This window comes from Dioscorea cayenensis, chromosome 18 (assembly GCF_009730915.1).
Source record: "Dioscorea cayenensis subsp. rotundata cultivar TDr96_F1 chromosome 18, TDr96_F1_v2_PseudoChromosome.rev07_lg8_w22 25.fasta, whole genome shotgun sequence".
Taxonomy (NCBI): Eukaryota; Viridiplantae; Streptophyta; class Magnoliopsida; order Dioscoreales; family Dioscoreaceae; genus Dioscorea; species Dioscorea cayenensis.
The window spans coordinates 2,127,600-2,184,247 of record NC_052488.1 but is presented as its reverse complement, the minus strand read 5'-3'; the positions used below and the strand labels follow the sequence as shown (position 1 = coordinate 2,184,247).

The 56,648-nt window shown below is 34.8% G+C and overlaps 4 protein-coding genes across 6 annotated transcripts; 2 read left to right on the top strand and 2 right to left on the bottom strand.

Moving 5' to 3' along the window:
* Nucleotides 1-3,612: 3,612 nt before the first annotated feature.
* On the bottom strand, nucleotides 3,613-4,969 carry LOC120282189. Its single transcript, XM_039288947.1, has 5 exons — nucleotides 4,801-4,969; nucleotides 4,535-4,697; nucleotides 4,325-4,421; nucleotides 4,056-4,208; nucleotides 3,613-3,888 (listed from the first exon to the last, which is right to left on the bottom strand). The coding sequence occupies exons 1-5, from the start codon at nucleotides 4,967-4,969 to the stop codon at nucleotides 3,613-3,615; spliced, it is 858 nt and encodes a 285-aa protein (XP_039144881.1).
* A 12,379-nt stretch (nucleotides 4,970-17,348) lies between these two features.
* LOC120282269 (probable LRR receptor-like serine/threonine-protein kinase At1g67720) lies at nucleotides 17,349-21,224 on the top strand. The gene is made up of 8 exons (XM_039289041.1): nucleotides 17,349-17,519; nucleotides 18,247-18,790; nucleotides 18,861-19,324; nucleotides 19,433-19,568; nucleotides 19,648-19,719; nucleotides 20,143-20,211; nucleotides 20,310-20,381; nucleotides 21,088-21,224. Exons 1-8 carry the CDS (start codon nucleotides 17,444-17,446, stop codon nucleotides 21,170-21,172), a joined length of 1,518 nt encoding a protein of 505 aa, XP_039144975.1. The 5' UTR covers nucleotides 17,349-17,443; the 3' UTR covers nucleotides 21,173-21,224.
* On the bottom strand, nucleotides 19,215-27,106 carry LOC120282270. 3 transcript variants are annotated; one of them, XR_005542920.1, is made up of 8 exons: nucleotides 26,682-27,106; nucleotides 26,177-26,601; nucleotides 23,024-23,134; nucleotides 22,125-22,458; nucleotides 21,978-22,048; nucleotides 21,860-21,898; nucleotides 19,475-19,537; nucleotides 19,215-19,296 (listed from the first exon to the last, which is right to left on the bottom strand). XR_005542920.1 is itself a non-coding variant. In XM_039289042.1 (4 exons), exons 1-4 carry the CDS (start codon nucleotides 26,896-26,898, stop codon nucleotides 22,276-22,278), a joined length of 936 nt encoding a protein of 311 aa, XP_039144976.1. In that variant the 5' UTR covers nucleotides 26,899-27,106; the 3' UTR covers nucleotides 22,086-22,275. The 3 variants fall into 3 exon arrangements, 1 of the variants encoding a protein (XP_039144976.1); XR_005542919.1 differs by lacking the exons at nucleotides 19,215-19,296; nucleotides 19,475-19,537 and adding an exon at nucleotides 19,579-19,703; XM_039289042.1 differs by lacking the exons at nucleotides 19,215-19,296; nucleotides 19,475-19,537; nucleotides 21,860-21,898; nucleotides 21,978-22,048 and having other exon boundaries at nucleotides 22,086-22,458.
* A 15,874-nt stretch (nucleotides 27,107-42,980) lies between these two features.
* Nucleotides 42,981-44,614, top strand: LOC120281696 (trihelix transcription factor ASIL2-like). The gene has a single exon (XM_039288397.1). The coding sequence runs from the start codon at nucleotides 43,478-43,480 to the stop codon at nucleotides 44,321-44,323; it is 846 nt and encodes a 281-aa protein (XP_039144331.1). The 5' UTR covers nucleotides 42,981-43,477; the 3' UTR covers nucleotides 44,324-44,614.
* The last annotated feature ends 12,034 nt before the right edge of the window (nucleotides 44,615-56,648 follow it).

Below are 56,648 nucleotides of genomic sequence, written 5' to 3'. Positions count from 1 at the left end.
AATTCAACTAATCGATAAGCTACAACACAATGTGAAAGTAAGAGATAAATACTTTTATGATTAAAATCATAAAATTAGCATGAAAGGTTAAATCATTGTTTCATCATTAAAAAAATATATATGCACTTTTTGAAATGACTTACTTGGGTAGACAATAAGTAAAATAAATATAATGTTTCAAGACTTAAATATATACATGTCTCTCAATGAATCACATCCACTTAATTTCTCTCTAGAATTTTTTAACTGCTTAGTTGCTTACATCACTCTTGACATAAATATAGGAGAATGAATATCCGTTACAATTTAGATTGCTCAATATTATGATCAAGTATTCAAACATACTATATATATATATATATACAATATTATGTTTAAGTATTCAAACGTGCTATGTATATATATATATATATATATACGAATATATTATGTTGAAACAAATGTTTGATTTTCAAGTTTCAAGGACTCACTAGAATATTATGTTTGATTGTTCAAACATAATATATCTATAGATATACACACACACACACATGAATTTATTATGTTGAAAACAAATGTTAAACTTTCAAGAGCTCACTAGAGCTCAAGTTGTCATCCTCACGAGTATAAATGCACAGAACTCAAGTTGAAGAAAAGGAAGCCATTGCAGTGTTACCAATACAAAGAGAACTCTCAAATTGAAGAAAGGAAAGCCATTGCATGCAAGAAGCTTACTCTTTTGTTTTTAATTTCTTTCTGTATGTATGGGATTTATTTATAGCTTAACAGTTATCATGCTATGTTTATATGTGAATCAAACTGTGGAGTTGAAGATGAAGATGGCCTATGATGGCTGTGAGAGGAAAGTGAGGCATGTTGTTCGTTCCATTAAATGTTCAAATACTCTCTCTTTTTAACAATATTGCTTATTTTCATTCATACTTCCTCAAACTTCTTTCCAAGCATGGCTTCAAATATTAAATGTTTTATTTCCATCTTTGTTTGTTTGTTCTCTAAATTTTTTTTTGTTTTTAGTTGTTTACCTGTTCTTTTGCGGTTTACTATTTTCAAAGTAAACAAAAATAAAATTTCAGTTCAGTCAAGTAGTACATTGTAGCAGATTAAACAAAATAAAGCAAGGAAAATAATTTTTCATCCTAATTTGTTTTCTATGCATTGATTGATCTTTAACTCAACATTCATGATAGGAATGACAAGAACTTGAAAGTAAAATAAATTGATTCATTAGTTGCATGTTTCTTCAAAATTTTACAAACATACCAAGGATCTATTTTGTAATTTTACTTTATAAAATTTTTTTTGTGGCAATTAATCATCGTTTTCAAAATTTTTTTTTTTATTTCTTTGTTGCATGGCCCATTCCCTTTTAGTAATATATTATACTAAATGTTTTCATTGCTTTTGATTGGCTTTTGATGTTTCAACTATCAATTGAAATGATACGACATTGACACATTAAATCTTCAAGATAGTCACTCAAACCTTGTGCATTGTGGATCCTTTGAATTAAATAAATTTAATTTTTCATTTTTCATTATCAGATGCTGGACTTGTCTATTTTCAATTCAAATACTCACTAGGTCTTAAAGCGGTTACATGCATCATAGCTCTTCCATGAATGTTCTCCAAAATTTGGCACCAGAATGATTTATTATCTACTTATAACAATCTTAGCATGTATCACTCACGCACTATTTTAGCTGCTCCATTAATTTTTGGTAATTCTTAATATAATTGGGTATGTGATGTAGATTTCTAAAATCAAAGTATGTATTTCTGTGAATTATTGATAAGATGGGAAATCTGAGTGTTGCATCTTTGGATGAAATTTCTGATTTTCATTAATCATCGAAACTGCAAGAATTTGGAGAATTTTCCTATGCAAGAATTTGGAGATCACCAAAGTTTTAAATTCTCTTTACTAAGCTATGCTTTTTTCTCCTTACTTATTATTATCTCTTACTTAAAAGAAAAACACGAAAACCTTATATGCACTTGTTCTTTACTAAACTATGCTTTTTTTCTGTTGTTAATATGATAGTAAGGGAACTACAAATTTTATTCCCGCAATACAAGCTATAAATAAATCACAGATAGCTAACTATCTTACATGTAACAAAAGACATCCGCCTTCTAATGGATAATTTTATTCCTGAGCCTCCAGTAACTTACATAAAGTTTGTTTTAAGCATCTCATATAAAAATCTAATCTTAAAAAAATTATATAAAATTTTAAAAAAAAACATAAATGACATCAAGTATGTTTAACCTATTTATCAATGTCATAGTATAGGATGAAATTTATGAAAACCCCGCCCATACAATTAGGGAAAGAAACATATATGTTATCTAGTAAAAGTTATACTAGCATTGCTGAATTGCATGCTTAATACATGTTAATTAGAAAAATTAGAAAGAGTGTGATGATATGATACAAGATAATAATATATACAGCTAGGTGTGTTTAGCAAATGAAATACCATCATTTTTGGGTTATGTTTCGGTTATGAGGATACATTAGAAGATCCATTTTAACTAGAAATCCTAATTGTATAAAATTAGTGAAAAACCAGACATCATTAAGTAGGGTTAAGATCTTGGAAACATAAGAGAAATATAGTATGAAATATCAAGCCTAATGTTGCAAAAATCTCTACAAAATCAAAAAAATTTACGTAAAGGAAAAAAACACTGTTGATAGAAGAATTATGAGAGAAAAGAATGAATGTGCATTCATTAGAGTGAACCAGCCCATATATATACAAGAAGCAAGGTAGTCATATCGAGATTCAAATTGTGAATCAAAATTCTAAATTTGCGAATCGAGAATCGAGAATCGAATCGAATCATAAGATTCTGTTCAACCTTTCAAAATCATATATATATATATATATAACATGATTATATAAAAAAAATAAAAACAATAAATTCTAAGTCATGCATTAAACATAAAATAGTTTGGAAGACATTTTCAAATATTAAGCAAACCTATATATATATATATATATATATATATATATATACCTATATATATATATATATATATATATATATATATATATATATATATATATATATATATATATATATATATTTAAAAAAAACATTAGTTATTTAAAAAATAATTCAGATTTAAAAAATAATAAAATAATAAAAAAGATTTCTTTCCTTAACAATATTTTTAAGATAACAAATTAATTTTATATTAAGATTTTTAAAGAAAGCATTATCTTTTAATTAATCTTTGAATTTGTTTTTCGATAACAAATTTAAAGAATAATTAAATAAGGGCTGATTTGTCTCTTTTTTTTTTATTTAAAACTTGTATTAACTAGGAATCGTTGATCTTCTCGATTCATATCGATTCAACCAATTCGAGACCAATTCAAACGATTCATTAACGATTCTAGATTAATTTCGATTCTTTTATAAGATTTGAACCGTTACGAATGAAAAACGATATAAATCATAAGATTCATATTGAGAATCATACGATTCTAACTACACTGACAAGAAGGATGTATATAGGATCATGTATACTCAAGGGTATGTACATATAAGTATACAGTATATGTACAAGTAATATTATTACTCTAACACGCCCCCTCAAACTCACGATGGGTCATAAACCAAGAGTTTGTCAACTAAAAACTTAAATCGAGAAACAGTATGTGCCTTAGTGAAAAGATCAGTAAGCTTCTGTGTCGAGACAACATAGGGAAGAAGAATACTGCCAGCAAGATAACGATGATAAACAAAGTGAAGAGCGATCTCAAGATACTTCGTACATTCATGAAATATAGGGTTGGCAGCGATTTTAATGGCACTCTGGTTATCACAGTATATATGAGTGGGGACAGAGATAGAGACACCAAAGTCCATCAAAATCTGACGCAACCAAAGAACCTCCTTAGCAGTAGAAGACATAGCACCATACTCAGCCTCAGCAGTAGAAAGAGCAACAGTAGATTGTTTCTTGCTTTTCTAGAGATAAGGGAATCTCCAAGAAAAATGTAGAAACTAGTAGTAGAACGTCGATCAGAGGCATCACATGCCCAATCATCATCATAATAGGCACACAACTGACTAAGAACATGAACATCATATGCAATATCAAGCCAAGTAATGGTCAGATAGACAAGAGCACCAATAAGTGCACGATAGTGAGTAGGATCAGGCAAAAGCTCACCATCAGAAGAGGAGAGTCGCTGATGCAACTCACTAGGAGTAAAAACAGTGCGGAGATCAGTGATATTAGCTCGTCAGAATTATCAAATATGTACTTCTGTTGAGACACCAAGTAATCTCGACTAGAATAAGTAACCTCAAGACCCAGAAAGTAACAAAGAGGGCTAAGATCTTTCATCTGAAACTCGGTGTGTAACTGTTGTTTCAAGGAAAGAACAATATCGACATCATCACTATTAATAACCATATCGTCAATATAAAGAAGAAGAATAGTGATGCCTCGAGGAGTCTGCCGAGTGAAGAGGGTATAATCATAAAAGCTCTCTGTTAAATCAAGACTAAGAACCACATTGCGAAACCGCTCAAACTAGGCACGAGAAGCCTGTTTGAGCCATAGATAGCTCGGCGAAGATGACAAACATGTTGAGAAGGATGAGAAAAACCAGGAGGAAGAATCATATAAATGCTCTCAGAGAGATCTCCATATAAGAAGGCATTGTCACATCTAACTGATGAAGTTGCCAGTAACGAGCAGTAGCAATAGCAAAAAAAAGATGAATAGTAGTCAATTTGGCCATAGGAGAAAATGTATCCTCATAATCAATGTCATACTCCTAACTAAAACCACGAGCAATAAGACGTGCTTTGTGGCGCTCAATACAACCAGCGGCTCGAGTCTTGACTCGATAGACCAATCAACAGCTGATAGGAATAACACCAGATGGAGAGGAACAAGATCCCATGTATATATGCGTTGAAGAAAATCAAGTTCCTCTGTCATAGCCTGTTGCCACTGGGGATGTTTCACCGTCTCAGATAAGAGTGCGGCTCAGAATTCTAGTGAATAGCAGGAAAAAGAAAGGCTTGGAAATCGAGAGAGTAAGTAGAGGAGAGAGAAAGGACATACTGAGTAGGAAGGCTGTGAGGACGGTCTAGGTAACGATGAGGGACAGCAAAAGCATCTTTAGGAGAAGATGGGCCGGCGGAGGGAGGAGATGAATCACTAGAATTATTAATGCACTCAGAGGAAGGGAAGGGAGGAACAGAGGAAGTGTCTATGAAGATGTTTAGAGAGGGCACAAAAGAGGCAGTGGTAGTGAAACTCTGAAGAACTATAGAGGGGATAGAAGAGGATGCACTAGAGGTAGACTAAAGAAAGGAAAGATTTGGGAAGGATGAAGAGAAGTAAGGGGTATCTTCAAGAAAAGTGACATAACAAGAAATACAAAGACAGTGAGAATGGGGATCATAACAGCGATAGCCCTTGTGTTCAGAGCTATATCCAAGAAAAATACACATGACAGAATAGGGAGAGAGTTTGTTTATCTCGACAGTGTGCAAAAGAACAAAACAGGTGCAACCGAACGTACGACGATGACCATAGGTGGGACGAAGGGAGTAGAGATGCTCAGGAGTGATTCTAGAGAGAGTGGAGGTAGGAGTGCGATTGATAAGATAGACGGATGTAAGAATGGCTTCAGTCAATAAGGATTGATGGACATAAGAGGCAAAATTAAAGAAGTGCACGTGCAGTGTCTAAGATATGGCGATGTTTATGCTTAGCGACACCATTCTAAGCAAGTGTGTAAGGACAGGATTGTTGAGGAAGAGTGCTGTGAGTGGAAAATAATGTGTGAAAGGATGTAGAGAGATACTCGCATGCCCCATCAAAAAGAAAAATGTTAATGCGTTTACCAAACTGAGTATATACCATTTACGCAAATTGAGAGTGAATGGCAAAATCCTTAAATTGGGAACGCATTACATAAAACCAAGTATAACGCGAGAAATCATCAATAAAAAATATTTGTTAGAAGAAACCACCAAGAGAGGAGATGGGTGCAAGACCCCAAATATCAGAATGAACTAGATCAAAAGTAGATTTAGAAATATATTCTTGTGAAAAGAAAGGAAGAGCAACGGGTTTAGTAAGTCTACAACCCATACATGGATGTAAAGGAAGGGAAGAAATAGAACCAAGATTACCTAAACTTAGTTTCAAGAAAGAAATAGAAAAGTGACCAAGGCAACTGTTCTAACGATCAAGAGAACATACAAAGATGACAATGTCAGAATATGGAAGAGCGAGAAAATGAAGAGAACCTAAGTGATAGAGGCGTCAACTCTACGCTCAATCCTAATCCTCTGGCCTGTAAGATGGTCCTACATGGTGTAAGTAGAGAAAGAAAAGTTAATTGTGAGACTATGATCAGTAAGTTGACTAACAGAAAGAAGGTTGAGAGCTAAGCCAGGGACATGATGGACATCAGGAATGTCAAATGAAATGGATTAAAGATGACCACACTTCTTGACATGATGAAGGCTTCCATCAGTAGTGCCAACACTAGAAAAGGTATGAGGCATAGTAATAGAGACTAGGCTAGAGGTATCGGTAGTCATATGATGAGTGGCACCAGAATCTAAAATCCAGGAGGCAGAGGGTGAGATTGTGCTTACTGCTGCTGCTATCATTGTTGAAGCTTCAAACACTGATTTTTCATATGACTAGGATGCTTGCAGTAATGACAGATAATAGAAGACCAAGAAGAGGTCAATGAAGTAGGAGTTGGCGGCACAAAAATGCCGGAGGGTTCTCTAGTGGAATGTGGAGAGGTTACAGCAAGAACTATGTCTGTAGGGATAAGCTGTAGAGATAATGTGATGAGACGCGTTTCTTCAGCAATAACACTATGAATGACATCATCAAATGATGGAAGAGGGTCCCAATTAAGCAGTTGGCTACAAACAGCCACAAAATCAGGACGAAGACGCATCAGAAATTCAAAGGTGTGCTATATTTGGCGAGACTAAGTGCGAGTTTTACAACATGTGCATGTTAGGCAAGTGGACTCCTCCAATGAATCAATCTGACGCCACAGGGACTGCAGGCCACTGACATACTCTCTGACAGCACGCTCACGTTGCTGGATGTGACCAAGATCCCACAAAATGGCATACTGACGAGCATAGCTAGAATGCTCAAACATATGACCTACATATTTCCACATTGCATAAGTAGTAGGATGATATCTAATTTTCATATGAATATCAATCTCACAAGACTAATAGATAATGGTGATGGTACGATGATCAGCAAGTGTCCATGATGCATCAAGGGTGGAAGGTTGGGGAAAGGTATTATGGACATGGCCAAGTAGATCCATACCAAGTAAAATGATGTGAACAATAGTAAACCATTGTGTGTAATTAGAACTGTTTAATTTGATATTGACTGGAGCTAGGAAATGTGGAGTAGAGGAAGATGATGTCATTTTTTTTGGGAATAAAGTAGTTAGGAAATGGTTTAAAAGAAAAGACAAAATCTTTGGACTTTGATATTTTATATAAGATATATATATATATATATATATATATATATATATATATATATTTAGATATTGTTAAACAAAATAAAAGGAAGGAATCAAATCTTGGTGGTTTTTTTTAATATTATATATATATACTGTAAACGGAGAATCAAAATAAATAGAAGAAGATAGAGTTTCGGGGTTTGTAATGCAGGAAATTCGTACATGCCTGTCTTTTGGTCGGGCAATTAATGGAGATTATTGGTTGAGGGCTTGCTGGCGAATGTAGATGGAGAGAAGCTCGTTGGCGAGAAGGCAGTGTCAGTGGTGTCTGGTTGCTCGTGCTGGTGCGGGATTGCAACGGCGGGGTGAGATCCAGCGGCAATGATGAGATCCGGAGTGAGATAGATGGTTTATTGCAAAGATGGATCCGGATAAATAGTTTGTTGCAAAGAGGCCGAGCTCTCAAGACTCGTCGGAGGATAGATAGAGCTCGGTGGTGAGCTAATAGTTCTTCGGTATGTGTACCGAGGTCCAACAAAACAAACGAAGCCCAGAATTCCAGCAAAAACAAAGATGACCGAACAAATGATGTCGTTGTCGTCAAAGACCGGACTAAGCAAAATTCCGGCAAGATCAGCGGGCGTCTGATACCATGATAGACAAATTATGAGAGAAAAGAATGTATGTGCATTCATTAGAGTGAAACCAGCCCATATAAATACCAGAAGGATGTATAAGGAGCATGTATACTCAAGGGTATATACATATAAGTATACATGCAGTATATGTACAAGTAATATTATTACTTTAACATCTGTAGAAGAGAAATCATTAACTTTTTTTTTCATTTAATTAGACCCTTATAATCAAACAAATGAGATTCCATTGAAAAGGATAAAGATCTTGGCAATATAAGATGAAACAAATGAAACACTGATAAATCAGTACATATATCAACAGATCCAACCTAAAGAAATCCCTAAATAGACTCAAAAAACATAAAGAAAGATGATGTAGAAGAGAAATCATCTAATTAGGCCCAAATCAAACAAATGAAATTCCATTGAAAAAGATGAAGAATTTGGAAACTCAATTCAAGATGAAACAAATGAAACACGCTCATAAATCACTACAAAGATCAAGAAATCCTTAAATAAACTCAAAAAGAAAGAAAGATTGATACACCAAAGATCTCATCTCTCAATCTTGACATAAACAAGCGATCAACATGAAAAACAAGAAGAGCTCGGTGAGAATAGAGTAGAAACGCATCTTACACAATGTTGATGATGATGTTGAGGAATGAAACCAAAACCTTCGATGATGCGCTATTGTGACCTCTTGGATGAAATTTGTAGGGTTAGCGTTGCAAATTCAGGAGGGATAGAAGAAGAGAAAGAGAGTGAAAGATATTTCAATTTTTAATTTTTCCATTCAATGATCGGGATCTGATCCGATCGGATCTGGACCATTAAATTAAAATGGATCCAAAGTCCGTTTATAGAACTAAAAATGGACTTTGGATCTGTTTATGTTTTAACAGTTCTGATCCTTGGTACATTTGTAAAATCACAAATGGGCCCATGATCCGTTTATAATTTTACAAACAGATCCTTGGTCTGCTTGTTAAATTACAAACGGGTCCTTGATCCGATTGAATTTTTACAAACAGATCCTTTATTCGTTTCTATACTTATTGTTTAAATTTTATCATATGTATTTCATTATTTAAAATTATTTAATATATATTTAGTCAATATATTTATGAAATTTATGTATTTTAATTTTTTTCAAAACCTATTATACCTTTATACAAATGTAAGTTCTTATATCTATTTTTATTTTATAAATATATTAAATTTTTTCATAAAATTATTATACGTATGTATATATATGTAAAGTCATTTAAATTATTTTCTAAATAATTTTATATTATTATTAGATTAATATATTTTTTGAATTTTTTAACTAATTCTAAAAGTAAAATAATTTTTTATAAAAACTTAGCTACGGATGTGAATTCCGTTTCTAAATTTTGCAAAGGAATTAAAATCCATTGCTAGATGGAGAAACGGATTTCAACTCCATTACTAAAATAGCAAAGGCTTTTAATTCCATTTCTAATCTAGCAACGGATTCCAAATCCATTTCTAAGTTTAATACTAAAATATATATATATATATATATATATATATATATATATATATATATATATATATGTGACAATTCATTCTGTTAAAAAAGAGTTAATATATTGTATAAGATTTATATATTTTATTTTTTTTATTTGAAAAGGATGTCAAGTCTTTATAACGATCACTTGTGAGTCAATCCCTCACCACTCCACACGCCACACAGGATAGTTATTTTTAGTGTCGCTAATAACTTGAACATAGTGATTTTTTGCTATATAATTTAAATTAATTATTAATAATTAGAAATTAATATTTCATGACAAAATTTAAGAAAATTTATAATTACCAAAATTTATTCCACAAAAATCTTTTCCAAAGAAAATATAATAAAAAAATAAAAAAATTTATCCAATATTTTAGAAACATATACCAAAGCCGTTCGTAATTTTAGAAACGGATCCCATAATCCATTTGTAAAATTACAAACTTACAAAGGATCAGTTTGTAATATTACAAATAAATATCAATATCTATTTTTAATATTACAAACGGATCCCTATCACTATGTACAATTAGAAACGGATCCTTGTATATGTTTGTAATTTTAGAGTAATGCTATTCTCACAGAATTCATTGCCCGAATTTGCTTCCCGATCGACGTGGACAACCACGTGTCTCACCCACTTATTCTCTCTCTTTTACCCACTTATTTTATTCTCTCACCCACTGATTCTCTCTACTTAAAAAAATTAAAAGCATTATCAGGACACTCACGGGCTGAAATTTCTCTCTCCTAACAACCCACTAATTCTCTCTCTTAAAATTATAATTTTACTCTCTCACAGTGCTGAAACTCAACTCCCCAAAAGACCAGCAATGCATTTTGTTTTTGTTTTTATTATTTTATTATTTTTATTTTTTAAATTTTTATTTACATGTATGTGATATGATACATTATATATATGTGAAAGTGGTGCTTTTAATTGGAAATACATCTATGTTGTTAATCTTTTTATTCCAAAGGCCAATGATAATCCACACTCAAAATCAAGAATTGGTGATATAACCTGAATCCTTATTAAATTTAGTTGGGGTTTAATGGGGTTTAATGGGGTTATATGGATGATAATCTATATAACTTAACTTAGATGGGGTTTAAGGCATACATAATATTTACTTGTAAATGGGGTTATATGAATGGTGAGTGATTGTATTTGGGTTTGAGGGAAAGCAACAACTAATCAATATCCATTTTTAAATTAGTCTAGATCACAGAATGTACAAAGTCTAACATAAAATTAGTCTAGATCGAGAAGCAAATTCTGAGATCAAAGTAACATTTTGAGTTCAATGGAGTAAAACCGATCTAGCATCTAATCAATATCCATTCTTAAATTAGTCTAGATCACAGAATGTACAAAGTCTAACATAAAAAAATTTAACAGAATCCACATAAATCAAATGCTCATTTCACCTACAAATTCACATCATGTTCACCTGCAAAATTCACATCATGTTCACTTGCAAAATTCACATCATGTTCACCTGTAAAATTCACATCATGTTCACCTGCATTCACATCATGTTCACTTGCAAACTTCACATCATGTTCACCTATATAACAGTCTTAACCATTTAATACATAAAGCTATGGCATGATGTTAATTCAATCCCACAAGGAGAAAAATTCATACACACAACAAACTGCTAGAACAATTTGATAGAGAACATAGGCCAAAAATAGAGAACATAAGACTCAAGCATTGAAGAACACATCACAAACTGCAGTACAGATACACCTGATGCTGGACATAGGCCAAAAAAACAAACTGCTAGAACAATTTGATTTCCATTTATCCACCATATTAGCAAAGCAATGCCCTGTATCACAAAAATAACATCTTCATTAACACTCCAACAAAAAAAGAACACACCAATAAGAAAAGGATAGTTATAACTTACACTAACCAATCCATTCCTACTGCACAATATAGAAGCCCTGCCATTCTTACTGTTGAAGTTTTTGTAACTGCATCACCTTAAACACCAATCAATATAAGAAGACAATATCCATAATATATGTGAATTTTGTTTACCTGTGAAGAAGCATCAAAGCTTTGTTTCTGTGAATTGAAGCTATCAACCGACATAGTCACTACATCTACATGAGAATTCAAATTCACCTAAAAAGAAAAAATATATATAATTCAATATATTAAAAACATTGTTTGCAATATCAAGATAATTATAAATTAAATAACTTAAGATTACCACACTTCCTTGCGTACACAATTCAGCTTGTGTGTCATTTTGAGCTTGTATATTCTTTTTTGTTTGAGTTTTCTGAAATCAACAACATTAGTTTGAAACCATAAAATAATTATGTAACTGAAATGGAATGATGTAAAATATAAGTACCTTTCTTTTATTTCTAATGATTATTTCTTCAACTTTTGACTTCTTTCTCTTCGATGGTGGTCGCCCCTTACTCCGCACTTTCAAAGGAGTTAGGAATTTTGTGGTTGAAGATGTAATTTGATGGTGCTCATGGCCTTCTTCCAAAAATATTGGTGACATAACTTGATTTGAATGGCTCCCCCAATAGTTTGTATCATCCATAAGCTTATCAATTGCGACATCCACACATTTCATCAAAAAATGATACTTTTCATTAGATTCTATTCCAATTTCAGCAGCTTTAGAAAAATGAGAACATAATTTGCTGTAGCGTGCTTTTTCTTCATTGGTTTGTGCATCATCATAACAATTCCTCACGTAAGTATGCCTACGTTTAGTATCCTTTCTCCACCGAGGTAAAATATATTGAGATGGAATTTCTTTCACATTCTTTTCAATAAGAACTTTGCATATATGTCTACACAAAATTCCTCTAAATTCAAATAGACGACATGAACATTTAATATCAAATTCAATTTTATTGTAAGAAATGTTAAATGTCATTTGTCTTCTGAGTCTGCCATCTTTCCCTCTAAAAATGTCCGTCACTTGAAATGTGCATGTTAGCCCATCTGAATTGGTCAATGTGAGATTGCAATATAACATTCCCCGTAACTCATCTTGGAATAACTTAAAAATTTCATTAGTGTAGGCTTCTTGTAGTTGCTTCTCAAAATGACAATCAGTTAACATCGGAAAGCTTGTATTGAAAGAAGCAAAATCAGCCTTATTTTCTTTCTCAATCTTACTTTTTAATGCATTATCATATTGCTCCACAAATTGTTTGAGAGATGTTGTCGGACCAACATAACCATCAAAGAAAGCATTTATACTCTCACTTCTTTGGGTGGTAGACATTCCAGCCCAAAAAAACTCCTTTAACAAATACCGGAGCCCATTGTTGACGATTCATGTATAAAGAATTCAGCCACACATTTTTTTCAATGTCATAATCCTTAATCATCTTCAACCAAATATCTTCGAACTCTTGAGTATCTACGGTCTCATAAACAATACTTTTCAAGATTTTTTTAATTTCTTTATACTGAGCTAGCCCCCCAAGCTTCTCAGGGACTTTTTTCATAATATGCCAAAGGCAAGGACGATGATTAGAATTTGGAAAGACTGTCTTAACTGCACCTCGAATAGCCATGCACTGATCTGTAATTATTGCCTTAGGAGCCTTGCCTGACATGCATTCTAACCATGTTCTAAACAACCAAATATAAGTTTCTTTATCTTCCTTTGATAACAAACCACAACCAAATAGTATAGTTTGCCCATGGTGATTTACTCCAACAAATGGAGCAAAGGGCATATCATACTTATTTGTTAGGTATGTTGTATCAAATGATATAACATCACCAAAAGCTTCGTAGGCTGCTATAGATCTTGCATCTGCCCAAAACACATTTCTTAGTCTGCCTTCCTCATCCATATCAATCAAATAAAAAAAATTTGAATTTCTCCTTTGCATGCGAGAAAAATAATTGGCGAGCGCTTCAGCATCCCCAACACCAAGCCTGAACTGTCTTGCTTTTGCAATATAGTTTCGACAATCTTTTTCTGTATATGTTAGATTTTCATATCCACCACTTTCAACTGCTAAAGAATGAAAATTCTTACTCAAACCAATACCTGCTTGGTCATTTAATTCAAGCCTTCTCTTCACATATGCATCCAATTTTTTGTTGCATTTTTTAAACCGAGATTTTTGTGGGCTTAGTGCATGATTATGCTCAAAATGAGTGCGAGAAATAGTATAACGCCCATCATTGCCAACAATAACATTAATCCTAGCTTGACAGTTTGTTTTGGTGGATAGTCTAGGATTGAAAGAATTTTTGGCAGTGGATATTCTTTTACCACCACGTATACATGCAAGTGTGTAATATTTGAGTTTTCCATCTTCTCCTGATTTTGTTGTTCTTTTTGTAATACCAAACCCCTCTTGCCGTGCATACTTAACATAATGATCATAAACTTCTTCTTCAGAATCAAAAACCATGCCTGCCTTTGGAATAATTTTTTCACAAAGTGAATCTTCCATAGCTACCATTTTTTCCTTCTCTTTATTTGAGGTTTCAAAACTAGAATAATTGACTTCTGCCTCTTTTAGGTTCTGTTTAGCAAACTCCATTTCTAATTCTGCCATATTGCTTTTGATTTGAATTAAATTGATAAGATAGTAGTACTTCAAAAACTTTCAACTTTGCTACTAGCTGAATTCACTGCACCCAATGCAACCAACACAACTATAATTCTGTACACATATAAGTAATATCAGATTAGTTCTAAGAAATGAAGGTACTAAATTAAAGATACACTTCATAGTAGATGTATAATCCTATTTCACTTGAATTTATTAACCCTTATTAGGATAAAAAAAATAACCAACTTAATCTAACACAATCTTATCATGACAGTCAAAATTCATACAATAAACTACATCTAAAATTACACATAACAAATCTAATTAAATAAAGAACAAAAAAACCCAGCTAATTACTCTCTCAATCTACCTAAAATTCAATTTTAGATAACAATAAAATAAAAACAACTTCAATAATTCAAATAAATCCCCAAACAAATAAGAAATCAACAACATTAATCCAAACCTTATCATGTCTTTCTCAGACCATCCTTCACTGTCCTTGGTGGATCGCCAATGGTGGCTAGCTGATCTCTTGTGTTGGAGGTGGTCGGTGACAATGGTGGCTACTTTAGATACTCTCTAATATTGTTCTTCTTCTTCCGCGAGCCTCCGAGATTAGGGTTTTTCTTTGATGTCTTTTTCTTTGTCTTCTATAAATAGTGGTCAGGAAATTTGCTTTTCAACCTGTGAGTGAGAGGTGGTCGGTGACGATGGTGAAGCTCTACTCGACTGCCGTTTGTTTCTCCGGTGAGCCTCCTTCTTTTTCTTCAACAAGTGATAGAGAGTTGCTTTTAGATAGTGATGGAGAGGAGCAATGGAGAGTTGAGTTTCAGCACTGTGAGAGAGTAAAATTATAATTTTAAGAGAGAGAATTAATGGGTTGTTAGGAGAGAGAAATTTCAGCCCGTGAGTGTCCTGACAATGCTTTTAATTTTTTTAAGTAGAGAGAATCAGTGGGTGAGAGAATAAAATAAGTGGGTAAAAGAGAGAGAATAAGTGGGTGAGACACGTGGTTGTCCACGTCGAGCGGGAAGCAAATTCGGGCAATGAATTCTGTGAGAGTAGCATTACTCGTAATTTTATATTTTAATTATTCTTATTTTAATTATTTAAATTCATTTTACCTCAAAAGTCTCATTACATTTAGGAAATTTAAAAATTGTAAATTTTTTGAAAAGCTTATTACGATTGTTTCTATATTTAAGTTATTATATCTATTTTAAATTGTTAATTATATCTATATCTATATTAATTCTTTTTAAAAAATTATTGGTCTGGTTTATCTATCTAAGTTATTTCAAAAAATTCCCAAATAATTTTTATCTTAAAAGATATACTTATAAAAGGAGTTAATAATCTATAAATATTATATCTAAAAAATGTACATTTTAATTAATAATTATAAATTAATATTTCATGAGAACTGTTAAGATAATTTATAAATAAATAAATCGATTCCAAGCAATAATTTTTTTCAAAAAAAAATACTATCAACATTTTAAAATATTGAACTAATATTCATTAAATCCTAATCCTATAAATAAGTATCTCCATAATATATTTTAAAACAAATATTATGCTTATACATATATATATATATATATAAGTTATTCATCATTTGCTCAAATCATCTTAAATGGAAAAAAATAATTAATTTTAGTAACGGAAGTTTGTTTCCATTTCTAATTTACAAACGGAAATATGTTCTATTGCTAATATTAGAAACAGTTTTATAATCTGTTACTAACTTACAAACGGTTACAAATCCGTTGGTAATTTACAAACAGAGTTATGTTTCTAAAATGGAAACGGATTAGCAACGGATGACATTTATATTTCAAATTTTGAAACATACATAATTTCAATTTATAAAATCGAAACGGATGAGTAATCCGTTATTAATCAGTTACTAATTAGTAACAGAACAAGTCCGTTGCTAAATTATGGTTTTTAATTCAACATCTTCTTGTAGTGGAAGAAAAAATTGGATTAAAACTAAGCGAAAAAAGATGATTGAAGTTGCTAATTACATCTTCCGCTAGGGTTCAAACCAACCAACAATAATAGCAAACAAAGCATGCACATTAGTCCTTTACGAAGAAACCAGCAGATCGGATGATGTGCTAGAGAGAAATGTGCATGATCAGATGACGACGCGAGAGACAGCAAGAATGGTCCTAATGGAGGAGGAGGACTGTTGATAGAAAGAGGGGGAAGCAGAGTCGGCAGACCGGCTTAGGGATGAATTAATTGATTAGAGATGTAGGCTGATCACGAGGCAATCATATGGATGTGGTTTGTGACTTCATTAAAAAATTGAATATATATAATTGGGTATATTTAATTTATTAATTAAATTTCTGGTCGGGTTTGAGTCGGGCTAGGTATCAGGATTCTCATACTGCACCTGCAACTGCTTTATACTAGTCGGATTTTACCCAAACCCGACCCGAACCCCGGTCAAACCAAGTTTTCCCTGTTAAACTCGGGTCAGATTTGGGGATTATTGCCATCCCTAGGTGATATAATAAGCAGGTCATGAAACCTCAACCTGGTCTGGGTCCATGTCGTTGTTAGCACTAATGATACTCTAGTGCCATATTGGGCCCATTTCTTGTCAAGTTGTGCAGGCCGATCGGTGGCACGGCCAGTTTGCACATTGAAGCATCTCTCAACATGTCATGGTTACCAGAACCAGATCGAATATTGAACCAGTCAAAGTGTCGGGTCATCAGATTATTAGTTCAACCACTGTGTCTTTCTATTCAATTTAAATATTTTCAATAATTTAACTTAATATGATATTCTCATTTTAAAAAATGATTTATTTAAAAAACTATCGATTTACCCAGTTTTTATTGGTTCAATTGTAATTCGGATCCAATTAGAGAATTGGACCGGTTTTAACACTGATTCAACTAGTAAAACTAGTCCTGTTCAGTTTTGATAACACTGCAACACATTACATAGAATGTGGAAAAAGAAGCAAGAAAGGAATCTTGGTCCCCCACATCTTCATTGCTTCTCAAGAAAAGCATCCATCTCCTACTCATATATACACACACACACACATATATGAAAATGAGTTAATATGTAATCATTTATTATATGATCAGTGCAGTCAAAGAAATGTTTATCTAATTATTGGTTCGTGTATACGTCTTGTTGCTTGGCCTTGTTTTATTACTTGTGCGGTGATGAGGCTCTCTATTTTCCTTTTATTGTTGCTATGCATTGCCTTTCCTCTCCATGTTACATCTCATTCTAATGAAGGTATGTTTTATTCAATTTTATTTGAATTTTCTCATAAATATTTATTTATTTATTTTAAGTTATTAGAGTTTGTTAAATAAAATCACTTCAAACAATTCCGAAGTCACATTTTTTTCTTCTAATTTTAACTATTTTTTAATTAAAAATTTTAAACATATATGATATCAAGGAAGAAAAATATTATGAGAAAATATATTTCCTAGACAAGTCTCGTCTTATGATTTATGTATATCAAGTGAATAAATGGATATGGTTAATAAGTTAATTAAAAACATATTATTGTAGTTGTCAATCTAAAGCCAATATGGAAGTTTGAGCTTTTATTTCAATTTAAAATGTAATCAGAAAATCTTCTTAAAAACTAAATAAAATAAAAATTAATTATCTTTCTATGAATATATTGTGTTGAACAACTTATTGAGTGGAATGTTATTTATTCATTCAGAAAAAAAAAAAAGTTTAATACTATTATTTGTTAAAAAAATAAATAAAAAAAAAAGGAAAATTTCTCACATACCCCTGAAAAACTGGTGACTACTATGTTTACAAAAATTTTAGTCTAAGTATATATGAGCAAATAATAGTATGATTTGTTGAGGTATATAAGCAAATATTTTTTTCACAAATTGCCAAAAAAAAAAAAACCAATTTCATCTATAGAAAAGAAATTTGTTTGTATTTAAACTAATCAAACCCTAAAAACCTTATACACTTATATTTTTTTTAGGTCATCACATAAACTGTGGTTCACAAAAGGAAACCACAATAGAAGGCATCAAATGGATCACAGAACATGGCCTGACCAAACTAGGAAAAACACACAACCTTGACACTCTAGGCATATTACCTACATTGTCATCTTTAAGGTACTTTCCCGAAAAATCGGTTCGAAAATATTGCTATACAATACCTGTGATCAAAGGTGGCAAGTATCTGATCAGAACAAGTTACTATTACGGTGGTTTTGACGCCGGAAATGAGCCACCGGTCTTTGATCAAATCGTCGGAGAAACTAAATGGAGTGTAGTGAACACTAGTGAGAATTATGCAAAGGGTCTTAGTACTTACTATGAGATTATAACTGTTGCATTGAGGAAAAAAATGTGTGTTTGTCTAGCGAGGAATGAATTCACTGTGGGGAATCCTTTTATTTCTACTCTCGAATTCGAGTATTTGAATGAATCTATGTATAATGAAACTGATTTCAAGAACTATGCACTTGCCACGACTTCTCGCCATCGATTTGGTCTTTCGGATGGAGCTATTCTCAGGTATAACATGAAAAGTTATTCCTTTAAACACATTCCATGAAACTAATTAAATTGTTGTTCTTGTAACTAGACATCCAGACGATCCATTCAACCGATACTGGCAATCCTTCGCCGATGAGAATCCAGTTGTTGAGAGTCATACACATGTGAGTTCATCGGACTTTTGGAACAACCCGCCAGAGACAGTGTTCCGAAGAGGCCTAACAACCAGCAGAGGAAAGAAACTCATTCTCAAATGGCCTCCGGCGAACCTGCAGAATGGAAACTACTACATTACTCTTTACTTTCAAGACAACCGAACTCCGAGCCCGTTTAGTTGGAGGATCTTTGACATTAAAATAAATGGCGAGAACTTGTACACTAAGCTCAATGTCTCAACCGCCGGTATTATGGTTTATAGTGCTCATCAGCCACTTTCAGGGCAGGTAACAATAACATTGATACCCGATGAGAATTCCCCAGTCGGTCCGGTGATCAATGCTGCAGAAATCCTTCAGATTGTTCCTCTTGGCAGAAGAACACATACAAGAGATGGTGAAGTTATAAATGTTTCAGTTTAAACTCACATTTAATGGAAACAAATGATGAAATGTTAAAGTGAATGTATTCAAAACTTCGAATTTCATACTTCTTTTTTAACAGTAAATGTGATGGAGGATCTTGCGAGAAGATTAAAGAATGTACCGATAGATTGGAGCGGAGATCCATGCATGCCGAAAGAAAGTTCATGGACAGGAGTATCGTGCTCTGAAGGGAAGTTTGCAAGAGTTGTATCAATGTAAGTTCAAAAAAAAGAAAACTCCGTCTAATTTCAAGCAAATGAAGAAGCTCAAATTATTTGTTTATTTATCTTGCAGTAATCTGACAAATTTCGGACTTGTTGGAACACTGCCACAGAGCATAGGCAAGTTAACTGCAGTAAAAAGAATGTAAGTTACTTAACTAGAAACATAATATAATCAGTTTACTCATCAGTGATAAACTTATTTTGTTAACTAGAATTGATTATAGATAAACTTACATAAACACTTACTGTAAAACATAAAACCTAGAGCAAAATTCTAAACCCTAACCCTAAACATGAAAAATTGAACCCTAGTTTATTTTTAATTGTTAACTAAACCAAGTGCATAAACCCTAACATTTAGTTAGCTAATGAAGTTTATTTTCATGCCGAAAAGCTCAAACATAAAAGCTGGTTAACTAATGAAGTATATCTTTAATTGTTAAAGCCTAAACCTTATAAAATCCTAATTCGAAACTATAAACCCTAATAAACTAATGAAGTTTGTACTAATTAGCATCTAATTCTTTGATGTATATTGATAAAAATTACAAATAATATATTGCAGTTGGCTTGGAGGCAATAAACTACATGGAAACATTCCAGACATGAGTTATCTGAAACATTTAGTTTCTTTGTAAGCTCTGAAAGATCTCATCTTCTTAATTATATTCTTTAATTATTATACTTTTTGTTTTTTAATTCATTGAATGATTTGGTTTGCAAAACTGCAAGGCATTTGGAGAACAACCAATTCAATGGATCAATCCCTACATCACTAGAAAAGCTCGAAAAGCTTCAAGAATTGTAAGTGCTTCTCATCACTAGATTGTGGAAAAAAAAAAAGTAAAATAAAAATAGAATGAATTAAAATTAATTGAAAAAAATAATTTTCATCAATTGCTGTAATATAAGTTTTTAGAAACTTTGAGAGCAATATATTTTTTTCACTAAAAGCTTTAAATATGAACATTTTCTGGTATTCTGCTCTAACATATCAGGTAACTAAGAATACAATTTAGTTCAAGTTTATTTAATTTTTCAATTTAGTGAAAAAGTTATCAGCCTTCTTTTCTCCTTTCATAAGAAAATTATTCACATGCCACTCTAGAAGTGCATAATTGTTAATATACCCTTCTAAATATTGTATTTGGTTATATATATATATATATATATCCTCAAACGAAACACTTCTCCTAATGGTTAAAATTCAACTTAAAATGCTACTTAAAAGAAGAAGAAGAAGAAAGGTATTTTTAGTCTATTTACAAATTCTTTTATTGACTTCTAGACAAAGGGGTATATAAATAACTATAATTTTTAGATGGCTTCAATAGCAATTTTCCATTTTTGCAGGGCATACAAGCCCAAAAACCCTCCAATCACTTTGCTTATAATTTCTTCATTCAACCAAAGACAAGAAAACAAATTTTGTTTTTGGATCTCTTTTTTTTTTCTGTCTAATTTTTCTACTTCAACACAAACAAACCCTAATATTTCTTACAATTTGCAGATATCTTCAGAACAATAATCTTAGGGGCGAACTTCCAAGCAATTTGAGAAACAGGGGACGAATCAAAATTCAATATAATGAATAAATGATAGATAATGAAAGATAGAGTTCTTTCCAATCAGCATAAATATTAATCCCAAAAAAAAAACCCACATGAATGTTTTTGTGTTAATGTCTTCCGTCCTTTTGATGTAATTATGAAATCACTATTTACTGATGGATTTGATCTTCTACTCTTCTGAATTCTTGGTTGTAGTTGTAATTCAACTAAGATTACATGAACTTTAATTTAATATGAATAAATATGATTTGATGAGCAACCAAAATGGTGTTTTTACTTTGGGAATATCATTTGCATAGTCCACATTGTAACATTGGATAGAGGAGTGAAAACTATCAAATTCATCTAGTAGGCCAAGAATGAACAGTTATAATCCAAACATCAGGGCCACTAATGGTTTTAAACCTAGATTTTCGACCATTTTGTGGCATCCCTATCAATCGTTAAATATCTGTTGCACAAAAACTCTTTCACTAGACCTTTCAAAAAATACAACAAACTAATGCAGCAATTTTAGTGCAAAATTTTACATTAGTAGAAATTTCATGATTGCAATAGACTCGAGAAATAGGATTACATCTAATCCCTACAAACATATAATATTCATAATTTCAGCAACAAACTTCATGCAAACTCAGAGAATAAAAAATCAGTGAAAAAGGGAAGCAATAAGAGCACACAATCATAATCTTAAGCCTTGAAAAGTATTACCGTATTTTGATAAGGGCTGGACTTCAGTTGTATGTACTCCTGTATGAACAATAGAAAATCAACTTCAGATACCAAGCAAAGTTTTAAAACAATATGTCATAAAGGAAAGTTGGTATACCTTTTGGAAGAACAAGAACCAAAGCTATGGCTGCATGTAATCAAATATGCAGATGAATTTACTTCTTGAATCTGTTGTAAACAGATAACCATTGGATTATAATTGAAATTTCAAATTATTCAAACTCTATCTCTAATCAGAACTCACATTCAATGGCTCGAAAAATTTTTACAAAGTTCACACACATTTATTCCCCAAAATAGCTCCCACCAATGCATTTCAGTGATTCTTACGTCAAATAAATACAAGAGGTTTGTGCTTTTCCCATAGGGATGAAGAATCAGGGTTCACGGTGTGGCTAAGCTTTGTCGTTGCTTGTTCCTAATCCCGTTTGGACTCCCAAATGTTTTATTTCCTCCACAGGAACTGATTTACCAAGTTCTGTCGAAGCTTGGCGTCTGCCCGTCTCTGTCTTGTTCTCTAATAGCTTCCCTGCCTTCCCAATAGCAAGAATCAGCTCAAGTTGTTTTTGCTGTTGTTCCTGTAACAGCGATAGATGGACATGATTAAAACAAGGAAAGAGGAATACTAGGTCATTGACATATGCGAACAGAAAATCCAACATAGAATGTAAATAACTTTCACAAGACCAAGATTGTTAGTATTAAAAAAGAAATTCCTTTTTTTCTTAATAATACCCGAAACTTAACGATCTGCACCTTAAACAGTCAGCATCAGACAAGGCACGCAGATATGATTTCACTAATAGGTTTGCATTGTGTTTACCACTAATACAAAGCACAGATATACATTTCCAAGATGCATCAGACAAGGTACCAATTACAAAGGCTCCAAGTATCATATTTCATTACAAGATGCATGTAAGTTCAACAATAGTAAACCTGATTGGAAGAACTATAGGGTATTTATCAACACTTATTTACCTTTTATACAATCAATGTGCACATATGTATAGGAAATTACCAAAACTTACAGCAAAAACTTATTGAACATTGCGACATATAAGTATATAACTAGTGTGAGTGTCAATGCTTTTTAACCCCCCTTGCTTATCCTATAAAAAAAGGGAGTCATAAAACACTAACCTGCATTGCCAACAATACTTTCTGAATCTCCCCAAGCTCCTTCTCAAGATTATCTTCTTGCATTGCTAGTACGCGAGTGGCCTCAGAGTTCTTTTGTGCCAAAGCTGCAGTCTGTTAACAAATACTTCGATTAAGTGCTACTGAAAATACAAGAAAAATTGCAACAATCCTCACTCAAGCATGGATTCATTTCTACAACTGATAAATACCCTATGCTAATTCTTTAAGATGCCAATCATGCAAACTCACTAGAAAATGAAAGTATCTCAGAAAGCAACCATGAGCTATTAATACTACCGAACAGGACTTACAGAAATTATAATAATTGATCATACACCAAATATAGTTGCTTTCATCTATAAGCAATATTATAAATTTCCAAAAATTGATCTGAGCAGAATCACATTCATAGTTGGCAATGTAAAAAGAGGATGACCATACATTGCGCCAACCAACCATGGTTAGTAAAACAAACTCATTTTGAGGTATGGATATCTTATGAAGAGGCATTGATGCTTTAGTTCCTCTGCTTGCTCAAGTTGGAAAATATGCATTCCTTTCTCTTTGGTTTGCATGGTAAATCAATTTTGTTATTACAGTTATTCCCTACAACAAAACTCAAATGCTCACACAACATAATTGGTGCATACTATCTTCAAATATCAACTTCTGACAGGGTTCCCCAACCCATATTAACTGAAACAAGATGGCACATAACCATAGCCATGTCTTATTTCCCCTATTTAGTCAATAGTTTTGCAATGAAAGATTATTTACCTTGTTTAAGTGATTTCTAGATAAATCCTTTGTGTCTGTTGTAAGTGGTTGTGCACAGTTTTTATTATGATTATCTTCACATAGTTTGGAATCAAATAATTCACTTGCAGAAGGAAAGACTCAACATCTAATTAAAGACAAGTGGCGTTGACGGAGCACTTCATGCTCAGATAATGATGAAACACCATTTGAATCAGGCTAAATGATAAGCAATAACTAAATCAATTAGTAAGGGACTTGCTTTATTTCAGATATTAGCATGACACAAACCAAAATGATCAAACAAAAATAAAGATGTCAAACAAGATATTCTAACAAAGGTAGCCAGAATTTTATCAATTGTTAGATTACAATGTATTTGACCTTTAAATAATAATTTATACAAGAAGCTAGAGCTTATATTCAACAGAAGCCATATAGAAACATATCCATCTTCTAAGAATCTAAGGAAGTCCATAAAGTTAAAGCATCAATGAACATAAATTGCAATGCATTTGAATCAAATTGATTGCACCCAAGCTGAACTTAACTTCAAGACATGCTACTGGACATTTAACTGGTTGGAAACCCATGATGACGGTGAACAATCAAGCAAACTGACAAAAACCCTTGAGAAAACTTAGGTTACTGCAGTCAGGAATGATGATGTCATTTTCAGCATGAGAACCACCAAAAATGAGGGAGTTCTCCATGTTCAACTAAAGGGACAGAATACTGAGGGAGCTCCAGTCATATATGGCTAACACTTCATATACTTAGTAAGCCTTGATACCACTACCTGTTTACATGGTGGTATCTTGAAAAGAAGAAAAACCTATGAAATGGTATGGTTTAAAGCTATACATCAAACATTTAAACATTGAGCACTCGATATCTAATAGGTTACATAGTAAAAAGAAGGAGATAGGAAAGTGATAAAACAGAGAAAATGGTTACGCCACTTGTGAGCTTGAGTAGACCAACATTAGCTCAAGGTTTGGCATGAACATGATTTGTGTGTCATTTCCTCTTGATTTTATTCAGGGATAAGTACTAGAAAGCCCTTAAATATTTTTATTCTAACCATTAGCCTCTCTGACATTTCCACCAATTTTTAGTCCTTTTTTGCAAAATTTTCTATCTAATCCCTACGGTGCCGATGTTTTAAAACAAAAACAAAAAACAAAAAATGCCCCCTTCAAAGGATGGAGAACTCCTAGTGCCAGCACAGGGGACAATCAAAGAGATCACATTAGCACGAGGCAAGAGCTCGCCTCCAGCGCTACGCAAGAGAACACCTACATGGGCAAGAAGGTCACCCTCAATGCCGCGCAAGATTGCGGTCGTCGTCGCACTGATGTTGGGGGTGAACTTGGAACCCTGTTAGCTCAATCTTGCACCTGCACCAGGGGAGAGATGTCAACCCAAACCAACACAATTGCTGGGCTCGAGCTCTCACCCCTTGCCAAATGAGCTTGACCTAAGCACCGACAAGGTGCTAGACCTCGCCATGAGACCGAGTGTGACTAGTGGTCAACTCTCTCCCCATGAAGGGTAAATTGGACATTTCCTCTTGTTTTGGATTTAAAAATAAAAAATTTAAAAGTAGGGGCATTTTAGAAAGATGAAAAATATAAGGACTATTCAAAAAATGAAAGTTTCTTGGAGATGTATTGCTCCTTTCCTCTTTTATTTATTGTACATAACCTCTTTCTCATGGCATGAATTAGACAGTTATTTCGGACAACGAGTGGATTATTCCTTATACAATCATGAATAATCTCTCAAAATTTGAGAGTTAGAAAGATCCATATAACCTTCTATTGTTTCCTATGCTCAGTGATTAATCTGCTTATTCACCATAATTTATCTTTATCAAGCATTTTCCACAAAAATATGTGTGTGATTAATTGCATAGAGTTTGTGCATAGGTGTAAGGATTTTACATGAAGATTTCATCTATGCCCCTTCAACGTCTTTCTTTCACATCTGGTTTCGACAGTTCAATTCTTATATTAGCTTGATTTACACCATTTCAGACTTTAATGAGCACAGATGAAGAGCTTCTTACTTCCTCAAAGGTTACTGCTTAAATATTCCAAGCAGAAAAGAACAAACACAAAAAGGACTCATAACGTGCAACCAAGTATGAAACCTACACCAAAAGTTTGAAAACCATGCACATAAGCTAAACAAAGTTGTCACACTTGGTATCCTATGCCTTGCAATGATGTTTCAGTAAAGAGTATCAATAATATTTCAAGACCATTTAAAGTGTGGACCTTCTACATAGAAACGAAAATTGAATTTCAGGCAATGAATATAAAGACAAATTATTGAATGCAGTACCAGATAAATAAAAACATTTAAGCATTCCATACATGAAAATCACCATACCTCTGAAATGGGCTCCTTCAAGGCCTTCCTTGTGACTCTAAACCTAATACTGAGCTTCTCAAGCTGTCTTGAGAGCACCTGAATCATCCTCGCAGAGCTCCTAAGATCCTCCTCCACCTTCTCAACTCTAGCAACCACATCAACACCCAAGCCATCATCCCGGCATATTCTCTTCCACCGTCTTTCCCGAATCAAAGCCCCAATCACCACTGCTCCTGCCAACAGAACACACTGGAAAACAAAAAATCTACTTCCCAGTGACACCTGAAAAAGCTTGGATAAACCCGGGATAATCAACCCTACTAGACAACCGATCGAACAGATAACAGGCGGCACAATGCAGAGTATCTCAGCAACTGGTAGCAGTGCATCGAGGTTCAGATAACTCAATTTCTCTCTCTGCACATTTCCACCGACTCCTTCACCTATAAAAAACGCATTTTTAATCAGTTTCACAACATGTTCTCAATTATTTTCTCAGGACAACATCCAAATTGAAAATTACCAGAAAGAAAGACATTGAGTCGCCATTGTGATGATGCTATTGACCTTCGGGGCTCCGGGAAACACCGAAATGGAGAGCAAGAGGCAGAAAAGACAGAAAATTTGGAGGAAAGGGAGAGTTTCAGGGGATTATGGAAGACAGAGAATGAATGGGATCGATGGAGGCGAGGACTCAAAAGGGGGTGTTGGATAGGTGAAACAGCGAGAGAAATTCGCATCTTTCCGCTGGCTGGGGCTTTGGCCCTGGATTTTGTATCAAATTGGAAGGCTTTCAGTGGATGTAGGATTGAAGGGAGGAGTGGGATTGGGAAACATTGAATCGAATGAGGAGAAGTTAGGGAACGCAGAGCTAGGGTTTTTGAGAGAAAACGAAGACGGAGATGACGAGGGTGGTGACAAAATGCTTATTGCTCACTGAAATAGTTCATATCATCTCTTAAGTCTCTAGCTTTGTCATTTGATCAAAAAAAAAAAATTAAAAAGAAATTAAAAAAAATTAAAAATCCCTAAACTATTTTATATCTCTAAAAATCCCTTTTTTTTTCTTAAAGGTGGATAAACCACTTCAATTAAAGAAAAACAAGGTACAAAAGATAAACAAACCCCTCACATCACAAAGCGTGGAACGGGCCTACCAAAAAGAGACAAAATACAAAACACCTGAGGAAAAACAAGTTGACCTCAAACCCCCAAGGACATCAGGACACCCCCAATCTTTGGCAATGTCGGGTGCCTCCTCGGCTTCCAAGTCCCCCATCATCATCTGGCTCCTAGTTCCTAAGAACTCCAGGCCCTCCCCACCTTGTTCCAATTTGGTCTGATCCGGCCCAATAGAAGAAGAGCCATTTCTAATCAGTGTGATCCCTTGATCCCGGTCCCCCAGCGGCCCAGTAAACGGTTGTAACTCCAAGCTCTCCTCACAAATTAAAAGGGGGTCCTATCAAGGGCACCATCTCCTTTAAATAAACAACCCTGATTCTGGCCCAAGTGCAGGCCCACATTAGCAGCCACCAGATCCACCCACACCTTTAACGAAGGCCCAAGTTCCGGCTCATGGTCCTCACATAAGTCTCTCATCGGGCCTGACCTAGCATCCTGGCTCTGTCTCGCATTAATTGATGGGATCATCTCCACCATGGTTCGAGACGAACGTGGCCCAGTCCCATGATCAACAGCAGGCCCGACAACCTTAGCCATTTCAGTAACCTCAGCCATTCTCATCAAGCCACGTGTTTGCGCCGCCCCCAAATTCCGTGAAGAATGCATACGAGGCAACCAGCGTTTGACACGTCTAGACTTCGACTGGCGTGCTGTCGAGTTGTCCACGTCGTCCGGCCGCCAGATCACGGGTATCTGCGCTCCCACCAAATGCCCGCTCCGTCCGCGAGAACCATCAGTCCGAGACGTCACGCGCACGGTGACGTCCATTACCGGACTATCACGAGAGCTCCGCTCAACCTTACCACCGCAGGAGCTCAGCTCGACCGACGGCCCCCTTTCATCCCTACCCTCACCGTGGGAGCTATGCTCCATCCACGGCTGAGTTACCTCCAAAACGCTCTCCATGCCCCTTCTCCCATCTGGTTCTCTCTGGAAAATCGTGACAGCACCACCGCTCGCCATCTTATCCACACCCACGCGTCTCTGCACTAGCGAATGCTCCACAACCTGGCCCTGGCTCCCTAACTCTTCATACCTTCGACCCGAAAAGGCAACCTATAGAGTTTGATTCCCCTTCTCCTGCCTTGGAACCATGTAAGTGGACCGATGTATCACTGGTGCAATCACCTTCTCCTCTCCACGCTCCATCAGCTCGTAACTTGCCGCGACGCGGTTGAACTTTGGCAAAGCTCCTCTCTCCCCCGTGATCAAGACCAAATAGCGCCGCAATCCAAGAACGAAGACCAGCTCCATCGGCAAATTCATGCCTCGTCGTCGACGGACCAACACCGTAAGGGAGCGCTTGTGAGACACCGTCATTTTGGAGATCGCGAGGCACGACTGGATAAACACTTCTCCATTATTGTGGGAGCAAAGCTCCACCAGCTTCGGCCGAACACCAGACAACAATGAGCTTCCGTCGTGGGAGCGGAGCTCAACCACCTCTGGCGACATTCCAGGCTGACCTAAAGCCCTGCTGCCAACCACTCCGGCATGGGAGCCCAGCTTCACCTTCGCCTCAAATGGTCCGTCCTCCATTCCGCCATCGAGGAGACCAAGGTCCATATCGGTGGTGTGGGAGCCCCGCTCCACCCCAACCTCAACCGGACCATCTTCCACCCCCACCTCTCGGGACCCAAGCTCCACCACCGCACACTTCCCAGGAAGGTAGACGAATTCATCTACAACCTCTATCAGCTCCACGATGGCCGCCCCACCGCCTTCTTCAACCCCATGAAAAGCTTCAACACTCAACTCTAAAGATGCACTCTCCACCCCAAACAGCGAATCCAAGGCTGAGACATACTCGCTTTCATCATCCACCACGCCAACATCCTCAAGGTGACGAGGGAGAGACACAAAGGCACAAAGACCGGCCGGCTATCTGGGTCGAAGGTGAGGCGAACGTCGCTTCCCATATTTACTCCAATCCAATATGATTCCTCCTTTTTTTTCTAACACTATTTTATAACTTTTTTTTATGTACTTTTATCATAAATACTTATCATCAATTTTTTAAAAAAAAACACAAAATAATAAACAACAAATTAAGATATTAAATATCAATAATAAATATTAAATAAAAATGTTACATTTTAAATGAAAACTTGTGTAGTTAACCATAAACACACAATGTTAAATAAAAAATATAATTAATAAACAAGAAGTATATTTTATAAGTGGAGCAAAATTGGATTTAAATAAAATAAACTTATGTAGAGACTAATGTAGAGACTGAAAAATAAGTAAACTGAAAAATGAGAGACTACGAAAGAAATTGAAATACAAGAAGAACTACAGAGAATATTTGAAAATTTTCAAAAACTAATAAATATTTTTTGAATTGCGGATGGTGGTTTTTGCGGATAAACCCCTTCATTTTTTTTATATAGAAGCCATTTTTCTTTCAATTATTATGATAAAAATGGAATTTAGCTTTAGTTCAAAATTTTAATTATAAGATATTAAAATAACAAATTTACTCCATTAATAAATATATTTAAAATCCTAACAATATATTTTCATAATCGATATTATAAAATTTTAAAACAAGAAAATTACTCTATTAAAATTTAAAAAAATAAAATAGATAAGCTACTCAATAACTCTGTTTATATAGAAAAAAAGAGAATGAAGAGTTTTAATTTGAATAAAACCTTAATCTTTATCTCTACTTGAATTAAATTTGAGTTTAGGGAATTTTAATATTAATCAAAGCCCGATTCTATCTCCCAATTTGGATTTAAATATATATATATATATATATAAATTTAAAATTTGAGTTTTAAAAAAAAAATTCAATTCTTATTCGGATAATGAATCAAATTCAAATTTCAGAGAAAAAATAATGATAATAAGAAATTAAATAGAATTCCGGATATTGGAGAAGCGGATCGGGGAGATTTTTTGGTTAAAGAATCTCAACTGTATAGTAGGCCCGGATCTTTTGCTTGGGGATGTTAAGGATTTCGGGGAACAGAAGAAGGAAGAGAGACTGAAAAAAAAAGGAAGAACAAGGGAGACGAAAAAAGAGAAAAAAAAGAAGGGAGGATGAAGAGAAGTAAAAAAAAGAGGGCTAAGTTCTTCTCCAGGTGGGACCGGGGGAGATAAAAAAATTCATGCATCTCTTCTCCATGGTGGGGCTGCCATAAAAAAAATGTTTCAGCATGGTGATGCATGAAGAAGGAGGTTCTCTACTTCTCTTCTCCATGGTGAGACCGGCGAGCATTAAAAAAAATAAGGATTGCCATACATAAGAGGCTCTATCTCTTTCTATGGTGGGACTCGGTACAAGAAAAAAAAAAGATTTTGATGGATGATGAGGCCCACTCTCTTTGAGGAATTACTCACATATAGAAGGATGCATGCATGCTCTTGCTACTTTTCTTTCTTCTTGATCTCCCAACTCTCTCTCTCTCTCTCTCTCTCTCTCTCTCTCTCAGGCCGTGGTTTTCATCAACAATCTCTCCCCAAGACGTGGGCTAGTGACATGGCGTATTCAACAAATATATGAGCGGCCAAATGTCCTCAAATGGCTATCGATGGGCTACCGGACGCGTCCCACAATGAAGCAGGCTATCCAAGACGATACACTCAATCGGAATTGCACTCTTCTTCGCTTGGTTCTCGCAACAGTACATTCGGATTAGTGGTCAAAGGGTGTTTAGGATCGCGCCAGCAAGCTTCTTAAGTCACTCAAGAAGAAGGAGCTCCGGCATCTCATCGTCACCCACCTTTACACTAAGAAAACCATTGTTGGTCATTCGATATGCGTGGGACTTAGCAAGAAAGTTCTATTGTGAAGATGAAGGCGAAGAAAGATCCCGTGGAGATGCTCGACAATGGTGATGTCCCCTTCATACATGGCAAGCACACGTTCATAAACCTTGAGAAGTTCATCACTTCAAGAAAGTAAATGATCTTATAAAATCTCATACAAATACATATATGTGTAAGCATGTTCTAGTTTGGTTCAATCCATGCAAGATGCCATGAAGAAAAAATCTTAGATAAAATTTCAAGCAAAATACATACATATATATCTTGGTTGTTAATCCCATGCATAATGCCATAGAAAAAATGTCATTTTGATGAGATAGATGAAACTCTATACAAAATGTACAAGATGCGTTCCGGTTGTACACCCTATGCCCATACCAATGAAGGAAAAAAATCTTTCATTAATGATGCTAGTCTCTTAGTGGGACCCGTTCCTCTGCATATTTTGTTTTAAATCATGCACATAGACAAGAGTATATGCATGCTATTCATTTTCACTCATTGATTGTGGATGCCATCACAAAAAAGTTTAAAAAAAAAGAGGTGAAGGATGAGAATGTGTACAGCATGGTGGTAGCGATATATGGCTTATGCCGCCGTCACTACCTTAGCTAAGGATGAAAAAGAAAACAACGTGGTGGTAACGATATATGGCTTATGCCACCGTCACTACCTTAGCTAAGGATGAAAAGGAGAACAACGCGGTGGTGATGATATATGGCTTATGCCGCCATTGCCACCCTATCGGAATCTAAAAAAATTGACCAGGCGTCATTGGAATCCGGTGATGGCCCCTTCGGCTCTAATTACTTCATCCATGGTGAGCAAGACAATGCTCATAACCCTAGTACAAATCTCGAGGCGTGTCTTAAGAGATTAGTCAAGTTCAAAGAGGTAGATGCTCTTATGAAATTCCATGTAAAAAAAAGAAGGAAAAAGTTTCTCAATAAAAAATCATAAGAAGGAAATTTTGGTTAAAAAAAAAAAAAGAATTTAAAAAAATAATAAATTTTGAAATTTATCTATTACCAAGGGACATTTATGTAAATTTGCAAGTTTGAAGACCTTTTAAACTTTTTTTAAACTCTTTGAGCTCATGGATTTTGAGGCCCTTCTCTCTTAGGAGGGATGAAAAATAAAAAATCTCTTTGAGCTCATGAATCCTGTTTGAGGCCATCGACTCTCTTAGGAGTGATGAAAAAATTCCAAAACCCTTAAAACTCTCTTTGAGCTCATAGACCCTGTTTGAGGCCATTGACTCTCTTAGGAGAGATGAAAAAATTCCAAAACCCTTAAAACTCTTTTTGAGCTGATGGACCTTGTTTGAGGCCATTGACTCTCTTAGGAGGGATAAAAAAATTCCAAAACCCTTAAAACTCTTTTTGAGCTGATGGACCCTGTTTGAGGCCATTGACTCTCTTAGGAGTGATGAAAAATTCCAAAACCCTTAAAACTCTATATGAGTTCATGTACCCTCCTTAAGGCCATTGACTCTATTAGGAGCGATGAAAAATTCCAAAACCCTTAAAACTCTCTTTAAGTTCATGTACCTTCCTTGAGGTCATTGACTATCTTAAGAGTGATGAAAAAAAAGCGAAGCATAAAAAAAGAGAAAAAAGGAAAAAAATCAAATCAAAATCAAGGAATTAAAAAAAATGATGGATCAAGAAATGAGTTCAACAACCTCAAGGTTAAAGCGTTGAAGAGTTCACAAGTTGCAAAAAGTTCATATGCGTAAAAACTGAAGCTCATGAAAAGTCAAACCAAGTTTGTGATTCATCAATACAAAGAATCCACAACTTCAAATCCAAATCAAAGTCTACGATGCAGAATCAAATTCCCAAGGAGCAAGTTCAAAGTCTAAAACCCAAGTTTCAAACAAATCAACAAATGAACTCAATAACCTCAAAGTTAAAGTGTTGAAGAGTTCACAAGTTGCCAAAAGCATCACAAGCCTGAAGGCCGAAGCTTATAAAAAAATCAAATTAAGTTTCAAATCAAATCCAAGATGCAAGTTCAATGTCCAAACAAAGTTTGTGATTCATCAATGAAGACAATCTACAACTTGAAATTCAAATCAAATTCAAGATTCAAGTTCAAATACCCAAAATGCAAGTTTCAAAGTTCAAAATGCAAATTTCAAATGAATCAACCAATGAGCTCAACAACCTCAAAGCTAAGGTGTTGAAGAGTTCACAATTTGCAAAAAGCTTCACAAGCATAAAAGCTGAAGTTCATGAAAAGCCAAACAAAGTTTGTGATTCATCAATGCAGAGAATCTACAACTTGAAATTAAAATCAAATCCAAGATTCAAGTTCAAATGCCCAAAATGCAAGTTTCAAAGTTCAAAATGCAAATTTCAAATGAATCAACCAATGAGTTCAACAACCTCAAAGCTAAAGCGTTGAAGAGTTTAGAAGTTGCAAAAAACTTTACAAGCATAAAAGCCGAAGTTCATAAAAAGCCAAACAAACTTTGTGATTCATCAATGCAGAGAATCTATAACTTGAAATTCAAATCAAATCTATGATTCAAGTTCAAATGCCCAAAATGCAAGTTTCAAAGTTCAAGATACAAATTTCAAACAAATCAGCAAATGAGCTCAATAACCTCAAAATTAAAGTGTTGAAGAGTTTGCAAGTTGCAAAAAACTTCACAAGCATGATAGCCGAAGCTCATGAAAAGTCAAACCAAGTTTGTGATTTATCAACATAGAGAATCCACAGCTTCAAATCCAAATCAAATCTAAGATGCAAAAATCAAATGTCCAAGTTTCAAATGAATCAACAAATGAGCTCAACAACCTCAAGGATATAGGGTTGAAAAGTTCGCAAATTGCAAAAAAAAGCTTCACAAGCATGAAAGCCGAAGCTTATAGAAAGTTAAATGAAGTTCCAAATCAAGTCCAAGATGCAAATCCAAATATCCAAGATACAACTTCACAAGTTTCTAAATCATGTTCAAGATGCATATTTCAACCGTTGACGAAGACCAAAAGTCAATGAAAGTCAAAGCGCGTTTTTCGACTAAATAGTCGGAAAGAGATAAAAGGCTACAATCATTATTCCGTTAAGATGATCAAATTTCAAATCCCTTTGTACTCTCAATGAAGTTTATGGATTCATGTTTATTGAAATGAATAAAATGTATTTGTCACAATTTGTTTTCTTATTCACACTTATTTTTTTAATCGGAGGTTCCTGTGACAATGTCCAGGATAATTAACATAAGGGGCTTGCCCCTAATGGAAGTCATGAACTCACAATCTCTTGAAGTCTATGAAATATTAAAATTTGATCTTTGATCCATGCTTTTTAACCGGTCAATCCTAATTAAAGGCCAGGCGGAAAGAAAGGAGCCCACAAAGTCTGGCACGCCCTGTGGGGACATGACTTCTCCTCCCATCTTTGAACTTAAGTGTGAAAAAGATGTTGATTAAAAATATATCAATGCTTCATGTCTCATCGTTACCTTATTGGAATGGGGCACGAAGTAAAGTTGCTTTATGACTCTGTCCATAACGGGTCATTGGAAAAAAAAATCAAATCAAATCAAAATCAAAGTCAAAGTCAAATTTTTGTGATGCCAAACTTTATCAACGTTATGCTAAGTCTGCTACCATCACCACCAAGCTCATATACAGACTTGTCAAAAATCCATGATTGATAAGATTCGGTTCTAGTCAAAGGGGCAAGTCACCAAATCTCATTGAAACTGAAGATTGAGATATATATATAAAAAAGAAAGAAATAAAAAAAAGTTTTGTTTCTGAAGTCACGGACATTTGTCTTTGGTTGACTTATTTCATAAAGGGGGCAAGTCCATAAGAAGTTGCAGGGGGCACATGGTTCCATATCCGCAGTTCTTGCCAAAGTTTCTAAATAAAAAAAACAAAAATAAAAATAAAAACAAAAACAAAAACAAAAACAAAAAACAAAAAAACTACAACAACAACAACAACAAAAAGGGGAATTTTGCATGATGAAGCAATGCTCTCGAGGAAAATGTCACCCACCATGCATGCATAGTGGATCCCATCTTTTCATGTATAGAGGATTCTTCTATGAGTTTTCCATGTTCAAAGTTTGGCATGCTCTTCTATATTTTTCTCTAACTTGGGTGTGTAAGTATGCCTTCCTATATCGTCAAGCCTTCCTATCTCTCTGGTTGGTGAATCATCGAGTTAGAAACAAAATTTTTAGAGCAGATGGAGTTAAAGAAAACCCTAGAAATTGTGATACCTACTTGTAGCTCCTGATGGACAGCAAGCCGGTGCAACAAAAAAACATACATGAAGGCTGGTGATGGGCCACCCATTTCGCACACACATGCTATATCATAGGGAAGTAGTTTCAATGATGTATTCAAAACAAAAAAAAAATGTCTAAGTGTTGAAAGCTAGAAGTTTCTTTGATGACGTTGCAAAAATGAAGGTGTTCATCGGGCGACCAAATGATCTTTGATTGTCCTTAAATTTCTTTCAAATCGTAAAGACACGTTTAGTATTCAATCTGAACGGTTGAAATTTGATTTCAAATCTACTTAATTTATGGAAGAGAGTAGGACTATGGGTCATGATCCATGATGTCGTTTCTCTACGCTCAATGTTAATTAATGTGTTAATCGGACCATGCCGCAAATTTGGATCAGCCTGAAATTTTTTGTGAAGATTCTAGACCTGACAAGGTTTAATATGAACGGTTATGATTGAGCCTCAAGTCCACCAATTATCAAAGTGAAATCGCAAATCATACATGAAATTCATTGATGATTGTCATCACACTATATACAAATTCTAGCTCAAGATCAGACGGTCTTAAGAGCCTCAATCCTTCTGAAATTTTTTCTACACAATCAAGGTATTCTGATATTCAATATGAGCGGTGACAATTGCATTCTAAGTTCATATGACTATCATAAAAAATTCGGCAATCCAAAGGTAGAATCTGCATAAATTCCTGCCCAGCTACCTTGTCATCAAGTCAAACATCGCCATACCAAATCATATTCAATTTTAGTGAAAATTTTTATAGTCCTTTTTAAGGTCCTTATCTCCAAGATGTCGGTGGAGATTGGGTTTTGAGCTCATTTGATCATCATAAAAATTTTGAGTTCAGAGACCTTGTATGTTTAGTTCCCTGTACACCCATGGTGCTATCAAGTTGACGAATGGCTGATAAAATCATTCCAGATTTGGCTGAAAAAGTTTACAAATACAAGGCTCTCATTCAAAAAGATGGTGAAGATTATATGCAAAGCTTGAGATATCCATAAATAAAGTTCAAGATATTTATTGCTAAGAAGAAGACTACAACGACATGGAATTTCATTCCATTTATTGGACTAAGCTAACAATGATATAAAATAGCTAATGTCTTAAAAAAATCAATATAAAAAAAGGAAGATAAATTAAACTAAAGTCGTGATTTCAATTTCTCAAAATTGGCGATAAGTTCTTCAAGTGATGATAAGTGTGAATCGTCACCCCCTCTGAGTGCTTCAAGTTTCTCTAAGACAATAGCCAAGGATTTGTCTACTTCTTCTATTGGAGTAATGGACTTTAATAAGTCCAAACTTGAGTTGATGAGGTACATGTCTTCTTCTTCTTGAGCTTTCAACTTCTCTCTTTGGGCTTCCAACTCTTGTAGCTTCTTTTGCGTTTGTGTGAGCCTAATTTTGGCCTCGTCGATGCTTTGGGTCATCACCATAATCCCTGATTTTCTTTCTTTAATGTTTTTTGCACTCCTCATCAATTTCTCCTTCTCTTTCATGTTAGAACCTTTTCCATTGTGCTTCATGTCTTGAATACGCTTTGCAATGTCAAGCACTTCATATACCTTATTTCTTGTGGCCGAAATATCCACCCCAAATAGCATCATGGTTCTATGAAGTTTGGTGATTTCTTCACTTAAGACTCCATGCTTGTGACGATTTCACCTTGTGAATGAAATTATTCACCCAAAAGTTTTGTGAGATATGATTTTTGTCACTAGATTGAGGATGATATGAGCTCATGGATGTAGTTCTTGTGGTAAAGTCCTCCTCATGTTTTGGAGAACCCTTTGCATGAGGGTTATCATCAGCGGAAGTGGTTTTTGGAGTTGAGTCTTCTGGAACGGGTTGAGCATAAGGGACAGCTTCTACTTGAGGGCTCTCCACTGGAGGATCGACATCAAGGAAAGGTGTGTAGTTATCATCATCATGTGCAAAATCCGAGTAGAGAGAGCCATGCTCAGAAGGAATTGCCTTTGAAGAAGAAGCTTTATGAGAACCTAAAATAGAGAAGTGAACTTTATTTTAAATGAAGTCATCATCAAATAAATAAATGAATAAATAAGTAAATACAAACTTATTGGTTTAAACTCGGGTTTTGGGATGCTGACTTGTTCTTCCTCACTCCTATTCGGATCAGGAACTAAAAAAACTGAGAGGGAATAAATGAATGAGCAAATAAGTAGTATAAAAAAAGAGGGAAAATAGAGAAAACAATAAGGCATACTATGATTGGGCGCTTCATCAGTTCGAGCCCTTTCAAAGAATGCGTTGACTCCATCGGGGAAGAGGCATCCCGTTTGCTTTGAGAGGGATTGTCTTGTTCATTGAGACGATTATAGATTATAGATGGGTTTTAGAGTTGGGTGCAAATGGTTTGACCATTGTTGTGCATAAAAGTATAAAGGCTGCCCTACACGTTTTCGAGATGGGATGTAGAACTTTGATCCTGATTTATTTCGAGCAAAGTGGTGCCAATAACCCACCAAGAGGCCAATATCTTGAGGATGCTTTGACACCTGAATGTCTTTTGGAAAGCCTTGGTCGTAACCAAATTGGCGAGCAAACCTATGCGGATTGTACTATTGGGCGAAGATATCCTTGTTGAGGTGCAGAGGAAGTATGCTCTGACGAAGGGCCATAAAGTACTCTGACTGAATTGTGTTGAGCATATTTTTTCATTGGGTTCTTTAAAGTCTTCACACCAACCTTCATTCTTGAATTCGTCACAAACAAATGGGCGCCATCTGAGAAATCCTTCATTTCTTAACATATTCCGAGCTCTTTTATGACTGAAAGTGCATGCTCCTACACGCGATAGGAAGGCCATGGTGGGGAATTCTCGCAATCTGTCTATATTTCTAAGGCTGTCACTTGGTGCCAGCATAAGAGAGTAGGCTCCCAGAAAGTGAATATCGATCCAACCGTAAAAATAATATGGGAAATGTACAAAAGTGTTGGGTGACCCTTTACGATGTGAAGTTATGATATCTAGGTTGGTACAAAGACACGCAACACAGCTGGAGCTAGAGATAGCCTTGTCCCTTTGGCTAGTTTGGATGCCATTACAAATACTTCAGGACGCATGAAAGAACTTCTACAAGGCAAGACGAAACGACAAAGCCATAAGCTTAGGAAAGCAGCCAGCATGCACTCTTCTGAGGCTTGAGGAGGAGGAGGAGCATCATCGTCTACCGCAAGTTTCATTTTCCCATGTTGATTCTTGAAGAAAAAATTTTCCCATTGAATATGGGTAACTTTGTCTGATTTTGTTGAAGTAGCATCACTAATCCACTAGTAGATGTTGAACAGGTCTTTCAAAATAGAGGGATATGCCTCTTCAGAATAGAGCATGTGAATTGGAGGGACATATTCTTCATAGAATTCTCCTATAATTGGTAGGCCTCCAACACACCTGAGGTCCCAGAGAGAAACTCCAATCTCTTTAAAACGAGTTACAAAGGTGTTGGTCCTCGGACACCATGCTTCAACAAGACTTTTCACGACTTTTCATGCCAGCTCTTTTAAGTGTCTCATATGATCTCTTCATCACTATAGAAGCCCATGTTTCGTACATTGGTGGATAAGGAGTATAATAATGAAAAGGAGATCTCCCAGTCCATAAGTCAATTGCGGGATCGGTGTTCACCCAATGGCCAAGTGTCTCTAAGTTGAGATCCGACGGGGTGGATTCATATGGGTTCAGTAATATAACCTGTTGCGCGCTTCCTTTGTGAAAATAAGTAGGTGTTAGTTCACCTATCTCAAGGAAGGCGATCGGTATATTGGTCCACTCGTCAAAGTCACTTCCCAAATAGCGGAGTGGTCTTCCTGAGTTTTTGGAATCGATGGGATAATGTCCCAGAATTGATATTCCATCTGGAGCTTTATCTTGATCATCATACGGTTTGAAGAGGGTCTCTATTAGCTTGTCCTTTGGGGTCTTGTCCTTTGTGGTGGGAGACATTGGAAAAGCTATAAAAATATAATAAAAAATATATATAAAAAAAGAGAGACAATAAGAATAAAAAAAATATTATTATATTAAAAAAAAAGAAGAGAATTGGTTGCAAAATTCAAGATGACATGTTGTGCAAAGTAGATATGATGTTTGGATGCCAAGGAAAATAAAAGAATAAAAAATAAAAAATAAATTAAAGATGGTGTACTGGATGCCATTAAAAAAATAAATAATAAAGATGGCTTTCGGTTTCAGCACCGGGAAAAAAATAATAAAAGGGCATGTTGTCCATATGAGAAAAAGGGTGTTCACGGTGAAAGGAAAAAATAATGAAAATAAAAGCAAAAGAAGCATATTGTTTACCAGTAAAGGAAAAGGAAAAAAATATAGAATACAAAGAGTGTGTTCTGGATGAAGGAAAAATAATAATAATAAAATAATAAAATAAAAGGAAAAGCATGTGCTCGCGGATGATGAAAATAATAATAATAAAATAAGAGGAAAAAGCAATCAAATCATGTTTTAAATCAAGTTCAAGATGCAAATTTCAAATGAATCAATAAATGAGCTCAACAACCTCAAAGCTAAGGCTTTGAAGAGTTCACAAGCATAAAAGCCGAAGTTCATGGAAAGCCAAACAAAGTTTGTGATTCATCAATGAAGACAATCTACAACTTGAAATTCAAATCAAATTCAAGATTCAAGTTCAAATACCCAAAATGCAAGTTTCAAAGTTCAAAATGCAAATTTCAAATGAACCAACCAATGAGCTCAACAACCTCAAAGCTAAGGTGTTGAAGAGTTCACAAGTTGCAAAAAGCTTCACAAGCATAAAAGCTGAAGTTCATGAAAAGCCAAACAAAGTTTGTGATTCATCAATACAGAGAATCTACAACTTGAAATTCAAATCAAATCCAAGATTCAAGTTCAAATGCCCAAAATGCAAGTTTTAAAGTTCAATATGCAAATTTCAAATGAATCAACCAATGAGCTCAACAACCTCAAAGCTAAAGCGTTGAAGAGTTCAGAAGTTGCAAAAAGCTTTACAAGCATAAAAGCCGAAGTTCATAAAAAGCCAAACAAAGTTTGTGATTCATCAATGCAGAGAATCTACAACTTGAAATTAAAATCAAATCCAAGATTCAAGTTCAAATGCCCAAAATGCAAGTTTCAAAGTTCAAAATGCAAATTTCAAATGAATCAACCAATGAGTTCAACAACCTCAAAGCTAAAGCGTTGAAGAGTTCAGAAGTTGCAAAAAACTTTACAAGCATAAAAGCCGAAGTTCATAAAAAGCCAAACAAACTTTGTGATTCATCAATGCAGAGAATCTACAACTTGAAATTCAAATCAAATCCATGATTCAAGTTCAAATGCCCAAAATGCAAGTTTCAAAGTTCAAGATACAAATTTCAAACAAATCAGCAAATGAGCTCAATAACCTCAAAATTAAAGTGTTGAAGAGTTTGCAAGTTGCAAAAAGTTTCACAAGCATGATAGCCGAAGCTTATGAAAAGTCAAACCAAGTTTGTGATTCATCAATGCAGAGAATCTACAACTTGAAATTCAAATCAAATCCATAATTCAAGTTCAAATGCCCAAAATGCAAGTTTCTAAGTTCAAGATACAAATTTCAAACAAATCAGCAAATGAGCTCAATAACCTCAAAATTAAAGTGTTGAAGAGTTCACAAGTTGCAAAAAGCTTCACAAGCATGATAGCCGAAGCTCATGAAAGTCAAACCAAGTTTGTGATTCTTCAACATAGAGAATCCACAGCTTCAAATCCAAATCAAATCTAAGATGCAAAAATCAAATGTCCAAGTTTCAAATGAATCAACAAATGAGCTCAACAACCTCAAGGATATAGGGTTGAAGAGTTCGCAAATTGCAAAAAAAGCTTCACAAGCATGAAAGCTGAAACTTATGGAAAGTTAAATGAAGTTTCAAATCAAGTCCAAGATGCAAATCCAAATATCCAAGATACAACTTCACAAGTTTCTAAATCATGTTCAAGATGCATATTTCAACCGTTGAAGAAGACCAAAAGTCAACGAAAGTCAAAGCGCTCTTTTTGGCTAAATAGTCGGAAAGAGATAAAAGGCTACAATCATTATTGCATTAAGATGATCAAATTTCAAATCCCTTTGTACTCTCAATGAAGTTTATGGATTCATGTTTATTGAAATGAATAAAATTTATTTGTCACAATTTGTTTCTTTATTCACACTTATTTTCTTAATCGGAGGTTCCTGTGATAATGTCCAGGGTAATTAACATTAGGGGCTTGCTCCTAATGGAAGTCATGAACTCACAATCCCTTGAAGTCTACGAAACATTAAAATTTGATTTGTGATCCATGTTTTTTAACTGGTCAATCCAAATTAAAAGCCTGATGTAAAAAAAAAGCCCACAAACTCATTTAACTTTTAACATTTCATTAGGAAAAAAAAATGGTTACCATCTTTTCAACTTTCACAAGAGAAAGATCAAAATATTTGATATAATAATTAAATAAATTTGGAATATAATTCATTTAAAATTTTTCCCCTCCATAATTATATCTATTTTAGAATCTATTTTTAAAATTAATTTAAATATTTTTAATTATTTAAATACTGTTTTTAAATAATGATTGTTTCATCATTATAAATTTTATATATTATGGTGCAATTTAACACCATTAAAAATTCATTTAAATTATTTGAATTCTTTAAAGTAGTATTACCATTTAAAAGTTTCATAACATACATTTAGGTGTTTGATGATGTAACAAATCAAAGTATTTTGATTTACGAAAAATAGAAATAAAGGTTTGCATCATCTACACTGAAAGAGATAAGTAAAAAAATATACAGATATATAGAGAAAATTTCTCAACCTATTTGAAAAATAGTTCAAATAGGTAAACTATATTTTTGGTTGTGTATAATGTAGAGAAAATAATATAAAGTCAAGGGTGGATTTGTAAATTGACTGTAGTGAAAAATTTTTAAGTAAAATAAAATGCATACATTTATATATAACATGATAATTTTTTAATAAAATTTGAATAAATAATTTTATCATTTAAAAATATTCCATAGATATCCCTTAAATAATATACTTATAAATACAATCATTTTTCATATATATATATATATATATGAGACTTTTTATAGAGAATCTTTTGTCATCCTTTTTTTTAATTCTACCATATCTGATTTAACTTTGCTTGCTTTTGTGCATACACAACCCTTTGACTAATAGACAGTGTATCGCTTGTACATCCTTTGAATAGACTAACCATAGACTGATCAGCAGATGTATCGCCAATATGATCGGTTGAAAAGATGATTTGCCTACTTTGTAAAAAAAATTTATACCTTTATAAAAAACAATGCATTCATATTAATATTTGATTATTTGGTTTTGAATGAGTAAAACATGCATTTTGCATTGTCCATCATAGAATTAGAATTTAATATTTTCTCCAAAAAAAAAAAAAAATTTTTTTTAAAATTAATTACCAAGGGTTACTTATGCATGTATAAGCGGATCTGACCCGACCCGTTAGTGGGATCCTCACCCGTTAACAAGTCGCTTTCCACCCAGCTGCTACCCCGCTCCCCAGGTGACGCGTCCCTTCTCCTTCCTCTCTCTCTCCTTCTCACACTGCCCCTATCCCCTATACTTTCTCAAACACCATTTACCATACAAGATCCACGTGGCATGAGTAAACCAACTAACTCTAACTCCTGCAAACTACTCCACCAATACAAGAATGCCACGTAACTAAAAAAAATTACAATCCTGTCATATCTTCACAGCTGATCTCACGCACCACTACCAATCCCAATCCGGCCACCACCGTATCCTTGCCCACCACCGCGACATTGCCGGCTCACCAGACAGCATTCACCATCACACATGACGTGGCACCTAAAGATCAGATGATATCCGAAAATTAACCAATAAGAATACGCCAGCTCAGCGATCAAATCCCATTGCTGTTTGAATCCAAACAGCTGATCGTATGAAACCGCGCGGAATCCCCACCACCGCCACCACCGCATCCACCACCCCTTCATGGCCTCCTCCCCACCGCCACTCCAAACCCTAACCCTAATTCTAAACCTAACGTGATGACCGCCGGGCCCTCATCGGAGCGCCACCTCACGGCGGCGGCGGCGCCGAGGAAGTCCACCCCGGGCCAGCCATGGTCGCACGCCGAGACTCTCGCGCTTGTCGCCGCCTACGAGGATAAATGGAATGCCTTACGCCGTGGCCAGTTGAAGGCTCAGCAGTGGGAAGAGGTCGCTGCCGCCGTTGCCGCCGCCTGTGGCGGTGGAGCCGGTGAGTCACTCTCGAAGTCTGGCACCCAATGCCGTCATAAGATCGAGAAGCTCCGCAAACGTTATCGTGCCGAGCGTCAACGCCCGATCCCCTCTCTGTGGCCGTACTTCGCTTCCATGGATCGCCTTGAGCGAGGTCCTCTTCCCTTATCCTCTCGCCCTCCTATCCTCGCTCGCCCCAGCCTCCCGTTCTCCTCCCCTGATGACGATTCCTCTGACCCCTCCGATGGTGAAAGCGATCGAGGAGGCGGCAGCAATACGCGGAGCATCAGCGGGATCATGAGGGGATTCTCGCCTAGGGTTCCAAGGAACCCAAATTTGGGGAAAAGGATGGATTTTGATGATGAGGAGGAAGAGGATGATGACTCGGATGATGGGGAGGATTCAGGGCGTGAGGGAAAGATAGGAGCAATGACAGGGCTGGCAGCAGTGGTGAAGAGGTTTGCAGAAGGGTTTGAGAGGCTGGAGAAGAGGAGGATGGAGATGATGCGGGAGGTGGAGCGGGATCGGATGGAGATGGAAGCCCGCCGAGAGGAGATGGTGCTGGAATCACAGCGCTGCCTAGTCGAGAGCATTGCCGCTGCCTTCGCAGCCGCAGCTCCTCCGGCGAAGAAGGGCAAGAAGTCAGAGGATTGATTTGAAGTCCATTCATCTGAGGTGAATTTTCTACTGGATAAGCAAAATTTTGTTTGAAAATAATTCATTTACATGCTTGATTCTCTAGTCTTCTTGGATTTTTATGTGTTCTCTAGCTCCCTCCATTAATGGTGAATCTTGAAGTTTTAATTTATGCATAATTCTTCTTTGTTTCCGATGCTTGTTTGTAGTTCGGAAAAGTTAGATTTTTCATGCTTATGTATGTACTTGTTCAATTCCTAATAAGAAAGGCATGGCAAAGGAAATAAAGAAGGATCTTGTTGGTATCTATATACTATGTATCAGTTTAGCTTTGAAAAGGTGTAATTGCTTTGTGGGATTTTATGCTACTCTTCCTTGCTTTGTTTGTTTGTTTGCTTCTTTGTTTTTATCTAATCATTGGTTGATGAAAAGAAAGCAGAAAGGTATTGCAATGGGAACAAAAGAGGAACTTGTTGTATATATATATAGTATGTATAGTTGATCTTTGGAAAAAAGTGTATTTGGTTTGGAGATATTTGTGGTTTTTGACCTTGCTTCCTTTATTTGTTTGTTTGTTTGTTTTTGTTTGTTTGTTTGTTTTTATCCGATGCTTGATTGACTAATGAATCAAATGGTAATTGATAGCACAAATTGCTATATTGCAAAGGTTCTCTCTCTCTCTCTCTCTCTCTGTGTAATTCTGAAGCAGTGTTTAGGTAGTTCAAAGGTGTATTTTGAATTAATACGTATTATATATGTATATACATATATAGCCAAATTGCTTGTTCTTTTTTATCTGATGATTGATTGATAATGAATCAATGGTAATTGATACTGGAAATTGCTTTACGGTGAAGGTTCTTTCCTTGCCGATAGAACTTAATTTTTAGGTAGATCGAAGCTGTATTCTGTTTGCATGGATGACAGGTTGCATTCATTAGTTATAAACTGATGGGTATTGTGATCATCCTTCATCTGTACAGTGGTCATCATAGAAAACCTGTAAGGCTGTAACCTTTGAAACAAGTGAAACTTTAGAAAAGGCAAGACTATAATAGAGAATCCAATATACCACAATAATTTTTCATCAAGTTCTCTAGGATTTTGTGTAATAATGTGCATTTAACTCCAAGTATGGATATCATGCCATTGACATCCTAGACCCAAACGAAATTCTAGACCACACTAATTATTGAGATGATTCTAAATTTTCTAATTGTGAAAGGACTGTTGTCATACCTAGTTATGCTGGTCTTCATGCTTGGTCACTGGTTGGTTTGTGCCTTACTCAAGGTAATGCATGAAAGTGTTGTGCTGAAGACACTCCTCTCTTTTCCTAGCTTCCTACACCACTCCATTTGTTAATCTGTCTTTATGGTCGCAAAGCATTTGTTATTTCGTAGAGTTCTAAAACCTATGTAGCATTGCCAAGTGGGAAAAACAAGCACAAGCCACGTCAATTCTTTATTTTTTCTATGCACTATCACAAGTAAGTCCCCACTATCTGCAAAATTTGCATTCATCTCTATAATTAAGCCTTTTTTAGCTTGTAAGATTGTCCTATAATTGTAAATTTAGGTAATTTTCCTGTTTGCCCGACATAAGAATCTTTATTTTGTTTGCTGAGCAACCAAGATTTGATCAATGGTCTTGTTCCTTTATTGGATTGGAATTATAACTTGTCTAGTTCTTATATTCTTCTGAAGATGACAAAGTTTTTCTACTTCATTAGCACAACAGAAATCCTTTCTTTGGAACCAAGAACACCATAGAGCACAAAATGAATTATTTTCCTAATGTAATTAGAATTAGGTGCACAAGTACTAGTTTCCTGGTAGAATACTTTTACAATGCCGGATATTTTGTGCAGCAGAATGTGGTAGCTGGATTTTGTATTCTATATATTTGTATTTTGTACTCTGAAATTGCAAGAGATCCCTTGCATCATTGGTTCTTGTTCTCTTGATGAACATTTGAGAAACCTAGTTGTTGATCCAACAGATGGCATTTAACCGATAACTTTAGGACTATCAGCCTCTATTGCTCTGTTGTTTATAAAGTTCAATTCATCTCTGTTCTTCAAGTAGAGTATCTTATTTCTTATATATGTGCCATTTTTGTGAAATGCTCATGATCAACATTATCACTTTTGAAAAGTAGGTGGAAATCATCATCTCTTGTTTAGATGCATATTTATCCCCGAAATTACGTACTGCGAATCTATGATGTTGTTTTTATGTGAATTGTTTGAAAACCTTTGAGAAGCCTTCATTTATGCAGCTTCTGCCGTGTGTTGAATAACACCTTCACTTTTGATGAATTCATTCATGTTTAATATGTTTGGGACCAGGAAGGAGTCTATGATCAGAAACGATCCTTGTAACTTATATCAATGTATGTTTCAGTTTCGGCCAAGTACTAATTATTTACACTCAAGGATTTGACAATGCAGGTGTTTTCTGATTGTTCAGTTTTGAGTAAGAACTTATCATAGCCTTTTCTTTTCTTGTAATTTGAGATCTAATGATTTAATTCAGCACATAAATTTACAATCTTTGATACTTAGATTGAGATTTTTACTGATGAACTTCAGTAATATTGTTTTTTAACATATTTGTTCTTAAGAAAGTGATAGATACTCTGATGGTTTTTTTGTTTTTGTTTTTGTCTTTTATTTATTTATTTATTTTGCCATAAATTAGTTGGTCCTTTAAATTTATTTTATAGAGATATGTATACCGATAATAATAATTTTAAAAATTAAATATATCTGCAGGTATTGTTGATTATGAAAGTTGATGTTAGAACTATCTTTATTTCAAATATAAACTTCAATCTCATTTTTATACCAAATTTAATTTGCCCACATTTGTGCTTGTTTTATATTTTGATTAGAATCAGAATTTAATATGAGCTTAAAAATGTTTTTTATAACTTCACAACTTTATGATATGAATTGTTTTCCTAAGGAAACTCTTATATAGAATTGAACAAAACTCTAATTTAATTAATATCAGTTCAAATAATATTAATATCTTTTAAAAATATAATTATTGAATATAATGATTTAAATGATTAAATTTTATTTAAAAAACGATGTTTGGATATATATATATATATAATATGAGGTTCACAAATCTTTTACATGTTAATTAGGATTGATTAAATTAATTTTAAAATCAATAAATTCAAATAATTCAGTGAAGAGAGATCATGTTGTTTGGAAATTTGTCAATCTATCATATGAAACATCTTAACCTTTCCTCATGAGCGTGCACAGAAACAAGTGAAGAAGATAGAGAGCGATAGACACATAATGATGTGGAGACAGAGTGTCACATGCCTGAACAGTGCTCAAAATATTGTACTTGTGTGGACAAGAGAGAGTGTTGGTGTTTATAATTTTTATTTCTAATAGGGTGACAGTGCGGCTCAAAACATTTTAAATGCTGTACATCCTACTTGACACCATTCATAAGTGTATTGTTCATATCGTTTTTCACTGTTCACAAAAATTATTATAGATTTCTTTATCTATGAATTATTTATCCCATTTTCACTATTTACAAAAAGTCACTATAGCACCCTATGTCTCATAGGTGTTCAATTTGAATTCAACAATGGACTTGTGAACATTTGTAGATGACTAGTCCATATATATATATTTGATAGATGCGACAAGCTCAATAGTTAGAAGAATTGAATATTCGGTCTTGTGCTCTTTCATTTGATCGTGCATTCTCATCTCGGGGTATGAGGATTGGGTTGCAAATCTGCTCCCTAATAAGAGAACGAAATAAAATAAATAAGCAAACTAATGACCAAAACAAACCCAAAAAAATACATTAAATAAATAACTAACTCTCTAATTGGGTTCACTCACTCGAACCGGTTCAAACCCAACCTTACATAATCAAACTAGCCTCCAACTTGCACTTAAACCGACTCAATTTGGATTAAACCCTCCTGAACCAACCTCAATTTCACTGAACCAAATTCAATTTAACCAACCAACCTTGAACCAATTCCAATTCTTATACAAAATCTCTTGAACCACCTTGGTTCAACTAAACCCAATTCTCCTTGAATTGGTTTACCCCGAAATCATTAGCTCATAATCTGAACCAAGCCAAAATCAATCCCAACCAACTTAACTTGACCAAACTCAACTCCAAGTTCAACTACAAACCAATCTTTATTTGATCAAACCTAGAGCAAATCAACTCAAATAAACCCAACCACATCAACTCTTATCCAAACCCAACTCCAATTCATTTTAATGAACTTGACTAAACCAAATCAAACTTGACTCAACCAATTTGGCTAATCTCAACCACTTAATTTTCAACCATTATTGTCATTAATTCATCATCAACTTAATTAACCAAAACAAACCCTAACTCAGATTGCAAAAGTAACAATACAGTAAATTCAGTAAATTCGAGAATTCCTCCACCATTCCAAGCAAGATTCAACTCAAAAAATACAAGTATTTTATAGAAAAATGAAGTACTCATCATCTATAACAATAAATCAAACTTTTACTACACCAATCCACACCAAATCTCACAAAACATACAAAATTTTTACAATGTTTCTCCAAGCTTTTCATCAAGCAAACCATTAAGATTCTTACCAAGCAACCAACCAGTCCAGCGATCTCCAAGCCCATCTCCTCATGCCTCTCATTTTCTCTCTCTCTCTCTCTCTCTCTCTCTCTCTCTCTCTTTTACTGGTTTGGAAGGCAATTAATGGAGGATGAAAGCTTCAACTAAGCCTAACATTTCTCCTTTTCTCTAATATCTGCCAAGATTCTCTTTCAATACCTGATAACAAAAATTCTTACAAAAAGATCACTAAAAAGTCACCAATGTTCCCTACATCATAAAACAGTATTCCAAAAACATTTTAGGTCAAATTCTTTTATTACTTGTGAACCTAAAATCTTCTATAAACTCTCACACTTAGGTCCTTATGCTTTCCACTTGAGTTTCTCCATAGAATTACTCGACAAGAGAGTCTCATTGCAACTGTGATAATACCCTGAACATAATTTCCAATAGGTATCCAAAGATTCAAGGTATTTCTAAAACTTTGCTCATCGTGGTTTGGGTGGAATTTGAACGGCCTGCCGCTTTAATGAGAGTGAATATCTCTTGTTGTTCTTCTTCTTCTACTACTTCATTGTTTTTTTTTTAATTTTAAGTTATTTTCATATATGGGGATGACAACGGGTCGAGTAGGGGTCGGTTTTACCTACCCCACCCTAGCTCACCTGCACCCATCTCCCTACCGACAATACCTCATCGGGTTTTTAAAACCAAGACCCACAACCGAACCTAACAGGGAGTCGAGTGCCTGTGGGGATCCCCACCCTCGCCTCCACTTTAAGAAAATCAATCAAAAATATATAATTTGTTATAAAAAATAACTTAAAATTAATTATAAAATGTTTTTCACAAAACAAAAAAAATATTATAAAATTGCAAGACTAAACAAAAAGGAAAAATCAAGAACCCTACATTGCTAAGTTGTTGACCATATTAGTATATATATATATATATATATAAGTATTTTAGTAATTTTAAATTCGGGTTGGGTTCCGATCAAGTACCAAAATCCCCAGACCCATGCCGCCCCTGCTTTATAGAAGTCAAGTTTTACCTGAACCCAACCCGAAACTCAATTAAAACCCTTGTCAAAGTTCGGTAGGGTTGGGTTTGGGGATATGTACCATCCTTACATATATGGTTTTCATGGATAAATATCTTGAGTGAATATTCTACTATGGTCATTTTTCATTTTGAGTTGTATCATTTTGATCACTCAATTTTAATTTGTGTTTACCGGGAGGATATCAAGGGGATTCCAAGGAGAATTTAATGATATATATATATATATATATCGGATTTACGACATCAACCATAGTTCACCGCATCATCTGCATACATTAACTTGACACGTCGTTAAAAAGAGTCACATGACCACTATAATTGATATGTCACATGCTATGTCAGCTATTTAATTAATTTTTTTTTATGATGTGTCATGTTCACATGTGAAAATGACATGGTGAGCTTGATATTGACGTGATAAATGTTGCATACATGTCTCAAATGTCATTGTACCATCAACAACAATATCATTAAGCATACACATTTAATGAATATTAAAAAAAACTATATATTGTATGAAGTAGAGGTGAAAACTGGGCCGTGCCGGCCCGAGCCCGGCACGGCCCAGCACGGTTTGGGCCGTGCCCCGGCCCTGCACGGTCAACTACAGTCTGCGTGCCGAGCCATGCCCCTGGTGGCCCGCGGCCCACCATGGGCCGTCTTGGCTCGAAAGCACGCGGGCCAGCCCCGAGCACGGCCCGCCACACGCTATCGCAGTGGCTGGGCCCGGCACGGCCCGCCAATTTTTTAATTAATTTAAATATTGGAAAAATGACTATTGTAGCCCTCTAACAACTATAAAAACAGACTAGTTTTTAAGGCTATTTTTAGACTTTAAAATGTAATTACTTTTTTACCCTTTTTACCAACAATAAACGGCTAGTTCACAAGGGTATTTTGGGAATTAGAAGATTTTAAAAAATCTATAAATACCCTCAAACACTTACATATTTCTCCACACCAAATTACTCATTCTTGTTCTAATCTCTCAATCATTGAAGTCTCCAAGCTCTTTTAGTTCTCAATCTCTTCAAGTTCAAGATTTGAAGTTTGTCAAATCCCGCTCAAGTGTTTCATCAATCCGCAATTTCCCCACCTTTTTCATCAATTCATCAATTCGAATTTTCAAGAAATCCACGAATTAAATTTACATCATCAAGGTTGAGGTAACCCTAAACCCTTTTTTTTTTTTTTTATAATGGCCGGCTCTCCCAATTTTCCTTTCGATACACCATTTTTTTTATAATGAAAACAACTCCGAAAATTTTGATGATTCACAACTCGAGCCCTCGAGCTCATTCATCGAATCCCCTAATATGGGAGCGTCTAGTAACAAGCCTCAAACAAGCACAAGAAAAAGAACTTCGGTGTATGGCAATTTTATAATATTGTTGAAATTCCAAACAAAGGGACTCGTGCCATTTGTAAAAAATGCAAAAAAGATTTTTCTTGTCAAACTTCGGGTGGAACGGGTCATTTGAAAAAGGCATGCCGACAAACATACTACTAATCAAAAATGATCCTTCCCAAACACAAATTAGTTTTTGCAAAATTCAAGTATTGGAACTTTTTGTTTTTTTCCAATGAAAAATGCAAGAAAATGGATTGCAAAAATTTATTGTTCAAAATGAACAACCTTTTTATCTTGTTGAAAAATCTCGCATTTATAAAAAAATGCAAGTTAAGGGTTTTAATCCGAATTTTTAAATCCGTTTCAAGGACTACTATGAGAAAGTATTGTCTTATTATTTATGAAGAATATAAAGAAAAAAATTAATTTCGAAAATGTCTAAAGGTTTATTTAAAAATTTCTCTTACTTCCGATATTTGGTCTTCTCAAAATAATTCCGATTATCTTTGTGTTACCGCTCATTATATTGATAATAATTGGACTTTGCAAAAACGTATTTTGAGTTTTAGTGATACCGGAGAGGGCCTTACACCATCCGAGCGTTCAACTTCAACCCGTGTTGATGAAGAAATAGATTAATCAAATGAAGTTTGAAGTTTGTAATTTTCTAAATTGTTTCGAAGTTTGTAATTTTCTAAGTTGTTTTCATAGTTTTTAAATAAATGGCAATTTTTTTCCTATATCTATTTGTAATTTATTTTTAGTTTATCTCTATTTTTTCAATGTAATTTTATTTTCTAATATTATGTTAAATTTTAAAAAATTGTCTTTTTTGTATTCATGTAAATTTAAATTTTTTGCATATTTTTAATTATTTTTTCTATAGTCTTTATGTGTTGTACATTTTTTACAATCAAGAAACTTATATTTTATGATATTTAGATTTTTCTTAAAAATTTCCTTAATTTTTAGTATTTTTAAAGTATTTTATATAATTTTTACAAATTTTACAATATTTTTAAAGAATTTATAATTTAAAATAAAAAAGGTGGGATTGATGGAATTTCATTAATGTATTTTTATTTTTATTATTTTGCTTTCTTGAATTTTCTCAATCAATATTGTAAGATATTTATTATTAAGCCATAAAAATATCTTGTCGTCTTGAGAAATGTTTTGAGTATTTATTACTTAATATCTTTCTCATAAATGTTTTGTTAATTAATTGTTTAATCTCTTTACTATTTTGACTAACTTAATGAAAAATATAATAAATTTGTTATTGGCCAATAAATGCATTTTGAATTCTCACTTACTTTTCTAAACATTGGCTATTAAAATGAATTAAATTTTTAAAAGGAATTGCATGGAGCATCCCTCCAATGGAGTAAAAAATCCTTTGAGTTTTCCATATCCCCTATAAGTCCTTTCTTTTCTATACAAATACTTTCAAGTCCAACAGTTGACTAACGGTGTTAAATATAGGGTAAAATGACTATGTTGTCCTAAATTGGTTATAAGATTTTGAAAAAGGTTTGAAAATTGAATAATTATTAAGTAACCATCACATCCCCATACTCATCTTCTCACAAGAAATCAAAAACCTTTCATCTTCCTCAGTTGGACGGACACATCGCAGCCGGCTGATGTTTTTCTCGCTGCTACCGGAGAGAAGGAGAAAGCTTGAGAGCATCCTTGTCCTCTGTGTGCACACTCAAAAAAAAAGTGTGAAGGGCGACGGCATTGGAGGCCAACGCTCTTTAATCTTTGGTTAATATTATCTTATCTTGCATTTATTGTTTATTGTTTGTTAAATTGGATTATCATTGCGCATAAGCCGCCCTTGATGAAGACATAAAATTTGAGTGCGTAGTTAGTTTATACAAGAGGTTTGTTCCCTAATTTCAATTGTAATGAATAAATCTGCACGGATGTATGAAAGCAAGTGTCTTTTGTGCATAGAATCTCTCTAATAACGTTGTTATCATCATGTGGAATTTGTTTTAATGTGAGTATTTACAAATGTATTTGATGTTTAATTTTTTTGCTAAAAATCCTGTTATTGATGAGATTGTATCTCTTTAGTTGTATTATAAATGGATGATTAACATTTGTTATCCAAAGAAGATGTGAATGGATCATGATCATTAACATTTGGGATTCATGCGTTTTTATTATGAATGAGATTACTATTAGTGTTTATTGTTTACATTTCTATTGTTCTGTTCATTTACAGAAGACAATTGCTTGCATTGTGAGTTCTTGTTGATATTATGTGCAAATTATATTGTTTGGCAAAGATATTGTGGTTTTTTACTTTGTTGTTCAAGAAGTATATGTCGCATGACCAATTTGTTTTGTTTGTGTGATTAGGAGGACTAGGACCGGCAATTCAGGGAATCTTGTGAATGGACGTTGTTATTTAGCACCAGTTGTTGATACCATCAGCCAGTTGAAGAAGATGATGACGCGAAGGCACTGGGAGATACTTCGACAGACACTATTCAGCAACCTCATGGACATTGAGCCCATAGTCCAAGAGCGCAATATTTTGGATGTGTTAATGCAGATGTTTGATAAAAAGAGCAACACATTTCATTTGGGGGATAGTTTTCTACAATTCAAGACCGAAGATGTTTCGTTAATATTAGGATTACAATGTGATGGCACCACCATTGACTTCAAAAGAAAAAATGAACGTTGTTTCTTTGAAGAGGAGTACTTCAGCAAAGGAGTAGACCGAAATAGGGACTTCCTGGTGAGGTCATTAATCAATATGGTGCTAAAAAAAGAAAGTAAGAAAGAAGAAAATTTTGTGAAGCTTTTATCAGTGTATATTTTGGGATTTCTCCTTTTCCCCACAACTTTATGTTCGTCACCAACATGGTTACCCTACTATGTGGACAATCTATGAACAATAGGGTACTACGCATGGGCACAAGCTATGCATAAGTGGATGATGGATGATGTACCTATTACAGTAGCCTGTGTGAAAGAGAGATGCGCCGGGAAGCAATTAAGGATAGGATATCTAAGGGGTTGTACTATTGCATTAATCATTTGGTTTTATGAAGTCACAGGTAATGGAAGAAGATTCACTTTGGAAAAACATCACGCATCCTCTGTTATGGTGTTGGTAGTTACAAGAAACAAGCTGCTATTAGTGCCTTAATTGAATCACTAGAGGGCAAGAAGGTATGCATAGTTTAGCATGTAGTCGCTAATATTCTAATTTCGGTTTGAATATTACAATATAGTACTCATAAGTATGTGTATGAAATTAATATTTATAATTGTCGTGTTGTATCACACATATTTATCCACAATTTGGCAAACTTGTTTACTTATCTATGTAAATGTTTAGTATGTTATATAACTCGTTCATTTTATGTAAAGATTTTTATGTATAAATTTCTATTGTACATGTTTTTGTTGATGTTTGTTGTCTTATGCTAGTTTTTTCCACTCGTGGCAGACAAACAATCTGAAGTTGAACTGCTTGGATTTGGAAAGTTTTACCGAAATAACACATTGTTGGTTTCAGAGACATCCGATGCTATCAAAGCACCTAAGTATGTGAGGACAAGGCGAAGGAAATTGGATGAGAAACTGAAGAGGGAGCTCTCCCAGATGAAAGGTCAGCATAGTAGGCAGTCAGATAGCATATAGTGGAAGTCTGGACAGTAATCACTATCCTCAAGTCCAGTGAGGAAGGCCACGTAAGACAAAAACTATGAAACTTTGATGTAAGAGTTGATAGCTCTTCGTGCAAAGGTAAGTGTTCTTAAAGGAAAGGAAGATGTCGTTAAGAGGAATGAGGAGCAACCCATCCTAGAATGTATGGATGATATTGGTTATTCAATTGATCCACCCCATGATGATCCCTCTGCACCCCTGGCAAAAAAGTTTAAGAAAGTGGCGTCCAAGCCACGGGTACCGAAACCCCCATTGGCGGACGTATCCGAAGGGTCCTAATATGAGAAGCCAATTACGCACGCTATAAGGGTAATGAAATCCTCTTGCCTAGTACCTGCTCCCTCAACAAAAAAGGTAAGCATTTAAAAAGGAAAGAAAAGGACTACGCTAACTCCATCACAAATGAGTGTGGTCGATGAGCAAACAATTGATGACATTGACAATGCAATAGAGTCCTTAACCCAGTTGAAAATTGAGGAAAAATTGTCTGCAAAGGAGGGGGAGAAGGAAGCATGCCACGCAGAGGAAATACAAGACATCCCCACCAGTTTAGAAGACGCAGGGTTACATATATGCCATGAAAAGGTAAAAGAACCTCCAAAAGATTTTATCCAAAAAAAAAAAAATGACCAGTGGGTTTTGGTCATATAAAAAAATTACAGCAAATGGCGTTGAGTGTGTTTCTCAACACTAGAATAGACGAGTAAGTACCTCAACAATTATTTTGCATTGTGTTGGTTGAATTTTAGGTTAAATCTTCACTATAATGGTGTATTAATCGATTTTTAAGGTTTATGTGTGAGTTTCAATTTGTGCATGTTAATATTACAACTAACAATTCAGATATCATTGTAATTGTTTATTTTTATTATTAAGTGTTTATATTTATTATATGATGTTAATCTGTTTCCCTGATATGATACCATGACTGTTGTATGGAGTAGTGGATGGGGTCATACGACCCGATCTCATCTGTATGCTTTAATAGATGGCAAACTTATGGTGCCAGATTCTGTCATTGATGTGTTTGTCCTCATGTTATTTGATTCTTTGAAGAAATTCCCCCACGAGTTCAATAGACCTGCCACAATTTGCAGACCTATGGCGCTTGCTCTGTTATAGCATGAGCATTCAGTTGATGAACTTGATAAAATGATGTCCCCAACTTTGAACAAACATTACCATCTTATCGTCCTTGACAAAAACACGAAGAAATATTTTTATTATTCAGCTGACTGTAGTCAAGTTTATGATCAAGCAGAAAATGCTATGGTAACATTGACGCATGTAATGATTCTCATTTCGAGTTTGTGCTAATTTTTTGTAACTCTATTTTCGAGTTTTGCAGCGTTCCTTGTTTGAAGATCGTTTGTAGAAAAAATTCAATAACAATGAGACGGAATCATATACACTTAGTCATGTTCGTAAATGTCCATAATAGAGGGAGAACAGTGTCGATTGTTCAGTATACCTGATGCGCTTCATGGAATAGCTTCTTGTCAGTGTCCCCCACTCAGATGTTGCCCATCTGTGACTGTAGTATGCTGTACGCATCTTGTCAGATGGCATCACACGAAACACACCCCAATTAGCATTGCCTACAGAAGCATCAGAGGCAACT

Bases quoted from the DNA above. Each gene is read 5' to 3' on its own strand.
- LOC120282189 (XM_039288947.1), bottom strand. From the start codon at position 4,969: ATGACAGAGGAACTTGATTTTCTTCAACGCATATATACATGGGATCTT. The intron at 4,698-4,800 runs GTATGACATTGA...CAACTTCATCAG, and splicing joins GCTCGTGGTTTTAGTTAGGA to TTAGATGTGACAATGCCTTC. The intron at 4,209-4,324 runs GTTACTTATTCT...GAGTTGCATCAG, and splicing joins GTTACTTTCTGGGTCTTGAG to CGACTCTCCTCTTCTGATGG.
- LOC120282269 (XM_039289041.1), top strand. From the start codon at position 17,444: ATGAGGCTCTCTATTTTCCTTTTATTGTTGCTATGCATTGCCTTTCCT. The intron at 17,520-18,246 runs GTATGTTTTATT...TATTTTTTTTAG, and splicing joins TACATCTCATTCTAATGAAG to GTCATCACATAAACTGTGGT. The intron at 19,325-19,432 runs GTGAAGTTATAA...CTTTTTTAACAG, and splicing joins AAGAACACATACAAGAGATG to TAAATGTGATGGAGGATCTT.
- LOC120282270 (XM_039289042.1), bottom strand. From the start codon at position 26,898: ATGCGAATTTCTCTCGCTGTTTCACCTATCCAACACCCCCTTTTGAGT. The intron at 26,602-26,681 runs GTAATTTTCAAT...CGTTTTTTATAG, and splicing joins ACTCAATGTCTTTCTTTCTG to GTGAAGGAGTCGGTGGAAAT. The intron at 22,459-23,023 runs GTTAGTGTTTTA...TCGCTGTTACAG, and splicing joins AAGTATTGTTGGCAATGCAG to GAACAACAGCAAAAACAACT.
- LOC120281696 (XM_039288397.1), top strand. From the start codon at position 43,478: ATGACCGCCGGGCCCTCATCGGAGCGCCACCTCACGGCGGCGGCGGCG.